At 44.5% G+C, this 72089-nt stretch overlaps 1 protein-coding gene and 1 long non-coding RNA gene across 3 annotated transcripts; one reads left to right on the forward strand and one right to left on the reverse strand.

Moving 5' to 3' along the window:
• Positions 1-6026: 6026 nt before the first annotated feature.
• On the reverse strand, positions 6027-42857 carry IGF2 (insulin like growth factor 2). Its single transcript, XM_054025760.1, has 4 exons — positions 42540-42857; positions 26467-26629; positions 12767-12933; positions 6027-11946 (listed from the first exon to the last, which is right to left on the reverse strand). The coding sequence occupies exons 1-4, from the start codon at positions 42636-42638 to the stop codon at positions 11707-11709; spliced, it is 669 nt and encodes a 222-aa protein (XP_053881735.1). The 5' UTR covers positions 42639-42857; the 3' UTR covers positions 6027-11706.
• Positions 42858-43012: 155 nt separating this feature from the next.
• LOC128837085 (uncharacterized) lies at positions 43013-45456 on the forward strand. 2 transcript variants are annotated; one of them, XR_008444884.1, is made up of 3 exons: positions 43013-43172; positions 43652-43826; positions 44513-45456. It is a non-coding gene; the product is annotated as an uncharacterized LOC128837085 (long non-coding RNA). The 2 variants fall into 2 exon arrangements; XR_008444885.1 differs by having other exon boundaries at positions 43675-43826.
• Positions 45457-72089: the final 26633 nt, after the last annotated feature.

Genomic DNA, 72089 nt, shown 5'->3' on the forward strand with positions numbered 1-72089 from the left:
TTCATGTACATTTGAAGAATAGGGTCATGCTTCTAACCACAGGTGCTGGAACTAGGGATGCTGGGGGTGTTCCGCACCCCCTGGCTTGAAGCGGTTTCCATCATATACAGGGTTTACAGTTTGGTTCAATAGCTCTCAGCACCCCCACTATAAAAATTGTTCCAATGCCTCTGCTTCTAACTGTCCCTCATTATGAAGACTGCTCCCTCAGTCATTACCAGAGGCTGGTTGGCTGGGTCATATGATGAATCAAACACAGACCATTCTGCCCATACCTTCTCCCCAGTTCCCCCACACTCATTTATCCACCTGTGTTTTGTTGTTGTTTTTCCTTAGCAAAATATTGTGTGTCACAGATTGGGGTGCTTTAAGTTTTCCAGGCACTGTGCACCAGTTTGCCCTAGCTTCATACCCAAATTTGCCTCAATCCATCTATACTCTTCTATGGGTTTCTTTCTAATGCAACCCAATTCTAACGTGGAGGGACCATGTGAACAGTGGTGTTTGGTTAAGTTCTAGCCTGTTTTAACAATGAACACTTTACTTGGAACTGGAGTTACTTTGTTCTTGTGTTAGTAATTCCCCATCTCTCATTCAATCCTGGATTCCCACTACCACATTCTGTAATGGACCTTCTCCCCTACTGGGGAAAATGGTAGCTTTTCTCATTCCTTGCCAGGTGATGACAGGGATTTGGACAGCTCTGTTTATGGAGACTGGGATCTCCCAGTTCCAGTGAGTGGCTCCTTTGCCATTCACAAGGTCTCTTATATTTATATCCCATGGTACACTACTTCATCCATGGACAGAAACAGGTGTAATTTTGGAAAATGTCTATATAACTCTGAACTTTTAATCTAGCTACTGGTATTTGCTGTGCCATATACATTGTTCACAATGAAGGTTTATATAGGCAGACAAGCACAAGGGAGGTTGGACACTCTGACCCAAGAAGCTCTTAATGCCTACTGGCAAGGGGGGCACAGAGGGGCCATAGGGATCTCCTGGGTCTGGCAAGTACATTCTAGTTCACCAAAGAGTCTCATGCAAGGTCTCAAATAAAAGCCAGTGTCTCACTAGTCACTAATATTGTCATGAAACGTGTATGCATGTTATGTAAGGAGTTACGTATATACACTGAAAATTATGTTCTTACGGTCTGTGTTTAGGGATTGGTCACCAGCAAAGGTGAAAAATGGGTTTTCTGCCAGACAAGAACTGTTATCTATCTGGCTGTTCACATATCAGTTACATATTGTATAGTTCACAATGGGTCTCCTCTCACTAGTCTGAACTTATTGCTAATGAAAGATTGTGAAAACTTCAAAGAGAGAAGAGAAAAGTAACAGGAAAAAACAGCCAGGCCTGGTTGAAAATGCAGGAGAGAACTTTGGGTGAGATAAACTTCTGTAGACAGGAAAGTAACTTGTTAGTAAAATTTAGTTTCCAGAAAGCATGTTATGATTTTTTGTATGTAACCATATGTTTCCAATATTCCTTCTCACTATCACTTGAATCTCTGTTCTTTGGTAATAAACTTATTCCCACTCTCACTAGAAATATGTCTAACTGCTGTGGTTTTAAACGAAGTGGTGATCCTGCGTGGAACCTTACAAGCTGGTGTGTGCTGTTCCTCAGTCTGGTAATTACGTGAGTGCTCAGTGGGCAAGGGGCTGGACACATCATAGAATACTCCAAAGACTCAGGGACTGGTGTGTGTCTATTGCTAACTTGCATGGAGAGAGTGAGGCCTGCAGAGGCCTGGAAGACAGTTCTTGTGGTGCCAGGGGCTGGTGGTTTCAGGGGAGTAAGCCACAGCAGGCACGGACAAGATTGCCTTATGCTACAGGCAGGTGATGGTGAAGTGCCTCACAACCTGGGGTACCCTTGAAGAGTGTCACAGGCACATGCTGCCTTATGCTATCTACTTGCAGCAATTAGTAAAGTTACAGTTATAAAAACTGACCCCTACCTAGTGCTCCTAATACACCTCAAGTCTTTCAAAAAGGTGAGAGAGTATTGTTATTCTGGAGCCGGTCCAAAAACGGCAGATATTTTGTGTGGAAAATTTTAAAGAATTTGTTGTTTAACGGGATTCTATCAGGAATGAATTTTGGTTTATTTAAAAATTGTGTGGGAAAAAAATATTTTTTGTTTGTTTATGACCCACTTTTTTGGCCCCTGTAAAAGGAGGAGGAAGAAAAAGACTGCAAATGTTTCACTTTCCAGTTTCCTAGGGTTGTGGGTTTTTTTAGTGAAACTTTAAAAGGAACCTTCCTAATTTTTCATGAATTTCCTTTTTATAAAAGGCTATTTTTGATTAACAATTTTCATTTGACAAATTTTGACCAGTTCTGCATTATCCACATTTCACAGGTGCTTTGCGAAATGTTGCTCATAGTTTTGGAGGGCATTCCCATCTTGGAGAAGCCACCCTACCATTTGCAAGAAAACTATATTAGGGAGAGACTATTAACAATAATGTCAATTCCCAACATGGAGATCTTTATGGAGAGTGGTCTTACAGAATTTGGGCTGGGAGTTTCAAATGAACCTAAGGAACCTAATGCCCAGATAGCTCCCTTAGTCTGTTTATAAAATTCCAGCCTTACACTATTAGAAGGAGGGGATTAAACAACATAATACAAAGGCATATTCCTGCTGGTTGACTATGGAAGGGATTTATTGCATCAGCATGAAATCTCTTCCCCAAAAGAATGATCATATCAGGACTTCTTGTCTGAGACAATCATTGCCAAGTCAGGACTTCTTTGACACAAGACTCTTTTTTCATCCATACATGAGCAAATGGCCTACAAGAACACTTGCTTGTGCAAAGAGATTGATCCACAACAGGTGGAAAAATTCCTGGCCCCATCTCAGAAGGTCTGGTATGTTGACATGCGAGACCTCTGCTCCTAGGAATATCTATGACTGATGAGAAAACTGAAGGAGGCTGTGTAAGATAAAAGAACTGCAGGGCAAGGATGTCATGGACTATGTGAAGAAAATGATGATGGGCAAGGACATGATGCTAGGGAGGTACTGAGGAGAGGTACCAGTCCATTACTTCTGCCTGGGGAAAGTGGCTATGTGTTGCATGCCCACAATTCTTATGTACAATTTTGTGTCATTGTCCTTAAATGACTAGTAACATGAGTTGAAACGTGTTAAAAATTTTGCATGAAATTGTCACTGACACTTTGTTAATGTTGACCACATCTATTTATTATCATTTAGAAACCCCAGCCAGGTGCTGGTACTCTGTTATTAACGTGATGGATGCAACTCAATCTCTCTCCTGGTACATGTCAAATACCCTGCCAGGACATTTTTCATGATTCTTTCCTCCTGGACTTTGTCAACATTGAGATACATTCAACATTTTCCCACCAGCTCTTCCTGCCATGCAACATTCTTCATTATACACATCTGACCCATATCTCTTATATCATTCTATTCATCCTAGAGCACTAAACTGTGGAATGTATGCTCTAGAAAGATGCAGTGAGAGCTGCATCTGGGGAAGCTTCACAGATTTTAAGGCTAGAAGGGGACCATTATGGTCATCTGGTCTGACCTCCTGAATTCCTGCATCAAGCCTACGTCGTGTGGTTGAGAAAGAGCATAGCAAGTTGGACATTTCAGCTTGCCATTCGCTGTTGGCCAAAACAAGAAGAAACTGAAGGGAGGGGCAGTGGGGTAGAGGAAGCTCTTGGGCGGGGGCTCCCTGCAAATGCTGACATGAATTTAATGAGCAAGTACATTTCTAAGTATATGCACAGCGGGTAGCACAACAGAGAACCAGGCCAAGATTCCTAAATGGCCAATGAGTTTCCGGCAGGTTGAAGTCATGTCTGCTGCAGAGTACTCCCCACTGACACCCAGAGCCAGAGAATCCTTGGCAAAGCAAAAAGAGCTGCCGCCAGCCTGAATCCTCAAAACACCAAGGAAGCCTTTATCCTAGGACACAAGATACTGTTGTTTCTCTCTTGGAACTACTTGGGAGTCATTTTTTGAATTGCACATGCAATAAATATGTGTGGAGTCTCCTCTGTTAAATTGTGGAGCACTTGTGAATAGTGGTGTATACAGCAAACCCCCAACGATACGAACACCAGAGTTACAGACTTACCGCGCAACCGGACACCCCGTGAAACTGGAAGGCCTCAATCAGGCAACAGCGCAGACCAAAAAAACCCCCCAAAAACGAATACTGTACTGCCTCGGGGCTTTAGCCACGGGAGGCTGGGGATGCAGCTGTGGGTGGGTGTGCACCAGGGCTCTGGGTGGGAGGTAGGGGAGGGGGGCTCAGGGCTTCTGACCTTCAGGAGCACCGGGGTTCAGGGCTTCAGCCCCACATGGGGTGCTGGGGCTCGGGGCTTTAGCTGATTTCAGCCCCAGCGCTCCCCCTGTAGGTAAAGCCCCTAGCCCTAGAGTGCCTCCTTCCCTGCTGAAGCGGGGACAGGAGCCGGGAGGAGCCCCGAACCCCAGCACCCCCTGTGGGGCTGAAGCCAGGAATGGAGCTACGGGACTGAAGCCCTGAGCCCTAACACTCCTCTCAAGTCTAAAGTGCTGAGCCCCCGTGCTCCTGCAGACCCCGAGGGTCAGAAACCCCAACTCTCCCCAACACCCGGAGCCTTGACCCCTTCCCTGCGGCTGCAGACCCAACCTCCCATGTGGCTGAAGTCCGTAACCTCTTCTTCAGAGTTCCAGAACATTTTAGAGTTATGGACAACCTCCTTTCCCGAGGTGTTCGTAACTCTGAGGTGCTGCTGTATTTCCTGCATACTAATATTGGCAATTCTCTAATGTGTTCCATCAGAAGACTTTTCACAAGCATCTCCACATTAAATTCCTGTAAAGTGAAAATTATTCTAATGATCCCAATTTCACAGCAGAAAAAAAATGCAGGCAGAGAGGGCCAGATGCATTCCTGTTGCTGGTGTGGGGACAGAGTGGAGGTAGGTCATACCTCCTCTATTCAGGCTAGAGTAGCCCTTACATCATATTGCCCCTATGGGCCATGACAAGGGCACAGAACTGCCAGGACACAAATCCACCCTGAATAGTCCTCCCATTCCCAATCTTCTCCCGCCCTCCCTTTAGCCAGCCTCCACTTCACCACTAACCCTACCAGGAATGTGCCCTATCCCAGGGGTTTCCCAAGCTGGCACTACTGCACATCTATCATATAATAATCACTGCACCCCAACAGGTTTCTTCAACACCTCCACTGGCTCTGAGGGCTCCCATTTTCCCTCCTTCTATGCAGGATCTCTGACTTCAGTGACAGCCACCATCTTGGCCAACACACCAGAGAATGAACCAGGGGCCTCCAGAGGTAAACGCTTTAAGCTAAAGAGCCAAAGCTCTGAATCTGGCAGCTGAGAGGACTCTCATGGGCTGGGAATCAGACACACACACGCAAGCATGGGGCAGCAGGGGTTTGTAAGCTAGTGGAATGGACTCAGCAGAAAATTACAGCTGGAGTCCACAAGGTCTTGTTTCAAGGGCTGCTTCAAACAAAGAAAAATAAGTGAACCAGCAGAATGTGAAGTTGGGAGAGGGGGTGCCCCAGCTTGGAGGCTTAACCCAGACCTGGGGGAAGAGCCTTGCCACCCAAAGGCATTACCTTCCTTCTCCTACCACCAGAAGCCACTCTTACAACCCTTTTCCTGATCATCCTCTGCAAAAGGCAGAGAGAAACTGAGCCAGTTTTAACCCTTTCTTCACTGGGGACCAGGGTAAAGTGAGGAAGTCATTCTATAGAGTGCTCCTGGAACTTAGTTGATGCACTAGCGTCTTTTATGTAAGCATAATAAGTGTTGGCTGGTTGTATCGTACCTAATGGCAGGCTGTACCGTGCTGACGCCACTGCGGGCTGACCCCTGTGCCTGCACTGAGCACTCCTGGAGTCACTGGCATCTCTAGACTAGTGCAGAGGTCTCTCTGCACCAATGTCATGGCAGAATTGGGAGTGATATTTTGTACCTCTTCATTAAAAATGAAACCGACACCAGAGGGACATTATAACTGATTGCTTTATTGATACAAATGAAAAGTACAATAGGTGCAGAATCCGGGCAGTTTGAGTCTTGCATATTAGGCTGAGTGCACACAAGTGAAATGATTCAAGATACATTAATACCCTTCCCGCCCCTCCCACCCCCCACCATATAAAACATTAGCGGACAGTAATACATACAATGACAAAACCAGTTTTTTAAACAACAAATACAATTCTTCCCTTCATTTAGTGCAGAGGCAGCTAGGTCCATCACCAAAAGACTGAGCCTTTGAGATCAGGCAGGATGAAGTGGATGAAGCTATTGTGCGATACTAAGACAATGGAACCAGTTGGGGGCCCTGCTCCATCCCTAAAGTGCTATTGCTATGCACAGAAGGTTGGAAGAACAGCTCTGGTGTTTTCCAGCAAACAAGCCATAAAATAATGTATACAAAGAAAAAGTGATTTTCCCCAAATGCAGAGACACTAACTTATACGCTTTAAACACTGCAGCCAAAGAATTAGTTGTGCCACTTCCATAAATGAGTTGCACCCCCAAAATCCCAGTGTATCATGCTGAAAATGAACCCCAACAAAGGTGTTTATTGTGAAAACAGCTGGCCCTGCTTCCCCCTGCAAACCTACAGAGAAGCAATACCTAAAATCATCATCCAGAATGGCAATGGGATGGGAGGAGAGAAATGATTTTTGTGGTTACTTCTGTGGCACCAGAGGAATTCCACTAAGCCCATATTGCGCTGGCAGTTTCAGATGCTCTGCTGAAACAAAAAGCTGTGAAATTGTCCTTCCCCTGCCCTCTGCTCTCTGAAGCACTGTCTGAATTAGCACAGTTCCACATGGAAAGTCTGTGTGAGACACGTCATCAGTGGGACAGACTTAGATCAATTGGGTTAAGCTTCTAGTCAAAGGTTTTCAAACGATTAATGGGAATTGGGTGTTCAAGTCTTTGAGTCATCTAACTAGGTTGGTTCTTTCCATACAAGCAAATGTGGCCCCTTACCTGATCTATAGCTGTTGTAGTTAGTTAACCGACAAGGACAAATTCTGATCGGTTCTACTGGTATAAACCCATTGACTTTGTTTACACCAATGAAACCTGGAGCAGACCTCAGTGCTCTGCAAGGTACAGGGATACGGTGAATCAGATAGTGGGACTAACAAGAGAACTTCTACCTGCTAAGATACTAAATAGGATTTTAAATCCCTCTCGTTCTCACTTGCAGGATCTTGACTCCAACCCCATCCACACTACTGATGAGAAAATATTTCTATAGCTTAGCCCAATTGGTCCAATGCCCTAAACAGAAGCCCCCGGCAACATAAGATGTCAGAAAAGGGTAAGTCATTCACTCCTTAAAGGTACCAGGCATTGCCCAGTTCCACATGGAGCTTAACCTGTTCAGTCTTTCTGGCCAAGTGAAGTGAACCAGCCAAAAGGAGAAACACCTACCGATCCTTTTGTTTAACTCGAAGATTTTGATCAAATTAGGGCTGCAGGACCCCCTTTTAGTTCCTGTGTTACATCACAGCTCCACCTGCTACATGCAGTTAGCGATGGGCCAGACTTCAAAGGCTGAGTTTGAATGTTTACTCAAAACCTGAACCAAACCTCTCGCATCTTCAATACAGAGCTGGAAACCTTACCAAAGGGTTTTTTTTTTTGGTAGTTCCAGCACTTCTGCTCATGCTCCCAGTGGGAACCAGGCACCGCAGATAGGAAAAGGTTTGGTTGAAGTTTTAGGTTCTTTCTGTAGCATCTCTAGATGCCTTAGCCCTCTTTCTGAAGCAAGGAAAGCGTTAAAACTTTCCCTTATTCCCTAGAGCTACCATGGAGTAAACAGCCCACACAGTGCAGGAGAGAAGGTCTGTGCGCTGAGCCATTTCTATAGTGCTGCTGAGTTTCAGCACTGAAGCATTAAAAAAGTCCCTCTAACATGGAGGAACTGAGCCTGTGGCAACTCACACAAGGAACAGCAACCAAGTAAGCAGTCGCTGTAGCCTTTAGAAATGTCTTTTGGTACAGTTAAACCAAATGGCTGAAAAATATCCACTTTCCCTTACTCGTGGGTGAATGTTAATGAAAACCTGGTTGAATATTCATAAAGGACAAGAGGAATAATACCTCTCAGAAAATCCACTCTTACGGCATATTTAAAAAAAAAATCAAATAAAAGCCTTTTCTAGTACTTCAACTGCTGGCTCCAGTTTTGAAGTTCATGAGCCTTTCTCCACTTGGAGACTGAGGGCTGGATTCACCAAGGCTCCTAAGCAAATGGCTTAGTGTTAAGCATGCAAGTACAGTACTGCCACTGAAGTCAAAGGGACTGTGCACACACTCACTTAGGCATGTGTGTCAGTATCTTGCTGGACTGGGACCCAAGGACCTGATGCACCATTGGCTTTTATCGTCATCTGCATACACTTTATGCATGGGTGGAAACTGCAACCAAATGAGAGCGGTAGCATTTTACCTCTACTTTGTACTGGTGCAAATGACTACACAAGGTGCAAAGCAGCAACTGGGACCTCGATCCACAAAACTACAGAGAGGCCCACAATATTCAAGACCCCAAACCACATGGAAGTTCAAATCTTAGTCTGAACTTTTGTGCCTTAGGCCTATCTTTTCTTGTGAGCCAGAACTCCAGCTATTACTGGGTCCTTAGAAAGGGCCAAAACTTGTGACATGCTGAATCCTAGCAAAACCCATCAGCGGGATCGAGAAAATCACATAAGCATATGTTTAACAATATGCGTGAGTTCAATTGACTTCAATCGGATTCCTCATATGCTTAAAGTTAGGTGCACACTTAAGTGCTTTGCTACATCAGGGTCAGAGTGTATGTAGTATCTTGCAGGATTGAGCCAAAAGAGAGGATATTTAAAGAATTTTCCTCTGTGCCTTTATGAATATTGTCCCTTGGCAAAACTTTCTCCCCACCCCTTCCCCAATAACAAAAATAAATAAAAGTAAAAAGAAAAAAGGCATGCTTCATATTCCAGATGGATATTTACTTGCTTAATAGGTATTTTCCACTTTAAAAAAAATATTTATTTTTGGTACAAAGCATCCAGGAAAGCTTTTTCCATTTCCCCCTCTTTTTAAAAATAAAAACTATGTTTTTAAAGAGACACAATAAGAAAAATCAGTTCTTTGCACTTGCTCTGTGCCTTCCCCACCCACTCCCAGACCACCTTTTAAATTTGGACCAATTTTAGTTTTCTTTCATATATATTTAATAATAAAATAAATAAAGGATTTACTTTTTGTTGTATATTGCAGTGCCATTTTTTTTAAAAAACAAAGGCTTCGTGGCTCAACGTTGCAAGGTAATATTAATAAACAAAAGGATTATACATTAATATCCTCCCCGTTCTCAGCCCCTCCCACTCGCTCCCCAAACCACAAAATAGAATACAATTCAAGTAGTCTCTTTAAAAAAAAAAAAGTTTTAAATGTCTGGCTATAGAAGGCAAAGCAAGTACAGGACTGGTTAACAGAGTGTCCCCATCTTATTAGCAAGTGAGAATATATCTGAGGGAAATGTAGTTGATTTCCCCCTTTTTATGGTTCCTAGACAGATTTTATATATATATTAAACCAACCTATTTTACAGCCCTCGACCCACCTCACACACCTGTTTGCTCACCCAGTGTTGAGCCTTGGCAAACTAATTGGCTTTTCTCTCCCATCTAGGCATCAGCTTTGATTCTGCACTAGGCGCAAAAAAGCCACCTTTGCACCTCTGGAATTATGTGGCTGTCTCAGGGTCTTGCCCCATCTCCCGTGTTAATCAGAGCAGCCTAGTGCTCTAAGTTACACTCAGACTTTCCATGGTCCCCTAAAGTGAAAATAACCAGAGTGCAGCGAGCTCTGACTGCAGCCTCTCTATGCCATCCTCCCTATACCAGGCTTGTTAGGAAGGATGGTACAGAATCATTTTGCCAGCTCTACCCCTTAGGCTGGGGATATTCCCTGAGGGACCATTCTGCCCACCTGTCCTGGAATGGTATAAGGGGATCACAGTGGAGTAGAGTCTGCGCCTACCCCTTTGAAAAGGGAGGAGGCAAGGGAAGGAGCGGGATGAGGAGATGATTAGTCATGGAGCTATTGCTTCTGAGGAAACTCATGCAGGCCTTGATTCAGCAAGATACTGTGCCCAACTTCAAACATGGGAATAGTCCCATTGGACGCCTCTGGGGCCTCAGTGAGCCTTAAGGTCAGAGAGAAGGTGGTAGAGGGAGACCAAAAAGGACTCCATGAATGACACACAAACCTTGATGTGAATGCTAGGGCCCTAATCCTGCAAAAGCTTACGCCTAACTTTCCACGCTATTAGTAGTCCCGTTGAAGTTGATGGAACTACACTCAGGGTGAGAAGTTAAGCCCAGGCCTAAATTCTTGCAGAATAGGGGCCTAGAGTTGTAACTCGGATATCTTAACAACATCAGAATAGTTTATCTTTTTTCAAAAAATTCCCTTTTGATCTAAACAAATGCGTATAGACGTATTTCTGCATGTGCGTGCATCTGTGTATGTGAGTGACAACCAACTAGCTCATATGGTCATGACCAAGCTATATTTCAGAAGAGAAAAGAAACACATTTATCACACTTTTCCTAAAACGAAAAGCTACAATTTCAAGTTCAGTATTGAATATCTTGTCCTTCCCTTCCCACCCCACCCCCTGCTATTTCTGGGTTTTTCCCCCCTTCCAACTTACTTTAGCACCATAACACATTTTAAACATTACAATCCCTCTTCAGATACTACACAAAAATTGTCCCATAAAAATAGTGCTTTTTGCCAAAAAAAAGTTATATATATTATATATATAAATCAACTAAATCCGTGGCAAATGTGCAATGCAGACGCCTCCTCTATTTAAAGTGAACATCAGTTCACTTCCTCTTTTTTATTTTTCCCCCTTTCCTTTACCTCTTTCTCACACTTCATCCGTGATTTTAAAAAGGTGCAAGTCGATTTGGAATCTTGTAATTAAGCACATACACACACATAAATTCAGATGGGTCTTCTTGGAATTTCTTCTCAGTTACTTTTTTTTTTTTTTTTTTTTTTTAAGTAAAGGTGCAAAAAAAAATTGCTCTTTACAAAAATAAGAAAAAATACCAAAGAAAAAAGTGGGGTGGGAATGAGAAAAAATGTAACCCCTCCAAATAAATTTTGCCCCATTTTTTTTCACTTTATTGTCAAGAAAGACATGGAATGGACTCTTCTGTTTTTCAATTTCATATTCTTTTTTTTCTTGCTCTTGCTCTTTCTTTTGCCTTCTGCTGCTGGCATGTGGGATGTCATGCCCTGCCCAATATTAAAATAGTTCAAGTGCCAAACGGTCCCTTTTAAGTATGGGCTTGAAAATACTGGGTAGATAGGGGAACAAAACAAAACAGAAGTTTAAAAAAAAACCACTTTAATGCTTAAAGGACAATGCCACAGAAATTATGTTGTTGCTGACAATGCTGTAATCCCCTTCTCACTATGTCAGTTGTTTGGTTCTCTTTAAATTGGCGTTACAGTGCCCCCTTTTTATTGCTTCTGGGTGGAAAGGCAATATCCCTCTTGCTTCACAGCCAAGAGGGCTAAGGGCTAGGGAAGTTAGGCCTCAAAAGTCCCCCCAGGAGATTTAAAAAAAAAATAGAATCCATTTCACAGTTCATTTCCGGTTGCCTGATGTTTCTGAGGAAACTTGCACTACCAGGGGCTTCTGGCTGGGCAGGGAGATGAGGGGACGATGCACCTTGGTTTCATCAGATGCTTGCAGCCCTTCGGCTTGCCACCGGTACCTGCGAGCGCGGAAGATGCTGGGAACTCCCCGTTGTAGGCGCTGTGAGCTCTTTTTCTGCCACACATCATATTTGGAGTACTTGGCATGTGAAGGTTTTTGAAAGCTATCCTGAAAGAGGAGAAAGGGGGTGGGGTGGTAAAGGAAAAAGAAAATGAGTGTCACTCTGAATAGACCATTGGCTGAAAACCCCATGACACTGTGAGCTGTTGTTGCAACAGTGAAACCCAGCTAGGCAGACCTGCCCAACCTGAGGTTCTGAAAGCAAAAGAGGTCACGCAAGCCAGCAATAGAACTCTGGAGTCGTATGACCAGTCTCCCTCTTTCTCCACTAGCTTACAATGCTTTCCTATTGCTCTAGTAGCCATTACCGCTTTTTGTGACTGAACTACTTTCACTTTGTAAAAAGAAGAACAGGAGTACTTGTGGCACCTTAGAGACTAACAAATTTATTAGAGCATAAGCTTTCGTGGACTACAGCCCACTTCTTTGGATGCATAAATTTGTTAGTCTCTAAGATGCCACAAGTACTCCTGTTCTTCTTTTTGCGGATACAGACTACACGGCTGCTACTCTGAAACCTTTCACTTTGTAGTGGCCAGCACACATTTTCTAGATGATCTGGTGTTCCTTTGTGTTCTTATTAAACTCATTTGATTCCTCTCTTGCCTTTCAGTTTTAATTTTTATTTACCCTACTCTCTTTATTTACTTCATCTAGTCATCTGAACTCTCACTTTATTATATGTTTGGTTTTGGGCAGGTTATTTTACATTATTTCCCCATTCAAGATATTCGCTCTATGTTCCATGAAGGTCCCTAGGTACTGTTGTTACTGCAGAAGCAGCAGATCTTAGAGATAAGAACTTTCCTCTCCCATGGGATTTGTTTTTTTAAAGAGCAGCTGATTTCTAGATACAATCTTCACTTACCTTGCTTAGTGCTGGTAGGACCACAAGAGAAGAGGACGAGAGGTCCCGCTCAGACTTAACAGACTTTGCGCAGTACGTTTCCAAAAGAGCAAGGTCGCAGCTCCGAAAACAGCACTCCTCCACTATGCCACGGTTGAATCTTCTGTTATTTCGTCCCACGGGTCTACCTGAAATGGCAGACCTAGCAGTTTAGGTATCAATGGTTTTGAATTAGATTGTCTTCTCTGCTTCCTATGTCGGCACACAGAACCTAGCACATTTTAGGTACTACTGCAATATAAACAACACACAGTTTTTGTACCAGTGTAAATATTTCAGTTAGGAGTGCCATTTTTTACTGATGTAGTTATACGTACAGCTCTTAGTGTGGACACAGTTATACTGGTATGAAAGTGCCTTATAGTAGTAAAGCTCGTTCCCTTTCCCGTATTGGAACAGCAATATAGGTATAAAGCCCCTTTAGACCCATATAACTGCATCTGTGAGGTATAGTTAAAGTGGTGCAATTTTTTTTAGTGTAGACGAGGCCTAAATAATACACAGATGAGTATTAAAGCCTCTGGTGTTGGTCCTGCCAATTGTACTCTAGTAGAACGAGGTAGTAGCATTCCTTATGAGTAGGGGTTCTACCAAATTTGCAGCTGTGAAAATCACATCATGGACCATGAAATCTGGTCTCTGGCTGCCCAGCTCTGAAGGCAGACTGGAGAGCAGCAGCTGCTGGCTGGGCACCCAGCTCTGAAAGCAGCGCCATGGCCAGCAGTAGCACCACCAGGCAGCAGCCGCCACTCTCCTGCCAACCAGCTTTAGGTAGCGCCACTGCCAGCAGCAACGGAGAAGTAAGGGTGGCAATACCACAACCCCCTCATAGGCTTACGACCCACTTTTGGGTTGAGGCCCCCAGTTTGAGAAATGCTGCAGAGAAATCAAACATTTTTTGCAGGTTGGTCCACATCATAAATAGCAAATTTCGTAACTGTGTAATACATCCGTAGAATTAGCTATTTATGCCGTACCAACCCATGAAAAATGTGTGATTTCTCTGCGATTTAAGTAGACCCCTACTTATGAGGTGCCATACTTCTATTGGAATGCTGACATTCCAGCGATGAAGTGGACCAATGGAGGGAAATAGTACCAGATTGACCAGTTGCAGCCATCTAAGAATAGTTATTTAACTTCTTAACTGAGTCTTTTAATACAGTTTTCTTCTTCCGTATTTCTCTGCAAAAGGATGCTGTAGTCAGCAGTTATGTTTTCAAATGCTCTGCAACAAGGGGATTTCATTTCACTGTGTAATTAAAATAAAAAACACTAGAGGAAAGGCCTAGATAGTTTGATATCTTAAACAAACAAAAAAACAGACATTCAAATTTGCCCACACTTCAGTGTGAAATGGGTCAGCTTGGGAAATATCAAACTTCTCAACCACAAAATGTCCTGGAACTAAATTGTGACTTTTGTTTTGCACATTTCCCCCCACCAAAAGTGTTTGTAGTTTTTTTGCACTTGGCTGTTGTGGAGTTAGTTGGAGGGGTCTCTTTCTGAGCTTCTGAAACTAGCCCGGGATTCTCAACCTGGGGATTGCAATCCTTGGGGATGGGGAGTGGGTAGTATCACTTTGCCCTTCCCATATTGCTAAGTGTGTGTGCATGCACACGCGAATGGTGGGAGTGTGTTCTAGCTAGATGGTGGGTGTAGTGGGGTGGTTACCCCGCTCCTGCCCTGAAGGGCTTAAAACAGCCCTGGGAAAGGGTTGTGGCAGGGGAAAAGCTGGGCTGATTGGGAAAGCAGCCACAGTTGTAGCCAGTGCAATCAGAGCCCAGCTGGCCCTTATAAGAGGGCGGTGGGCCAGACGGAAAAAGAGACACTCTCTCTAACTTCTTGAGGGAGAAGGACCTGGCTGCCTGGGAGCTGAGCAGGGTACCTGAGGTGGACTAGTGCTGGGGAAGGGCAGAGGGAGATGGGGAGCTCCAGCCTAGCAAGACCCCAGACTGCAGGCTGAGTTAAGGGCCCACAAAAGGGGTACTGGAGCTGCAGAGGGGCAGCCCAGATATAGGCAGAGGGAGCTGGTCCAACCCCCTTACCGATGATGAGTGATTTACAGACTGCAGTCTGCCCCAGGGAGCGGGGGCTAGATGATGACTGGTAGTAGCCACTGAGGCAAGGTGGGGATAGGGGGTTGGGGGATCCTCTGGGTGGGGAGACCCAGATTATAGGTTGCTGCTAGGGGGCAGAACCTGATGTAAAGGGCACTGGGGTCCGAGAGGGACAATGGGGCCAGTGGCAGGTGAGACACTGGCCTGCAGAGGGTTCTCTGGACTGGAAGAACTAATTCCTAGGACTACCAACAGGAGGCGCCACGCTGGTGACTCTTCGCCCCGCCACAGTGGGGAAGGGGACTACATCCTGGTATAAGAGATGTTAAGAGCCGATGATCTAGAAACAGTATTCCAATTCCACTCCACTTCCCCAGTCAGAACATAAACACTGCAGGCTACTTGCACTTCTCATTTTCATGGGCACAGAGAAGTGTGCAGAAAGATCCAAGTTCAGCAAAGCACTTAAGCACGTGCAGGATTTCAGTGGGACTCTTCATGAGCTTAAAGTTAAGTGCTTTGCCAGATTGGGGTCTTAGTTACATAGAGCATTCTTCAGACCCATTAAAGAATAACCTACCAACTCTGCATAGACACACACACTCTCATGTTGATGACGTACAGTAAATATGTAGTATGAAAGGAAGCCCCTGGAGACATACCACTAGTTTAATTGCTTTTAAAACAAAAACAAAAAACACAACCTCTGTCCTATTTTATCTGACATCCCCATTTTCCGCCTTCGCCGCACAGCCACATTTTAAGGTCACTAGAACAAGTAAGGCACCAGAGTGAATCTGAGCTGCTATAGGGGACTTTGCTGACTCATAACATCTAACCCAGCTTCTGGAATCATTTAAAAAGAACTATTTTTTTTTCTTTTCTGAAAACATTTCAGGCACGACCTTTAATCAGCGAGCCATGAAGGTTAGAAGGATGGTTTTCTCCCTAGAAAAGTTCAGTGAAGGGAAAAAGACAAGCATTGTTGGGAGTTTATTTCTCTCATTAAAATGTTGGTGGCATGTGAACTCCCTGCATTTGTATTGTTGTATTTAAAGGCAGAGCCCTCTTCCCCAGCCCCATGCTTAGGACTGTGACTCCCCCATTTAATTCTAATTTCCAACCCCAGCCCTACCCTGATTAGTTGAGCCAGTCCCCTGGCATCAGAAGTCAGCAGTAGTGGCCAGTTCCCTGTGACTGGCTGCCAGTCGCTGGACATAAAAGGGTGTATTTTAGTGTCTTGCTATCTCTAGGGAAAGCCCCATGACTGCTATGGGTGTGTCCTTATGAGCTACCTGTCCCATTGGTGAGTCTGTGCATGTATTCCAGTTTGTAATACCCACTAATCAGCTGGTAAACAGTAAAGACAGCTGGAAGGGAGAGAGGCAGATGCCTCACTTACAGATACAGTGGATGTACTTTTCTCTGTGTGTGCTTAACTCCAATCAAGGTCTATGGCAGGGGTAGGCAAACCACGGGTCATGAGCCACATGCGGCTCTTTTACATTAAAATGAGGCTCGTGGAGGCCCTCGCTTCCCCCTCACCCCCCATTCTCTGCCTACCAGACTTGTCAGGGGCCAGGGAGAAGCTCAGGGCTTCTGCTCTGTGGTGGGGCTAGGGGGGAGGGGGTCTCTCAGGCAGGGCTTCAGCCCCACGGGGCATACCTGCTGGGGCTGGGGGCTTCAGCAGGAGTGGAGCTGGAACCCCAAGCCCTGACAAGTGCTTCCTGTTGGGCTGAAGCGCTGAGACCCCCTTCCCCACAGGGCAGAAGACCCTAGCCCCACCACCCCACCGCAGGGCTGAAGCCCCGAGTCCCAGCAAGCACACCCAGCCCTCGATTATCGTACATGGCTCAGAGGATCAGTAAGTTTGGCCACCCCTGGTCTATGGTAAATGCAGGCCTATGCAGAGAGGGAGGGAATACTCGTTCCCTACCTGAGTTCATACTAAGAAGGGATCCACATTTACCTGGATAACTGATCATACTCAGCTGCTGGAGAGCTAACATGACAAATGTCCCCTTTTCTATTACAGACACTGGACCAGTTCCTATAAGCAATTGAAAAGCTAGGAACAGCTCGAATATTTAGCATATTTATGATTCCAGGAAGGGGAGAGGGAGTGTAAAGTGAAAATCAAGAAAAAACAAAGTGATCCTTTTTGATAGTACTTCATTCACATTCACACTAGTGGAAGGCTGTGTCAGCATTTCTGTCCTAAGGTGCTGAAGTGCATAGGTTTGGGGGAAGGGATGATGTTTTAAAGACTTAGCTAACTTCTCTCTTTGAAAGAGGTGTTATCAGTTGTGTATATTTTCCAAAGCACCTAAGTGACTTAGAAGCCTAAATGCCATCAACTTTCACTGACTTTTAGAAGCCTAAGGGTGGGATTCAAAAAGGTATTTGGGCACCTAACTCCTACTGATTTCAATGAGAACTTGGTGCCTAAATCTCTTGGCAAATTCCAGCCTAAGTTGCTTTTGAAAATGGGACTTAAGCACTTTTGAAAATGTTAACCAATATCTACTGCACACAGTTATGTGTGGGATTCTCAGAAATACGCATCATTGGCCTAACTCTGCTCCCACTGAAGTCAACACAGCACCAAACACTCTTGAAATTCCCACCCTTAGTTTGGCAGGTGAGTAGTCCAATATGGCCTCGTGTTTTTGCTTCTGCTGTTTCCACCTTCCATTCTTCAATCCTTTTTCCCAACCTCAACATTCCTTTCCCACCAAAAAGAAAACAAACAAAAACACTTGAAAACCCTGAGAATCTGCAAAGTTATCTGCTGTGTAACTGTCTGCCTGCTGTTTTCCTTGCTCACTTTGCTGCCAACTATTTTCCTATGATAGGACACATTTCCAATTACATAATTGTATGATGGCCGGGGATTTGAATCTCACCAGAAGCCACTACAACCTTTCATGAAAGATTTAGTGCTTTTAAAAACAACAAACAAGGATATTCAGTACCAGAAACTACTGCTAGATAATGACCCAAAGGCAACAGAAGCCAGGAAATGTCTAGTTAAGGGTGATAACACTGCTGGACTAGGTTGGGGTGAGTGTTAGTTCCCTAATGTGATTTATTCATGGACTGAAGGGTGAATTTTCTGGCTTTTGGCCCATCTGTGGCCTCTTGCCTTAATGTCACTGAAACACATGAGGAGGTTGGGTTGCTGTATTACCACACTGAAATGCACTCCCTTAGGGAATCTATTCTTTGGCAGAGGTGATGGAAGAGGGATCAGCAGCCATTCACTCCCACATTAGTGCAAGAGTTAAATGTTTTCCTTTCCCCTTGTGTTTTCTATTTAACTAATAATTGTATTTTCACAAGGAGACCTGCTTCCTTTCCTGCTCCATAAATCAATCATTCCGTTAAAGCCCTATGCTTACTGGGCATGCTCCTCTGAAATCGACCCCCACTATTGCTGATATATACCAGGTTACCCAGAATCCCTAGCACTTTTATTATCATTTAAAAACAGGACCCTTCCTGGATCACTCCACACCTGAGTTGGGAAGCCCCTCTGGGAAGGGGGTTGGTTTGAAGTATGTTATAGAATGAGCAGAGTTAGCAGTAACATTAGCTCACGTGAACGCTGCTGGGGCAGTGCAAGTGCATTTCATAGCAAAGTATTATGCATCGTCTCTGGCCAATGTTTTCAGAGGTGATGGGCACCTGCATCTCCCTGTGACTTCAGTGTGAGCTATGGAACATCTGTGGGAAAAATCAGGCCAGTGCTACTTAGGTGCCTAATTTTCTTCACAGATTTTTGCTTTGATTTGCAGCAAGAAAAAGTGATTGTGCTCAGTCACCTAGCTACTGGGCTTCCGGGTGACCGCAGGCAAATCACTTCACTGTGCTGTGCCTCAGTTTCCCCACCTGTAAAATGCAGCTAATATTGCCCTCCTTTGTAAAGCACTTTGAGATCTACTGATGAAAAGAGAGCTAGGTAATATTATTACAGTCATGTAGATTCTACTATCACTAATACTTACACCGCAGAGCAGATATCTGCAGAGTAACTGCAGGCCTCAGCTTTGTCATGCATGTAAGTAGCAAACAGGATTTTTGATAGCACTTCTTCCCTCTCCCTTAGTATGATGTGAAACAAGTGCTACTTCAGGAGTCACATGGGTGTATGCACATGCATATCCTAGGTGACATAGTAAGGCGCTGGAGGAAGACGATCCAGTGCTGCTCATGTCACCTATGTTCAGATCTGCCAAATCAAAGTGAGTGTGGCAGGCGTGGCTGGGCAGATGTCAGGTGACCACCTTTCTGCTTTTCATAGCAACAAGTGTCACTGGGTCATGCTGCTGGTCTGGGAGCCCATTGCTGGAGAGCTGGTATCTGGAGAAAGCAGACTGACCAGAGTAGTACCTAATGTTCAGAGCTTGTTTTTAGAGCTCACGGAGGAGGAGAGGTGCTGGCTGACCTGTTCCTTTAATTCAAACAGCTCCAGGACACCAGCCACAAAGTGGGGACAGGTTTGCTAGACTGGTCATCCCTGAATTTCTCTAGCTCCCCCACCCCTCTATCAGCTTCTCAATCAAAATTGCTGCTAGCACTTACATTTGAGTGCATGTATGGACAGTATGCATAAGGGAGACTGTGTCAGACAGACATCTGTCAGGCATGGTCTAGATAATACTTAGTCCTGCCGTGAGTGCAGGGGACTCGACTAGATGATCTCTCGAGGTCCCTTCCAGTCCTATGATTCTATGTGCATAGCTGTATGTGGGTGGGGGGGAAATGCACACATGCATGTCTTTGCACAGAGTGGGGGAAATGCATGTACTTGTTCATGGCTGTGTGGGGAAGGAACAGTGTGTACATGCTGGGTGTTTGCATGCCACACACAGGAGAAATTTTAGGATTCTCCGGAGCCCTCTCCCCGGTTTCTCCAATCAGTCAAGCACCAAGCCAAATGGAATGAGACTTTGGGTGTAAACAATCCCCTCTCCCCTGTCAGAGGAATGTAGAGACCAACAAGAGAGCCTTTGTCAGATGGCTGGGCAGCCACAGCCATTGTCTCAGTCCCCCCGCCTGCCCCTCCCCCCACCCAGCAGCAGCTCTCCCCCCCCCCCCCCCCTTCTTTTTCCTAGTGTTATTGTGAGGAATGGCAGAGAGAAAGAATGTGCCCTGTCAGCATAAGTGGCTTTTGGAAAGAGCTAAATTCTTATCAGCTGTTGGAAAGGAGGAAACAGGAGCTGTTGTTTACAGAAAGTCAGACACCCCCCCCCCCATTCTTCCCTTCTCCACTGGCCCCTATTCCAACAACTCCAGATCCAGGTCTTCCTTTCTACCCACCCCTCTCCCTGGCTCTGTTTTTTTGCTAATAGCAGAAGTCCCTTGCTCCTGCTGAGGCCCTAATCCTGGTGTCAGACTCTTGGCCCTGCACCCCTCATTCTAATGCCTCTGGGCCTAAATCACCATCATCCTGCTCATAGTGCAGTCACTCTTACTGGTGCAAAAAGCTTCCTGGTCAGAAGGATAGCCTTCAATGCTGCCTTTGCATCCCTGTGTTGGACTGTAGGAGGGTCAGGATAGCAGCGAGTTGGAAACTATATCAAAAACATTCACACAGGGTTTGGTGTTTTGACATCCAACTCGTTTTAGAGAGCTGGTTTTCTGCCACTCTCTCCTCTCATCAGCCTCAGAGGAAAATCTTCACAAGTGTCTTGCTCAAATACAACAACAGTCCAGAAGTCCTGCAAGATCACTTAACCTCTAGGGCCAGATCCTCAGCTGGTATAAATTGGCAAAAGCTCCACTGATCTACACCAGCGGAGGACCTGGCTACAAAGGGGAGAGGTTTATACTACATTGTGAGAGGGTCATAAGAGTTTTCATTGCAAAATGTTTTCAGGGTGTCTCTCCCCAAATTTCCCCCTGAAATGATTTGATGAAGGGAAAAAAAAATCACATAGTTCTGAGATATGCGAAAAAATGTACATCCTCCTTCAGCTGGTACCATATGTTTTTTCTCTGCACCGCAAAACACCTTTGCATCCTCTCTTGCTAAATACAGAAATGGAGAGGAGCTGAAGCAGAATCCCAGATCAAAATATTCTCCCAACCCTTCTCCCCTGGGGGTGCACAAGATCTAGATTTAAATATTAAGGCTTTAGCTCATTTCCATGCAGAACAGAGAAAAACAACATCTCCACCCCACCCACGCCCCCATCACCTTAAACCAGTGGTTTTCAACCTTTTTTCATTTGCAGACCCCTAAAAATTTTCAAATGGAGGTGCAGGCCCCTTGGAAATCTTAGACGTAGTCTGTGGATCTCCAGGAGTCCGCAGACCACAAGTTGAAAACCAATGGCTTAAACCAAAAAAAAATATCTAAAGGGTGTGGGGTTTTAAGGCCTGGAGTTAGGAGTACACCCAGAAGAACTGTTGCCTTTGGACTATTCCTGCAGATCTCATTCATCTGTGAATTCCATTTAAACATCAGTGGGCTTTTTCACAGAGTTTTCTTCAAGAGTAAGGGCTACAGGATTGGGACCCTGGGGAGCAACAAGTACATCTTCTCCATTTCCGTTTATCGCTGTTGGGCGACAGTAGCATCCGGACCCCATAGTATTGCATGCTACACAGGCAATGCCAATCCCTGTCCCACAGAGCTTACTGTCTAGGTAGACAAGAGAAACCATACCAGACAAAGCAAAAAGTATTTTTAAAAGTGCAAAAAACTTTTTTATGGTTTATATAAAAAGAGATGGATTTCTCTCATCGATCCCGTCCCCTCAGTCAAGCAACGCCAGCACCAGGACTGACTCAGTGTGTCATCCTTCTGTACTAACAACCCAGCAGAATTGTTCCTCTGGTAACTAACCAGGCACCACCATTTAAGTTCATTTCAACACCAATAAGCTCTGTGATAGTTTGTATTTCTTTTAGAGCCTCGGCTCTTGGGAGTCATGATTAATATTTATTATTTGTAATATGATGGTGGCTAGGAGCCCCCAGGCATGGACCAAGACCCATTGTGCTAGGCACTGTGCAAATACAGACCAAAGAGATGGACCCTGCCCCAAAGACCTTGCAGTCTAAGTAATCTCCCCTTTCCTGTCATTCATAAGTTTCTCGCTCTTGTGCAGAAGAGTTTGAAAATGTGAGTCCTAAAGGCTCCGAATCCAGAAGGCATATCAGAAAGAACCCAATGCTTATTTTTAAGATAATCTCATTATTTATGAACACCTGAGGTTGGGGATTCTGAGTCTTCCAAGTTAATTTAATTTTTAGTCCCATATAGTAACCATCTACCCTCCCCCGGTGTACTTCCCTGCTTCAACAGATAAATGCATTGACCCAGCTCTCCATTGCTTTGCACCCTTGTACTGGCAACGACCCCTGTCTAACGTGGGTGTAAAGTGGTTGCCATTCTGATCTGATGGGATCTTGCATCTACCATGCACTGGTGCAAATGGCAATACCACAGTGCAGGGCAATGGAGAATCAGGCCCAGGATGTTTGAGAGGTGCTCAGACACTACAGCAACCAGGGCTAATGGAGGCACATAAATGCAACAGTGCTGTGCCTCCCAGCGATGCCTGCCTAGTGCTTTAGTTTTCATTGACTTTTTAAAAATTATTTCCTTTCATACTGATGTAAAGCAGGGGGTTCCTATGAAAATCCCAGTGCTGGAAGAGAAGCAATGCATGAAATAAGTCAACACATTTTAATGTTTAGACCTTTCTCTGATAGATGCAGGTGGAGCTCATCAGTGTGTGGGGGGCCAGATTATCCAACAGGTTCACCTCCCCTGTATGCATGCAAATGCTGGGCTTAATTTGTGCCGGGGCTTGCCAGAGCTCAGCCCCAGCACCTCTAGGCCTGGCAGTTCGTAGCCCCAGCACTTCTGGGCTTGCTGCATCAGTTATGAAAGTAAAAAAAAAAAAAAAAAAATTGCTTGAGCCCTGGCACCTAATTGCTTGAGCTCCGGCACCTCTTTCATTACAAATTAAGCACTGTTTAAACGGCATGCTAAGCAGCCAGTGTTCTCAACGAGAGCTGCTCGGTGCTAAGCAGTTATGAAAAATCTGGCCCCAGTTTTGAAAAGTAAAGCCAGAATTTTCCGAATACTCAGTTCAGCACAACGAGCAGGAGATAAACTAAAGAGAAAGTTCCTTAGAGCATTAGGGTGCATTCTAACTCGGATGCCACTGAGGGCTTTTTCAGAGCTAATAAGCATGTTTCTATGCTATGCTCCTCTGTGCCCAGTGTCTCAGTATAGTGACATGTTCCCATGACTTGCCAGGTGTAATTTGATTTACATTGCGGGTCCTATGAAGCACCCCTTGTTAGGTGGTAAAGGATTAACATGGGCTTGGGCTGGTTTTATTTCCTCTCCCTGGGCACAGGGACCCTTCAGAAAAATTGAGAGAAAAGAGTATTTGCCACTTGGCATGAAGCTGCTTATCTGCCTTCAAAAGTGTTTTTATTTTGGACTGGAAGAAAGGGTTACTTGAGGTGAAAGGAGGTCCGTATGTCAGCAAAACAAAAGCCCCATTCCCTTTCCTCCCCAGAGAGGGGGAGGGGAGAAAGATGCACAAAAGGAGAGAGACAGACACTCAACTATATATAGACAGAGAGGAAGAGGTGTTAGACCCAGACAGAGTTATCCTCTTCACAATTGGCTAGTAAAGCAAGTCTCTGGTCCTATAGTCTCAGCAGAACTTTGGCATGTGGTCTGTTGACAGAAGGAAATGTGGAAGGCAGAAGATGAGAACAGAAAGAGTAACTAGAACTGCAAACTCTTTCAGCTACACTAACCAACAGAAAGGAAGTGCTCCAAACCAGCTTCCAGAACTGCAGCCCCTGGAGCACTTGCTAGTGGTCAGCAGAGAAGTAGCTGGTGACATGGTGAAAGTTTATGATCAGCTGCTCAATCACACCAGTGCAGCTAAAAATACATACTTAATATTACACTGCTGTGCCCCTGGGACAGCCAGTCGAGGGACAGTGCATCATATTGTGTCCAGTTCTGGGCACCACATTTCAGGAAGGATGTGGACAAATTGGAGAAAGTCCAGAGAACAGCAACAAGAATGATTAAAGGTCTAGAAAACATAACCTATGAGGGAAGATTGAAAAAATGGGGTTTGTTTAGTCTGGAATAGAAAGGATTGAGAGGGGACATGATAATTTTCAAGTACATAAAAGATTGTTGCGAGGAGGGAGAAGAATTGTTCTTAACATTTTGAGGATAGGACAAGAAGCAATGGGCTTAAATTGCAACAAGGGAGGTTTAGGTTGGACATTAGGAAAAACTTCCTAACTGTCAGAGTGGTTAAGCACTGGAATAAATTGCCTAGGGAGGTTGTAGAATCTCCATCATTGGAGATTTTTAAGAGCAGGTTGGACAAACACCTTTCAGGGATGGTCTAGAATCTAGATAACACTTAGCCCTGCCTTGAGTGCAGGGGACAGGAGTAGATGACCTCTTGAGGTCCCTTCCAGTTCTATGATGTTATGATTCTATACCACCACGAATTGTAGGTGAGGGGTCCAGGAGACAATCTCAACGTGGCTTGCACTATGAAAGTTTTGGAACCTCCTTCTGTTCCTGTGAGATGAGGCAAAACAATAGAGCTGATGCGACATCAGTTGAGCTGAACCAAACCTCAAAGTTCAGATCAAAACACTTTGGGGGTGGAGATTCAAAGGGGAGATTTGGGTTCTTCTTTAAATGTATCAATTCCCCTTCCCCCTGGAAACGGAGATTGAGATATCAATATTTCAGAAAGCAATTTTCCCCTGTATCTCAAAATAAATCCTATACAGTTGGTTACCAATTTAGATAGGCTAATTAGTGGCAATTCTCAAAGTCAGATTGGAGGTAAGGGAGGGGAGAATTTATAACAGGGAGTGCATTTGCTATCTGCATCAAATTCATTAGTTCATCTACCTTTACCTCTCCTGGCCATCTTCCTACCAATTATACTTGTCTTTCAGTGTTACTCCTGAACTTAGATTAAAGCAGTTCAGTCAGCAAGCAAATAGCAAGATGTAAGTATTCTTTAATTGGGGGAGGGAGAAATAGCGTTCTTTGATTGAAACACCTAAACAAGACTCTTGCGACAAAGTCAGGGTGCAACTCTACTGAAACCAGTGGAGCTGCATCCTCACTGCAGAAATGAATTTGCCCAATGTAAGGCTGAAGGGATGAAGTGTGACCCTGTCTACATAAGGAAAATGGCCTGGTGCTAACCATAGTATGTTCATCCTTCCTCTCCTTTCCCTCCTATACCTCACAGGAGTTGAATCCTTTAGCTGCTAGTATCAATGGGACAAAATGATGTGATATTGTTAAGGAAAGGGGATGGTCTAGACAGTATTTGGTCCTGCCATGCGGGCAGGGGACTGGACTCAATGACCTCTCGAGGTCCCTTCCAGTCCTAGAATCTATGAATCTATGACAGTGTGATGTGATTGGGTCTCTATCATACTTCCACTAATGCCGCTGAAGACATTTTTGCCCTGTATGCCAGCAGCTAAACAATTTGTTTTTTGACACCAGTTGTAGAGCAACAGGGTGGGAAAGGACTATTAACCACTATTGTCAGCAGTGGGTCATTATCCATGCTTGGGGGTCTTTGAAATTCACTGGGAGTGGCCGGAAACAGACAAATGCAGACAACCAGAGCTGCACAGATAAAAGGAAAAAATGAGTATTTCCTCTTAAATCAATGTATATTGTTATTGGCAGCTTTTGTCCGTAAGCCTCAGGTAAAACTGTAAGCGGAATGCCTGATTGGATGTGTGTGTCTGGGTGTATGTACAAGCTTTCACCCATGCAGGGCACAGATTGAGCATGCAGTAATAAAACAATGGCTTAGGAAAATCGTTATGGCAATTGCATTCTTGCTCCAGTATGATCAACTTCCCAGCAATCTCCCTGCTCCACCTCGGATATGGGAGTTTTCTGCCCAGCGAGTACTCCTAGCTTAACAGGCAGCTTCCTTTTGACACTTCTGGCACATCCACATGAAAAACAAGGGCTTCCCCCAGTATGGTAGAGTCTTCATCACACCTGGGGCCTGATTCCCTGGTCTTGCTCCTTGGGTAGTCACTTATACCTGCACAAAATAGGTGTAAGATGCTACAATTTTGATTTGTGTAGGATTTGACACCTTCCACTTTATACTGGTGTAAGTGATGACACCAAAGAGCAAGAGAGTAGAGAACCTATGCCCTCGTGTCTCATCACAACTGCTAATGTATTTCCCATAGTCTTCACTTTTTGGGTGGTGCACTGAGCCAGGGTAAGTTATGTTAGATCTAATGCTCGGCACATGGGGGTATTGATACCAGAGCATGCACCTCCAGTCAGAGAGATCTTTAGAATGAGCTCTGTCTCCCTGGAAATGAGCTGAATCCTAGTAGTGTGAGCTGCCCATCAGGGACATAGGACCACTGCTCTTAGAAGTCACCTGTTCATCCACAGGGATGAAGCATGTGTGATTGTGTCTGCACTAATGTATCTTTGGAGGAGAACATTTCCTGCTGCATGCCCCTCTGGCTTCCCTGATGCACAAGTAGCCAGTCAATGCAACACAAAAAAATGCCAGAGCTACTTACTGAAGTAGAAACCCCTGTCCCCACAGACAAACTGCAGTGTGTCTACTAGTTCCCCACCACAGAGCGTTTCAGCAGTGCCATATGCCAACGTGGAGTCCACCGTGTATGCCAGGAAGGTGAGTGCGAGCAGCAGTATCCGCCTAGAGGCGCACATCCTCTGCACCTGAAAGACACAAATTCAAAATGTTAACTATGGTGCAGAACCCCACTCAAGTGTTCTCAAGGCACCAAGCACAACATGCATGTGTGCATGCACAGGAGAGCTTGTGACTGTTTGTGTAAGGAGAAGCATGTGTTCTTTAGCTTATTTGCGATGGATTCAGACTCTTCTGACAGTGGTTAAAAACAAGAAATTGCCAGACAACATTCATCTTGCCACTTCCATACAGCTGGCTCCCGCAAAGTAACACCTCCTTTCAGTCACCCAGAGAAGATTCTGCCTCTGAGGGAAGTTCCCATTTTTGTCACAGCCAAGGACAGGTGGCCTTAGTTGCTGCCATTAGATGTTTCTTCTCCTTTTTGCTCAGCCAATCTCAGGGGCCGAGCTTTGAATACAATCTTTGGGAGACTAAAGGTGGGGTTACAAAGAGATCCCTTAGAACTGCCATTCTCTTCCTTATGGAAACACCACATTAGTCTTTCAGACACCAAAAGTTAGGGCTCAAGGCATCGTAGGTAGGGCTAAGTTTTCTACAGCAATAATTTAAACTGTGATTCTGTGTGACTTATGTGCTACCATTTCTCTATTCAACTCCAGCCATGAACCTCAGTACTGACCTGCTGTATCCCCCTCTATTCCAGTCCCAGGCCTCTGAGCATTGACTGCCAAATGTGGGGGGGGGGGGGGGAGAGGGAGGGGAAGCTGGTTGTGGTGGTGGTCATGCAGGCCAATAGTCTAGGGTTAAACAACCAACTAATCTTATTTTATTTGTGGCCTAAATCAAGATTTGAACCCAGATCTCCAGAAGGTTTAAAGGCCAATGCCTAATGCCCTCCATCACAAAGTCTGTACCTCAGATTCCCCACCCTAGCATGTTAGGGCCTGATTTTGATTCCACATGGGGGTGTATGTAACTCCATTAAGTGCTACCACACACCTTTGGGTGGTCTTAGGCAAGCCTCTTTATCTCAGTGTCCCACGTTCAGCCTCTTTAAAATGGGGCTGATACCACCTCTCAGGGGTGAAGAGGCTAAACCCATGCATGACTGGAGACGGGGATACCTCAGTGATGAGCACCTCCAGAGATGAGCACCTCCAGAGAAAACCCGGATATAAAGCAGCATGGTGAATGTGGCTGCTGAAATCCAATCAGAACTGCAGGGGGAAAGAATGGCAAGATGGCAACTGGAATAAGGCAATTTTGAGGTCCAAAGTTAGTGTGAAAAAAATGCTGTATTATCTATGTACTACTTAGGCTCTCATCTGAACAACTCTTAATTATTAATGAATTTTTATCCAGCTCACTCTGGTGAAGCAGCATGGTTTTATTCCTGTTTTACAGATGGGGAAGAGAGGCCTAGGGTAGATTAAGGAGACTTGCCCCGGGTCACATAGGAAGTCTGTGACTGAGCCTAGAACTGAATTCAAGTCTCCTGAGTACCAACCCAATACCCTATCCACAAAGCCGTCCTTCCTACCAACTTTCATAGTAGAGTATCGCTCAACCCACCAGTGATAGAAATAATCTGACCTTACAATGGTTACTAGTCCCTTTTAGATTATGAAAAAATAAAAGACCATTTCTACGTGGGCCAAGCATGGTGGGGAAATATGAAGGGGAGCCGAGGACTCCTCCAGTGAGTGTCATCTTTTTCCTGTTACAATTTTAATGTTTGATTTCTTATTAGAGATGGACCTGAACCAGACACCCGGCTCAGAACATCCCTGACCTAGTTCTGTGATTCAGGCCTCGTTTCCTTGACCAACACATGATTTTGCTAGCTTGTATGAAGACATGTTCGGAAGAAGCTGCAAAGAGAAAGATGCACATCCTATCCTCATTTGCTGGTCCAAACAGGAGGTATAAACTGATATGATCTGCCACTGTCCCTTGTAGTTCTGGCTTGTGCTCCCACAAGCCAGTACAGTGGGTACTCCTTGTTAGTCTTCCTAACCTGGCAACACTCCTAAAATGCTCCTATTGGAGCCATGCTGCTTCACCAGAGTGAGCTGGCCAGATATCTAGGCTGGCTTGTAAAATTAAAAAGATAATAGAGGAGTTTTTAAATTAAGGGCTGGCTGACAGCTGACAGGTGCGGAGGAGCACAAGGTTCGGACAGACACATCCCTTAAGGGAGGATTTATTAAAGGGGATACTCTAAATCCTAGTAAGGAGGAGAGGATAGAAGTTGATAAAGTACAGGTTGGAACTGAAGAGAAACAGTCAAACAAAAGAGTTCTATTCAGTTACATCATAGGAAGGCAGACAACTAAATATTAACACATTTTATAAGTGCTTGTATACAAATGCTAGAAGTCTAAATACTAAGATAGGTGAGCTTGAGTGCCTGGTATTAAATGAGGATATTGATAATAGGCATCACAGAAACTGGGTGGAACAATGCTTATCAATCCGTCAGAGTAATGCCAGGGTACAAAATATATAGGAATTACATAGTACATAGCACTGGTGGGGGAGTGGCACTATATGTGAAAGAAAGCATACAGTTGAATATAGTAAAAATCTTCAGTGAATCAAACTGTACCATAGAATTTCTATGGATAGAAATTCCATGCTTGAGTAATAAGAGTATAGCAGTAGGAGTATACTACCGACCACCTCACCATGATGGTGACTGTAATTGTGAAATGCTCAGGGAGATTAGAGAGGCTACAAAAAAAAACAAAACAGAAAACTCAGTAATAATGGGGGATTTCAACTATCCCCATATTGACTGGGAATGTGTCACCTCAGGGTGGGATCCAGAGATAAAATTTCTAGACACCATTAATGACTGCTTCTTGGAGCAGCTAGTTCTGGAACCCACAAGGCAAGGCAATTCTTGGGTTTAATCCTAAATAGCACATAGGGTCTGGTCTAAGAGGTGACTACAGTTGAATCGCTTGGTAATAGCAACCATAATTTAATTAAAGTTAACATCCTTGTAAAGGGGAAAATACCAAAGAAACCCGCCACAGTAGCATTTAACTTCAAAATAGGGGAACTACACAGAAATGAGGAGGCCAGTTAAATGGAAATTAAAAGGAACAATCACAAAAATGAAACACACACACACACACCCCATAATAGAGGCTCAAACTATATGTATACCACAAATGTATTAAAATAAGTAAGAGGACCAAAAAATTTCCACCATGGCTAAACAGAGTAAAAGAGGTGGTTAGAGACCTCTTTTAAAAGTTAGAAGTCAAATCTTATTGAGAAAAATAGAAAAATGCATAAGTTCTAGCAAGTCAAGTAAAATTAGGCAGGCCAAAAAAAAAAATCTGAAGAGCAACTAGCAAAAGACATAAAAACTAAAAACAATTTTTTTTAAGTACATCAGAAGCTGGAAGCCTGTCAAACAATCAGTGGGGCCAAAGGATAATCAAGTAGCAGTCAGGGAATTCTTTGCACTGGTGCCTTTATTGCCGAGGATGTGAGGGAGATTCCCATACCTGAGCCATTCTTTTTAAGTGACAAATCTGAGGAACTGTCCCAGACTGAGGTGTCAGTAGAAGAGGTTTTGGACCATATTGATAAATTAAACAATAAGTCACCAGGACCAGATGGTATTCACCCAAGAGTTCTAGAGAAACTCATATATTAAAATGCTGAACTATGAACTGTGGTATGTAACCTATAGATTACATCAGCCTCTGTACCAGATGACCTGCAGATGCCTAATGTAACGCCAATTTTTAAAAAGGGCTACAGAGGCAATCCTGGCAATTACAGGCCAATAAGCCTAATTTAAGTACAAGGCACATTGGTTGAAACTATAGTAATGAATAGAATTATCGGACACCTGGATGAACATGGTATGTTGAGGAAGAGTTAACGTGGCTTTTATAAAGGGAAATCCATGGTTCATCAATCTATTAGAATTCTTTGAGGGTGTCAACAAGCACATGGAAAAGGATGATCCAGTGGATAGAGTGTAGTTGGACTTCCAGAAAGTCTTTGACAAGGTCCATCACCAAAGGTTCTTAAGCAAAGTAAGCTGTCACAGGATAAGAGGAAAGCTCATCCATGGATCAGTAACTGGTTTAAAAAAATAGGAAACAAAGGGTAGGAATAAATGGTCATTTTTCACAGTGGAGAGAGGTAAATAGAAGGGTTCCCCAAGGATCTGTACTGGGACCAGTGCTGTTCAACATATTCATAAACTATCTGGAAAAAAGGGGAAAGAGTGAGATGGCAAAGTTTGCAGACGATCTAAAATTACTCAAGATAGTTAAGTCCAAAGCTGACTGCAAACAGTTACAAAGCGATCTCACAAAACTGGGTGACTGGGCAACAAAATGGCAGATGAAATTCAGTGTTGATAAATGCAAAGCAATGCACATTGGAAAACATAATCCCAACTATACATACAAAATGATGGGGTCTAAATTAGCTCTTACCACTCAAGAAAGATCTTGGAGTCATTGTGGATAGTTCTCTGAAAACATCTTCTCAACATGCAGCGGTAGACTGTGATGGGGTGTTTACCCCACACCAGAAAGAAAGGGGTTAAAAGCAGCCTAGGGAGGCTGTACAGGAAGCAGTCAATTGGAGGGATACTGCACAGAACAGCCAATCCCAGTGGGCTCACATAAAATGAGTTGCAGGGCCAGAGTAAGTCAGTTGCTGCAGGGAGCCCAAGGAGGGTTCCTAGCAGTCTGTAGGAAGGTAGCACCTTGGACAGAACAATTGCTGGCAGGGACCAAGGGAGCTCTTGGCTGGCTGCTGGGACTTGCGGGCTGGAGGCCTTGAGAAGAAGGCAAAGAAGGGGCTGGAGCCATGAGGAAGTGGCTCAGGGGACTTAAGCAGCACTGGTGGAGAAGTTAAAGAGAGGCAGCTGGATGCTGCTATCTACAGGGTCCCTGTGCTGGGACCTGGAATAGTGGGTGGGTCTGGGTCCCCCCACACTCACCAATGGGGAAGTGGCTGGACTGTAGAACTTTGAGATACTTCCCCCTGGAAAGGAGACAACACGGATGGTGACATAGCTGGAGGGCTGAGTCATAAAGAGGATGCTGTGGCTCCTGGACTAAGGAGAAGGCAGTGGGGGAGGCACCACCAGGAGCGGGTGCACTGGCTGAGAGAGCTAATCTCTGAGACGGCCAGCAGGAGGCGCTGCTCTGGTGAGTGAAAAAACTAGCAATGTTAGGAACCATTAGGAAAGGGATAGATAATAAGACAGAAAATATCATAATTCTACTATATAAATCCACAGTACACCCATACCTTGAATACTGCATGCCGTTCTGGTCGCCCCCATCTCAAAAAAGATATATTAGAATAGGAAAAAATATAAAGAATGGCAACAAAAATGATTAGGGGTCTGAAATAGCTTCCATGTGAGGAGAGATTAAAAACACTGGGACTGTTCATTTTAGAAAAGAGAAAACTAAAGAGGGATATGATAGAAGTCTATAAAATCATGAATGGTGTAGAACAAGTGAATAAGGAAGTGTTATTTACTCCTTCACATAACACAAGTACTGGGGCCACCCAATGTAATTAATAGGCAGCAGGTTTAAAACATACATAAGGAAGTCCTTCTTCATACAATGCACAGACAACCTGTGGAACTCATTGCCGGGGGGGGGGAATGGGGGGGGGGGGTCTGTGAAGGCCAAAAGTATGACTGGGTTCAATAAAGAATTAGATAAGTTCATGGAGGATAGGTCCATCAATAGTGAGGGTCAGGGATGCAACCCCCTGCTCTGGGTGTCCCTAAACCTCTGACTGCCAGAAGTTGGGATTGGACAACAGGGGATGGATCACTCAATAATTGCCCTGTTCTGTTAATTTCCTCTGAAGCATCTGGGACTGGTCATTGTCAGAGACAGGATACTGGGCTAGATGGACCATTCGTCTGACCTCGTATGGCCGTTCTAATGTTCCTATGATATTTAGAGTCTGACCCTGCACTACTGAGGTCAGTAGGGACTTCAATGGGGATCAAGCTCTTAGTCACTTACTGAGGTTTTGGCCTGCACAACGCCTCCATTGAGAAGCACCAGGAATATCACTGAGCCATGATTTCATTTTCATACACTCTTCCATGCTAGAGTTTCAAAGTAGCAGCCGTGTTAGTCTGTATCTGCCAAAAGAACAGGAGTACTTGTGGCACCTTAGAGACTAACCAATTTATTTGAGCATAAGCTTTCGCGGGCTACAGCTTATGCTCAAATAAATTTGTTAGTCTCTCCAAGCTAGAGTGTTTCCTATGAAAAGGCTTTCACCTGATTTAATGGCCTGGGCTGGGAGTCGTGACCAATGCTCCCTGTGATCTCTAATTAGCACAATTATCCCATTTTTATGAGGCTTCTGATTGCTTAACGTCCCCTGGGCTTAAGCTAAGCTTGCAGCTCATCACTAGGGCAGCAGGTGGTGTATAGGCAGTTTCATTGCACACGCAGCTGATATGGGGCTTAAGGACAACCAAATCATTCCCCTCTTCCAATTAACCTCCCACTCACATGAGCACCATGGTTAACCAAGAAACTTGTCATCAGTTCCTCCTCCCCCCCATCCCACTACAGTCAGTTCCTCAGAAGGAGATTGCTTAATTTTGTGTTTGACAAATCTGGGCGAAAAAACAACCCTCTGCAGAAGGACAAAGATATCGGGCTTTGTCTGTCTCCAAATCTTGGAAGAACCCTGATAAAATCCTCTCCCAAACCACAAGCCTGTATATTTTTACCTGCAATATTAGCTAGGGTCACACTTTAAGAAAATCTGTCAGGCAAGCAAGTGACCCCCCCCCCACGCTGCCAGTCAGCACTGTGGGACTGCTCTGAAAGATGCCATGCACAGAGAGCCTCACTGTTTCACAACCCAGAGATAAGTCATGTCCAAAACACATGGGGTAGCTGCTCTGAAATGAAGGTCACTTCCTCCGATCCACCCCTCTCCAAGCAAGCCAGTATCCAGCTACCTACTTCCATCCCCATCCTAACCACACAAGGGAACCAATGGGATATTCTGAAGTGAGTTAGTGCTAGACCTATCGGTTCCTCTCTGGTACCTATAGTCTAAACTCATTACAAGTCCTCTGCCCAGGCAGTGATACCCTCCACCCCAGGCAGGTGGCTTGACAGAGAACAGGGGAGAGAGCTCCGTTCCTACCCACCTGTGTGCACTAGCAGAGAAAACAGAGCAGCAAGTAGCCACAGAGCCCCGTGGACTAAATACCTCCATGGAGTTACTCCAGTGACTTGTATTCAGCTCTTCGCCTCCCTGCCAGAGCCTTCACCTTAACCAAAGAAGAAGCTGTGGACTAGTCCCCAGCAGAGTTGCCCACAACTGGTTTTTCCCTTAGTGTCCCCATCCCTACCATGTACCATGAGAGAATAAAAACATACCGGGAGGGAGAGTTTGTCAGCAGTGCGACCTGATACACTCCAGTTCTGTGGGAAAACACTTCAGTTCCTTTGGAAAATGCCAGCACCTCCAGACTTAAATTACCTCTGTTTTGTTATTTAGTGCTAAGCTGCTCCCCCCCCCATCCATTCTCCTCATACAGGTGAGGAGACAATCAGAGTAAACTCATGCCATCAGTTTACTCTCCACCCTAAAAATGACCCAGTGACTCAGGTACAGAGCCCCTTTTTAATGTCCTGTATTAAAGGCTGCGAGGACAGAGATGGTACTGATGATGTAATCTAACCCAATACCGATATGGTCATGTGTGATCCAATGAACTGCCTAGTCTGTAACCCCTCCTCTCACTTTGAATACTGGCTCTTTCCAGACAGGTCTCAGGGTGATTTTCACCTTGTGTGTATATTTTTCCCCTCCCTTCCACAGAACAATGTAATGAGAAACCAGACAGGCAAGCAAGCAAGCAAAAAGCATATTTACTACCTAGTGCTGCACTTTCTCCCTGGTTAAAGCAGCTGCAACACTACACAGTCCCATAGACCTTTATTTATCCATTTGCCATGTTTATTCTCTGGAATACCCAGCAGGCTTGACTGCATGACAAGTTCTGTATGGGCCTTCTGACCTCTGTGACATTGTCACTTGCAGAGTGCCTGGAGGTCGTTCAATGTGCTCTCTTTCCTCTCCAGTTACATCCCACCCCAATCTGGAAGGGGAGAGGTGTTTCAGGGGTCACTTCCGCAAATGTACAAAGCCTATCTTTTTCTGGTTACAAAATCACTTTGCAGGAGGAAGCCTCCTAAATTCCAGTCGGGAAACGCTGCCCGTTGTTGTTGGAGAGATCTAGGTTCAGTTCCTAGCTCTGCCACAACCTTGCTGTGTGACCTTGGGCAAGTCTCTTAATCTTCCCTTGCCTTAGTTCCCCACTGGTGAAATAGGGATGATACTGCCTTTCTTCCACCTTTTGTCTATCTTGTCTATTTTGACTGTACGCTTTTCAGGGCCGGGACAGTCTCTTACTGTGTGTATAGGATTTAGCACAATGAGGTCTTAGGCACTAGTAGAATACAAATAAATTAGGCCTGAAAATGGCTGGCAATATTCAACCTACTCAGGAAGTTTTTCTGGCTAAGATGTAAGGTGCATAGCACCACGTCGGGGCGGGGCGGGAGGGGGGTCTTCACTAGAAAAAAAAGAAAATCAACCCGTTGTACTCTTGTGAAATGAGGTTGTCTCAGCTGTGTGTATAATGCTGTTTCTTCTTGCCTGCATGGACACGAAGTCAAAGAGTCCTTACCAGGGTTAAACAATTATACTAGAACGTCATTATAATATGATTTTCTCTACACACAGACAAGTAAAAATCCACCAGGTTTAGAAAGATTGTTGGGCCACAAGCATGTTTTATACAAGTTTAAACATGGTTATTTTTTGTAGCGTAGTGTCCCTCGAGTGGCTAGTTTTACTGTAACATTTGTCTTTGGCTGCTCGCTCTCTCCTCAGTTCATTGTAATTTCTCTGCTCATTCAGCGACAACTGCTCCCGCGCAATGTTTCCACACTGTTCAGCAGAGGAGCTGTTCCTCTACTTGTGTGCATCAGTGTACAGGGGGAGAGAGAGGGAGACTGAATATCCCTCTCCCCTTCAGAGAAAGTCAGCCCCCTAGGTCGGGGTCTAACAGAGAAGCAGCATGGGGAGAAGCCCCTGCACTGAACCCACACAAAAGCTGCCTCTTCCAGGCCCACTGCAGCATAAGATAGGAGGATGCAAATTCTTCCTCTCAGTTACCCAGGCTGATTGGTCCCTCACTGGTCAAGTAAATCAAACTTAGGATTCCCTTAGATGATAACAGGCTTCTACCATCTGCTTCCCCAGCACTGTTCAACAAGCAAGGAGCTGAAACAAGACAAGAGCATGAATCCTATTCACCTGCAGCATGCCATCTGCCCTGCACCGAGTCAGGTGTGTCTATGTACCCTCTACCCCATTTCCAAGTGACTATCTAAAAAGGCTTGTCTGTTTCAGGGATTTTTGCACTGATATAAGCTAGGCTCATGTAAAGCCCCAGCGCAGATGCATTTGCACTGGGGTAAAGTGGGGCTGAAACTGGGGCAAGTTTATATAGTCACCTCTTCGGAGACGGAGGCTGTTTGCACAATGGCTTGCACAGTGGGGCGCTGATCCCTGATTTGGAGCCTCTAAGGGCCACTAAAGTTGTCCCAGTGAAGCTCATCCATACAGGATTTTCTTCTCTATTTTAGCTACATTGGTATGGCTATACCAGTATAAAAAACTAATAATAATTAGGGCTGTCAATCAATCATCGTTAACTCAAGTGATTAACTCAAAACAAATTAACTTGATTTAAAAAAATAATTGTGATTAATTGCAGTTTTAATTGCTCTGTTAATTCCAATTTAAATTTATTATAAATATTTTTGAATGTTTTTCTACTTTTTAAATATATTGATTTCAATTACTACACAGTGAAGTGCAGTGCTTACTTTATTTTTTATTACAAATATTTGCACTGTAACAAAGATAAAAGAAATACTATTTTTCAATTCACCTCATACAAGTACTGTAGTGCAATCTTCTTATTGTGAAAGTGCAACTTAAAAATGTAGATTTGTTTTAGTTACATAACTTCATTCAAAAATAAAACAAGGTAAAACTTTAGAGCCTACAAGTCCACTCAGTCCTACTTGTTGTTTAGTCAATCGCTAAGACAAGTTTGTTTATATCTACAAGGTCCTACCTATAATTCCCCACTCTGTAATGCACTTTCATGATAAAGAGATCGCACTGCCTGAGATGAATTGAAAAATACTATTTCTTTGGTTTATCTTTTTTAGAGTGCAAATATCTGTAATCAGAAATAACAAAGTAAGCACTGTGTCCTTTGTATTGTGTAGTAATTGAAATCAATATAGTTGAAAATATAGAAAACATCCAAAATATTTAAATAAATGATATTCTATTATTATTTAACAGCACGATTAAAACTGTGATTAATCGCAATAAATTGTTCTAATCATTTGACATCCCTAATAATAATTAGACGAGCCCTGAATGGTACTCAGAGATGCTGCAATAGCAGTCTCGCACATGCAGTGGTATGCCAGCAATACGGGAGTGGCCACGTGAGATTATGCAGGATACCTGCACTCTGCTGTGTCGTGAGTTGAAGCTTGTGGCACAGCCTCCCTTATTGCGGTTACAGATGGTTTTTTAACGATATACAGCCCAGTCAGCTGGGTATGTTAGCTCCATTCAAGTGCTGGAGAAGAGGCCAACAAGTTGTGGCCAACCGAAGGTACTGTACCAGAGCTCAGCTGAGAATGCAGAAGTTCCTTGTGTGCAGGTCTGTGCTTAGGCTACTAGACCCCTGTGATGCCTCTCTCCTGTGTGAGCCCCCACTCAGGCAAGATACCAAACTTTCTGACTGATCAATTTCCTCCTTTGGTCTGGCCCATTTTAGAGTTTAATTCTACCAGAAGGATCAAATTAGAGCGATGGCCCAATCTGCAAGATTTGAGTCAGAGACCGTGGGTCCAATTCTTCCCCTTGGGAAATCACTTACACTACATAATGGGTTTGTAAAGCTACAATTCCCATGTGATATCATTTCACACTCACTTTGCACTGGTGTAAGTAATTACACATGTAACAGGGCAAGGGAGAATTAAGCCTAAATTAATAGACATAATGAGTGACTAAAGACGTGTGCTTAAGCTCATGTATTCAACCATACTAGGCAGGAGATTGCATGGCAGTTACACAGGGGCTGCCTGATTCTCAATTACACCATCTCAGGTACTTATGTGCCTCCCCTATTACCATACCGTTGGGGTGCCTCACAATCTTTAATGACTTGATCCTCAATGCACCCCTCAGAGACAGGGCAGTTGCACATGGGAAACCGAAGCTCAGCGAGATTGAGTGACCTGCCCAAAGTCACACAGGAAGTCTGTTGCGAAGCCAGTCTCCCAAATCCCAGGCTGATGCCCAAACCATTGGGAAACGCTTCCTCTCTAAAGGCCCCTTGACACCACTCTGGCAGTATAAACAAGAATCCGGACTCTGATTTTTCAGAAGTGCTGAGTATCCAGAACTCCAGCTGACGTCAATGGGAGAATGCAGATGCTCAGCATCTCTGAAAGTCAGGCCTTGACTTAACGCACACCCAGGACAGCGGTGATGTTACCGCTCCAGGGACCTGGGAGTGTCTGGAAGTTATAAGAGGGCAGGGGAAGGTGTTTCATCTTAATACAGGTCTGTCGCATCTTACGTGCATTTAACATGCGCAATTTCAACTTTACGTGGTCAGCAAAAACAGAAAAAAAGAGAAAAACAACAGTTTTAATACTATACCTGTAGTGTGGGCGATTTCGCCTGCCATTGAACTCAATGGGGTTTTGGCTCTACGTGGTTTTCGCTTTACGCGCTAACCACGGAACGAACGGAACCCCCGCGTAAGATGAGACAGACCTGTACTTAGAATGCTGTGAAATACCTGCATCCCATGTTACTGTGACTGCTTTGCCATTCTAACAGTCAGAAGAGAGAAGCCTTCCCTGTATAGGAAGGGGGAGGAACCCAGAGCCCAGTGCCATGTCAGATGGTACAGTGGTATTATGAAGGAAGCCTATGCTATGCATTACTCTGGAAGTGAGTTGCTAGGGAGTGGCTTCAGGGTAACTTCAGTAGTTTTCTGAGGACTAATCTTTGTACAACATGCCAGTGTGGCTCCTGGGAACAAGCTTAGTGAGTCCCAGTGCTGCCAGTTCTCATGATATTTGGTGTTTCCTTAAAGTTTTAGGTCCTGGAATCATGTGATTGTATGAAACACTCAGCTTTCATTAAAAAAAAAAAAAAAAAATGAAGTTTCTAGCCCTCATGGTTGAGATGAAAGGACAGCTCTCAAACACCGGAAGGCAGATAACATGAACCCAAGTGTGCTAGTTTTAAAAAAAAAAAATCACATGATTTAAGCCAATCTTATGATTTTTGGTACCTGACTCATGATTGTTATATGCCGGAGGCTGGCAACACTATGTTAGCTCTTACTTTCTTGTGTCTTAAATGGGAAATTTGCTCCCTCCCTGCCCCACTCTGGGAAGAGGGTTCCTTCCATACCCCACAGCTCCCTCTGGCTCACATGGGGGGGATGAAGGGGTCTCTCTCTGTACAGTAGGTATTAGTTTCCCCAGCAAAGACTATTGTAGCTATGGGGGTGGGGGGGGAAATCAAACTAGAAAAAGGTGAAAGGGGTACTCAGTATTATTTACTCGGGAGTGTATTGCACAAACTTTGGTATGCAGCCCAGAAATATTTGATTTATTGCATTAAAAAGGGAAATGAAATCTTGCTTAACTCTTCTAAAGACAGCTGGCAGAATCTGGAGAAGGGATTTCAAAGTCAGTGTTAGTAGCCTAATTTAACTTTTTCTGATTTACTCCAGGTTTTGTAAGCAAATACAGCAAAGCAAGCGGAACGATAAAGAGAGAAGAGTGGAGCCGTTTAATCAGAAATTGTGGTGATTGGAGTGTTCTGGCAAGTGATATTCCCACAACACATTGAACTGGCTTTAGGTCTCGACAGAGCATGGTTAACCCTTTCAATTCCATTTCAAATAAGTGACCAGTATGTGTCTTTTATCCCTCTCTCACTGAAGCCAGTAAACCACAAACACACACACACACCCCGCCCCAGCCGTTCTCTAGATATAGAAGCTTTTAAAGCAAAGAAACCAAAGTAGGATTTAAAAGCCCAGTTCCAGGATATGCCCTGGCAGTGGACAGGAGAAGGTGGGCCACCTGCAGTGCTCCTACGTGATCCTGGAAAAGCATCAGATTCTGTGTGTCTCTAAAAATAAGACCAGTGTTTGCTTTATTTTAAAAACTAGAGCAATTCCTTCTTATAATGCTCTTTTATGCAGCTGGGGCCTGATCCAAAACCCATTGTAATCAATGGAAAGACTCGCAATGACTTCACTGGGCTTTGGATGAAGACTCTGTGTAGTAGTTTGGTCCAGCCAGTGATCCTCCCACACAGGTTATAGTAAAGGATCATCAGTAGAAAGCACATACACCCACACATATATATTTTGGCTTAGAGTTTGCTGGGAAGGGGGAAAAGCCCAACAACTTTTTTTTTTTTTTTTTTTTTTTTTTGCAGGAAAAGTGGATTTGTTTATCCCTTTAAGAATTTTCACAGCAAGCCCCTTTGAAAGGTTAAGTGAACATGTGCCTGTCAACAAATCGGAGCGGGTTTTACAACTGTGACCCATTCTCCCCACCACCAAACTTGTCAGTTTTGGTCCAGAGAAGCCCAAACCAGAAATGTCATCTGGTTTTACTGCCCCAGATTATGGTGTTTCATTGTTTCCTTAATATGCAACCGGAGTCACCCTCACAAAACCTTGGACCCAGACTCCTGAACTCTCCTACCTTGATCCAAACAAACCCGGGGGGGGAATAAAAGCCCAACAACCTAGGTCATGTCAAAAAAACAAAACCTCCTTCTGCAAACCTTGGGCTCCACAGCCTGTCCTGGTATTAGTAAGAAAACTATATACTTTGTATAGGGAAGTTCCAACCTAAGGGTTTAAAACAGAGGCTCTCCCAAAGTGTCTATTTAAAAATAAGACTTGTGTCGGTGGTTTTACACTTGATTGCTCGATGTTGCCGGAGCAAGACCTAGTGTATCAGAAACCCTGTTGACATACCACTGGTTGAAAGCAAGGCAGCAACTGCTGGTACAGTTATGTTAAATCTAAGTTTCCTCGTGTGCCCCAATTCCCTACCACTGAACAGAGTGCTAAAACCTTTCCAAGTTGCTTTCTTAAAATAATTACTGTAGGGAAAAGCAATTGGGAAGGAAGGAAGGAAGAAAAAAAAAAAAAAAAAAAAGACTCCACACAAAGTAGAAGGCTTCATGCCAACCATTAACTCTCACTCCATTTTGGCTTCATTTTCTTGTTTTTCCTCTCCGAATTTTCATTCCTCTGAGACCGAACATGCTGCAGTGTTTTTCAGAATGGTGCTTAATAATCTCTTTAGGCTCTGAAGCTAAAGAACTGTCCGTCCCTTCCACACAATGCACAATCTTAATATTCCCCCCTGCCAAACAACTTAAGAAAAGCATACAATACTTCGTTAGAAGAGGTCTATTTAAAGTGCTGTCCAATAACCCATAGGTGACCTTGCATGACCTCGTATAATAGAAATGAGATCCAAACACTCCAATCTGCACTCAGATTAGGGATGTTGTGCCTTGAACCCAATAATATAAACACACACACACTTAAAGTGATCTTAGTATTTGCCTATGAAATAAACATTCCTATTTAGTTCCATATATCATTCTCCATGCACAGCCTCCCATGATCACCTGCTATGCAGTTTCGGACACTGGCTGTGGTGTTGGTATACAAGGGCAATGCTTCTCATTTACTTTTAAGCTTTAAATGAACATATGCACACATGCACAAGCAGCAGAAAATCCATTAAAAAAAAGTGTGCCATGCTCCAACTCCAGTGTGGGAATCCCGGCATGATGCCAGTATCTCCATTCATACAAGGACTCAAGAGTCCAGAGCTAGCATATGAGTTTCCTGCGTTCCCCCAATGACAGGTCTCAACTCCCCTCCCCTTAGTGAAGAGCAATGGCCCAGCAGGTACAGTGCGCAGACATACACCCGTTTTTTAAGCGTGAGCCACCCCCTTGCAGGAGCACAGCTCTCATCTCAGTCCTCTATAGCTGGGCATATACAGCCAGTCCCTACCGTGCAATGCTGTTACAGCCTAGCCAGCAATTGGTGTCCCCGTTCCCGTTTTTAACCTGTTAGGCTCCCACTGGGAGAAGTCCAGTCCTCTAGTTTAAAGTGAGGCGATTCAGTCTGGGCCGTCATTTGAGGTCCCTCTAGCGACCCTAAAGGGGAACTGCAGTCAGGGGGGAACTTGCTTTTCTGTTTCCAAAACCCAAGCTCCACACGCAACCAAGGAAGAAGGGGGGGAGCAGTTCATAAATACTCTCGCTCTCCTACACCGGTCACTTTTGCAAATATCCCATTGCACCCTCTTGCAAGGACTTCACCATCACTCACTTACACAGAAGATGCCGGGATGCAGCAACAAGAAATACAAACATTTGACCCAAACGCTGCTCCTGGTTGTAATCACGTTGTTTGCATGACTCCAAAGCTACACAACCAAAACCCTCCTGCCTTGCTTAAAAAAGAAAAAGCCAAGCCCGGCCCCTGGCTCCTGCAGGAGAGGGATCTCTCGCAGTAAGCTGGGCAGCTTTTTCAGCTCATTTCCAACCCGTGTCCTTCTGTGAACTGGGGACACGCGCGCGCTAAGCAAAAGGAAGAGTCAGAGTGGAGTCTCTGGATCTGCTGGGCTGACCATCAAGAAGTCTGATGCTGCTGATCTTAGCTCAGCGAGCCCCCTGGCTGCCCCCTCTGCCCTGGCCCTGCCTGCTATGGTACTAGAGACACGTCCAACATGGGTTGTTTAATGTTGTCCTTACCTTTAAACTTCCACTGCTACTTTCAACTTCTTGTGTGCAGACCTGGAGTAAAGCTGGGTGACTGTAGCATTCATCCATGTATCTCTCTGCTCCTGACATGCTTCTGTCCTGCTTGGTTTGTTTGTTTGCTGTTTAGTGTAATTTGGGGGGAGGTTTTTGGTGTGTCAAGTCCTTGTTTTACGAGGATGTTGCTGTTTTTTCTTTGCTGTCTCTTGGCTTGTTCTTGCTTTTCCAAGAGTCTGAGCTGGTGGGGCTTGGTTCTCCCAGCTGCAGCTATATTCTCAATTAGCTGCTCCACAACTGAGGAGACAGGCTGAGAGCACTCACTGCCCCTTCTTTTATACACCATCCAATGGGCATGCTCCAACTTCTACTGTAACAACGATCAAGGCAACTCAGCCAATAACCTTGCAGAAGTTATCTAACCCCTCTTTCCCCCTCCCTCTCTCTCTCTCTCTCGTGTAACCCTCGGAGTCTCACACTAGGAAAAAGTTTCAATAACATGGTTTCATAGAATGTTCCTCTCCGGGGGCTGAATGCAGCTACTGCTCCATGCAGAAAAAAATATCTGTCCTTTGGGTGAGGGCAGAAGGAGGGTGTCTGCTTTCATTGCATGCTGCTTTTCAGATGCAGGTAAAATGAGCAATAAGAATGTGGACAGATGAATGCATTTTTTTATTTTTCAGAAAAGAGCAGATCATTCTGGGGCTGCCAAATGCCCTACTACAGCTTCCAAATTCCTGACTAATGCTACCAAATGTTTAGGAATGGTTGCCTTTGAGCTCATCAGTGTTTCATTTAATTTCACCAATATTCCTATGGGGGAAAAAAACCAATATCAGCTGAGTCGTGATTCATTAGCCAATGGGTATCGAGTAGTGAGTCCACATTGTTCTTTTCCATGGGGCAAACTACCCATTTTGCACACTGAAATCTCTTCATTCAAGTCAGAGAGTACTTTTCTTTAAAGGTGCCTGTTTCATCTTGAATCTGATCTTTCCTCCTTTTACACAACTTCCTCTGAGCTCCTTAATTTGGTCAAAATTCCTCGCTTGCCAAGAAATAAAATCTAGATGGCTACTCTAATTTTTTATCTTTATTTTCAATGGCAGCATTTTCACCGTTGGTCCTGCAGGTTACCTTCAAAATAACTCCTGGGGTAAAGACAAGTTTCAGTGATTAGTGAAGGTGATTTTCAGTCGGTGAAGAAGTTGGTATGGGAGGCAGGATTTACAGTCACCTACCTACTGAAGTGACTGACACATGCAGGATTTCAGAAGCAAGCAGGTAAGCATGGGAGGGGGTTGTTCACTGTGATTGGTAAGCTGTTAATCATTCATAACTTCATTAACATCCTTGCTATCCTAAAGTAAATATGGAGGCTTTGCCTATCTAGGGCAGACAGATACAGTATGTTCTGCACCTAGTGCTGTACGCTGGCTCTCATGCTGACTTTTAGTTGTCAACCAACCTAATTAAGGCCCCATTCTGCAAAGATTTATGCATATGAATAATCCCATTTAAGATAATGGGACTTCTCCCATATTTATAGTTAATTGTGCGTGTAAAGCTGTGCAAGGTTGGGGTCTAAATGTATTATTATTGCTATTGATCACTGTAGTGCCCAGAGACGCCCACTGAGATAGGGGCCCCACTGCGCTAGGTGCTGCAGATACATATAAGTAAGATAGCGGTGCCCTGCCCTGAAGAGCTTACAATCTATATGGACAAGACAAAGAGTAGGAGGGGAAAGAGAAGTGAACTGACTTGTCCAAGGTCATGCAGCAGGTCAGTGTCATAGATGGGAATAGAACCCAGGTCTCCTGACCTCCCAGGTCCCAGTCAGTGCCCAAATAGTTAATGAAATTCAGTAGCTAGGATGTACAAGGCATGGTTACAATGTGCCAATGCACACTTAAACAATAGAAAATAATGCTTTATTTTTATAATTCTCATTTTTTTTTCTCTCTGAGGTGGGGAACTGACTGAAGGATTTTTCCAAACAAGTGGAATTTAGAAGATTTTTCCCAAACCCTCCAAAGACAAACCAAAGAGGGAGAAGAGCTGGTACTTTCTTTATAGGCTTTTGACCTCCCAAAGGACATATGTCACCCTCTCAAGAATCTGTGCATTCATCAGGTTGTTCTTTTGATCACATCATTCAACCCTAATTTTCTTTCCGTGTTTGGATTGTGTCATTGCATTTCAGACCCACCAAACAATCCAATGCCAGTGCAATGTCCTTAAACTAAATCTGTCATCAGAACAGGGAGGAGGGCATGGTGCTGATAAAAAATACATACAGGAAAGATTTTCACCCTAAAGTTAGGCACCTAAATCCATATATAGGTACTTAAATAAGTGGTTTGGTTTTCCACACCTCTGTGGAAATTAGCTGCTAAGTGCTCAGCACTTTTGAAAACCTGGCCACTTCTTTAGGTGCCTAAATATGGATTTATGAGGCTAACTTTAGACACCCCAGTTTGGAAATCTTGGCCATATACCTTTACATCTCATCCAATGTAAAACTTTCAGTAGATGGGAAAGAAAGTTGTAGTTTTCAGAACGATCCTTCCCCATTTGTTTAAAAACAAAACCATACCCATGGTGGTCAAATGGGGCTGTTAGCAGCCCAGAGAGAAGAACTGACTTCCCTTCCCCCAACTTGCCACCAGCACCTCCTTTGAGTAGACAAAAGAAACCTAGAGAGGGTGAGAGGGCTAATCTCTCTGAGAAAAACAAGTGATTTTCCAGTAAACAACTGCAACAGCAAACAAAGAGGGTGAACAATAATGATAATCAAAAACTATATTGTAAGGAAGAGATGACCCCATCATGTGAGGTGTCTCACCGGCTCAGTGAAAACAACCAGCATTTTGGGTGAGCCTTCATCAACAACATCACCACGGACAACAAAATAAACCCCACAAGTTGCCATTGGATCCACTTGTGTTTGTGCCTTTGATCTTTTAATTGCTTCTTAGTTAAACTTCAGTGCAAATAAATAGTGCATTGTGTCAAGAAAGAGAGAGAGAGAGAGGGGAGGATAAGAAAGAAAGAAAGACACAAAAGAAAGAGCTGTTGACCAAAAGAGAAAAAAAGCAGGTTATTTTCCCGTCTTTAAAGGAGTGAGTGTGTCTGTATTTGAGGGGGGGGGGGGGAGAGAGAAGAGATTGGAAATCAAAGCAAAATAAAGAAAAACACATTAAGCCTCAGGCAAATATCATCCTTACATCAGTAGGAAGAAATGGGGGAGAGGGCAAAACCCAGGATTAACCTCGTTTGAGTTTATTCCCTGAGAGGTGAATTGATCCAAAGAAGGTATGATGTAGCAGCAGAGGGAAGAAAAATATCTCTGAGGCTGTACTGACAGCTAACCATATCACTTCTTTCTTTCTTTTTCTTTCTTTCTTTCTAGCATTTCCATGGAAATACTCACTGGAATGTCATGGGGAGGAAAGTCCAAACTCCTTTAAGCACAAATGTGAAACTCTGAAGGCACAATCAGCCCTTCCAAATAACAAGGGACAAAGTTGGCCTTTATAGCATTGTGCAAATATATAGAATTATGACATTCTGTGTATGGCTATGGAATAATCTAGCTTGCCAGTGATGCCTGGGAAATATGGTGCAGGAGGGCAGATGAGAAACTTTATAGATTGGAATCCTGTTGGGGCAGGGACTGTGTCTCACTATGCGTCTGTGCAGCACCTAACAGGATAGGGCTCTGATCTCAGCTGGGCCCCGTAGGTTTTACCCAGTAACAAATAGCAATATTTTTCTGTCACCCACTGGATGGCTTTGTGGAACAGCAGCAACACAAAGGCAATTTTTCCTGCTACAACACCTGCCTTCTGTCAGTAGCAAATCCCTACAATCTAAAGCCTGGTTGAAACACAACATTGCACAGTTTGACTAAAAGTATGGTTTTAAACCATTGTAGATAAACTGATGCAAACCCCTGTGTAGACACGCTGAAATCAGTTTTAATCTGGTTTATATTGGTTTCATTTGCTGCAATAAATTTACAGGCACGTGCTAAACTAATATAACCAGTTTTAAAGACGTGTAAGTGGGTCCATATAGGGGTTCAAATAAATGTTGGTTAAATTGGTGCAATTTATGTATGTAGACATGGTCCAAGATCCCCTCTGCTCCTGATGTATTCTACAGCTGTCTTTAGGCTGACTCTACTTCTGTCTATGGGTCTCTCTCTTCATAGAAAATCTAGAAGAACTTCACATATAATAGGTATACCTGGTCCTGCCTTAGGCAGGGAATATCACAAATTGGGTAATATTTTAAATGTGTCTGATACATCTTGTTACAATTAATGTACACATAATACAATTTATGAACTATATACTAGATCTTGATTTGCCATAGAGATTCTAAGCGGGGTGGAATGGTGGAGATATGTCTGTTGAGTAATTAATTGCTTTAAAACAGCACAGTATGTTGGCTAAGACAAAATACCTCTGAGGAATTCTGGAATCCCAGCTATGTATCTTTCAGGCATGTCTTTGACTGTTTTTTTCCTTGCTGCTGCGCTTCAGTCAGTGGGTCCTTGTGTCCGGTCCTCATTGTCTTCAGGATGATCATTGGATGTGATTCTTAAATGCTCTCCAGAAGCCACTTTCCACCTTATCAGAGACCCTCACCTTTGCTGTCATTCATTACTTAGCCCTGTCACTCCCTCTCTGAAGTTCCAGGAGCATTTAAAATGAGCTGGACTCTTAGATCCAACAAACGGTGTTGGGAATTATGATCTGAATTTTGCAGCGTCAGCGCAGCAAAAACCTGAGGAGAGACGAAACAGGGCATTTTATTGTCTCTTTCTACCTCCTCTTCTAACTCACTTTTTGAACTGCTAGTCCTTTGGCTTTCCACAACAGAGTAGTTCTTTGGTCAGGCTCTTTTCAGAGAAAGACAATGGTCCTGGGTGAAGGTACTGGGCTAGAACTCAAAAGAGCTGGGGTCAGCTTCTTGCTCTGCTACAGTCATCCTGTGCAACCAGGGCCGGCTCCAGCATTTCAGTTCCATCGCTCCTAGAGGGAGTGAGGGACCTGCCGCCCCCGAATTGCCGCACGTGCCGCCCCTCTCCCTTGGCTGCCCCAAGCACCTGCTTATTAAGCTGGTGCCTGGAGCCGGCCCTGCGTGCAACCTGGGTCAAGTTATCTAATCTCTCTGTGCCTCAGTACCCTATCTGTAAAATGGAAGTGATAATGCTTCCTTTCTCCATCTTTGGTTGCAGTATTATTGTAGTCAGGCTGGTTCCGGGATAGGAGAGATACAAGGTAGGTGAAGTAATACCTTTTACTGGACCAACTACTGTTCATGGAAAGCTTGTACCTTCCACCAATAAAAGATATTACCTCTCCTACCTTCTCTCTCTCCATATTGTCCATTTAAATAGTAAGCTCTTCAGGTCAAAGACTGCCCCTTGTGGTATGTATGCACAGCACCTAGCTGCATTGAGGTCTCTAGATGCTACTGTACTATCAACGATGATGTTGCTCTTGGAGTCAGTGAAATTGCTTATACTCTGCTTTCATTCCTATTCCTGATGCACACTGGGATGGGTTCGATCAGGAAGCCCGGCTATGAAATTGGTGGTGAATTGCCAGTGTTTTAAATGAGGAGGTCCTTACAGAAATGTTCCCCTTCTGCCTGGGATAGGCCCGCTGTACCAGGGAGGTGTGCGCTCAGAGTGGAGGGGGAGAGAGTGGGAGAGCTGAATGATTTGTTTTATCATTTAAACAAAACACGTTCTCATAAGCATAACCAAGGAAGGGAGGCAACAGCACTTGGCAAACGAACGTACACTAAGTGCACTTCGCTGGAAATGTTTATACTCTGCTGCTGAGAAATACTCTGAGCACATTGACAGGACAGCATGGTGCTCCGCTTGTGTAATTTGTAACGGGGTGAGGTGAGGACCTTGCAGGGGGCCCTGAGGACATTCTCCTCCCCTACAGGAGCATGATTTCTAAAATACCTGCCACTTGCTGCACCCTGGTACATTCCCAAGGCCCCAGATGTGCTCTCCAGAGGCATTTATGTGAGGCAGAAGCAGCAGGGATGGTTTGGCAGCATCAAGGAGGAAGGGGGTGAACACGCCTCTCTTTAGCTGGTGTGATAGAACTCTACCAAGGGGAGCCCCTGACAGCACACCACCACCAGGGGTTATTACTTGCAGGACTGCTGTGTACATAAGAAAGAGGAAGGACATGGTGATTAATGCACTAGCCTGGGATTCAGGAGATCTGGGCTCAGTTCCCAGCTCTGCCACAGACTTCCTGTGTGATCTTAGCCAGGTTTCCAAAAGAGCTTAGCATCTAGCACCGGGGTTCTCAAACTGGGGGTCGTGACCCCTCAGAGGGTTGCAAGGTGGTTATGTGGGTGTCTCAAGCTGTCAGCCCCCGGGCAGCGGGGCTGGGGCTGTCAATCCCACGTATGGCTGACAGCCCCAGCCGCCTGAGGGTGGAGATTGCACTCAGAGGCTTGCTGCGTGAAAGGGGTTGCCAATACAAAAAGTTTGAGAACCACTATCTAGCAGTTTTCATGGGGAGGTACTAGGGACTGTGCACACCTGAAAGTGTGGTCTATATTAGCTCTGTGCCTCAGTTTCCCATCTGTACAATGAAAGTAATAACACTCCCTTTGTCTGTCTTGTCTGCATAGACTATAAACTCTTAAGGGCAGCGACTGTCTTTTACTAGGAGTATGTTCAGCCCATGGCACTCTCATAATGCAAATAATCAGGTTTCTTTAATTGTGATACTGACAACTCTTGTTTTAAGGTCCTTGTACTGCCCTTACACTGAGGAATGAAATGGGGAAGCTGAGGCAATGGCATCTCTGCAATTGAAGGCCACCTGGCAGAGATGCCAGAAGAGGCTGGGACCCTCTGAACTGCTAATATGCTGGAAAACAAACCCAATTCACTTTTCTGGATCCTCAGAAAATGCAAGTAGCCCTTTAAAACCATGAGTGCATGTTCAGAATATTGCCACACAAGTGTGTGTTTTTGTGCCTGAGTGGGGGCGAGCATTGTTTAGTTAGAGCAAGGGCACAGGCGATGTGGATGCTAAGTCCGATTCTTCCATCGATTAGCTGTGAAACTTCAGGCCACTCAAGTAATTTCTCTGCCTCCTCAGTTTCCACATCAGTCAAACCTACATTGAGTGGTTGTTATATGTTATAATGCTAATGCACTGGTGATCCAAAGAGGAAAGGTAATATAGAGGTGGCAAGAACTAATGCTATCATGCTGTTTGGGGTATGGCAGATGATCAATCTCCGTGCTACAAACAGGAGACGGGTTATGTCATCTAGTCCTTTCCCCTGTCAGTCAGGGCAGAATCTCTCACATCTGGGAATTACAGAACAGATATTACACTTTGACCCTAAGGAGCATCGTCAAAAAATAACCAATGTCAGGTCATGCTAGGACTGGTCAATGACTGGTGGCTGGGTGTGTGGAGCTGATGTGACTTGATTGAAAGACTTGTGAAGAAAGCTGTTACCTATATTTTAGTGGACAGCAGACATCCCATTGATAGACTTATGAAGAACAGCTTCCCCCACCCACCCTCCAATTGCCAGTCAGAGGAAAACACCAGAGAGCTGTGGAGGGAGGAACCACTCTTTAATGACATCATTTAACAGCCTTTTGAAAATGTACAGCGATATCATTAACAAGCCTGTTAGAGGACCAGCTCCCTCCCCAGTGGTGACCAGGAGCAGGGAGGACTGGGGCCCACCCTTTAAGAGGTTGCTAATGTGGTTAATCCCTCAATTTCATTTAGCAGCTCAACCTCCCATCTCTTCTCTTCTGTCCCCTCCCCACCCCACATATCTCCATTGCCTTGACTTTCTTTTCATTAATTTCTGCCCCAGCAGTTTAACAGATTAGAAGGCACTCATGTATATCATTGTGGCTTCATTAAAGTCATTGTTATACATCAGGTGAAGACATGACCCTTTGCATTTAGGAATTGCCATGCTGTGTCAGACCAGCTGACCCTAAAGGCCTGGCCTAGGCTAGAGTGCCACCTTCTTTGTAATTCTATACATCCTTTTGCCCTGCTTATTGCATAAATGGATCAGTGTGAACATTCCAGACGTGACTAATGGTGCTTAATCCACTTGAAGTTCTGCCCACCATCCACACTAGGGCTCCACTCAGTTCAGCTGCAGTGCCTTCTGGGCAAATATCCCAGAGTTCCCATCAGCTTCAAGCAGCTATGTATTCTGGGAGATACTGCAAGGCTTTGAGGAATATTTTGTGTGTTCCCAGAGAAATTTTGAGAGGCAGGATCAAGCATAACTCCTTGGGAAAATCTCCTGATTCCCTGGCAATGTATCCCATAAAGCTCCTGGAGAAGGCACTATTTCCAAGCAACATAGAGGTCTGGCCAAATGCCCATCACATGCTCCTACATCATCAGCAAAATTTTGTTATGGAATAATCCGTCCATAGAAATTCCTTCCTAAATCAACAGTTAGTGAAAAGCTTATGCCCCAGAGCCTGAGAATTTCTATCCCTTATATGTTTTTATCCTGTATAACATAACTGCATTGACCCAGGATTACAAACAGATGGCCCGTTTCCACAGACCCAGTTCCTGCCCCTTGATTTATAGGCACCGACTCTAAATGTTAGTGACAGGGAGATTTCTGTGCCTGGATTTAAAGTGTTGCTTCCATCCCACATGCCACTGGTGAGACATTTTTAAGTGCCATGGCAAACAAAGCACATATGTGGCTAAAACATTCCAGGCGATGCTCGCGTGTGCTTTTATAAAATTCTCTCCAAGCTCTGTGATTGGTTGCATTGATAGTAAAAGGGTTAAATGGATTCCCAAGGTAGGTGGGGCAGTGGTGGGTCTGATGAGGTAATTATTTGAAAAGCTAAGAACTGTGGAATTCCTCACCTAATCCAATATCCCAACAGTTTAAATAAAAGCGAAATGTAATATAAAAGATACCACTAAATCAAAGTACAAAGAAGACAATTAAAAAACCACACAAACCTCTCCCTATATAACCTGCATGCACTATGATCTACCTCCCATAATACTCATTTTCTAATTTTTAGTGTATTTTCTGTTGGTAAAATTAGCTGCATCAACATCTGTGAGGAATTGGGAGTCATCACTAGCCACGGGACAGGTACAGCACAGGTAGCAGCTGCTTCACCTTTCCACGTTGCACCGTCAAAGAGCCAGTCACTATTTTTATTTTCATTAAAAGTTCTTTTGGGTTGAAAAATTGCCTTTATATATATATATATATATATTGGTAACAGCTGTCAACTCTTAAAGAAATGTTTGATTTTCCACATTTTCTATCGATGTCACAGTAGAGATCAAAAAGTTGTGTTTAGAACAAACCTAGGTTTTGGCAAACAAAAGATTTCGATAACGTTTTTGATAAAAACATTTTGTGGGGGAAATTATTTTTAAAAAGAACCCTGGAAAGTGTTTAGAAACCCATGAAATGGAAACCACTTCAGTGGGAGGAAATGTTTTACAACATCTCGTTACTTTCCTTGATCAGCTCTACCCATCCCTATGCCTCAACCCTGATATGGACCAGCTGCCTCTGTGGGTCTGGGTTGGCCACTCAGTCCTTAGTTCCTACAGTGAGGCTGCAAACATGCCCAGTGTAGTGTTTCATGCAGAGGGGAAGTGGTGGTTGTTGATGTGAACAATCGATCACTGGGGTTGTGATCCAAAGCCTGTGGACTCCAATGGACTTTAGACCAGGTCCTAGGAAGCGATCCACTATACTCCCAGTAGTAACAACGTGGTACAAGCAAACAAAAATTGCGTTGTTGTGATACTGGAGAATCCTAAGAGGCATGAGAGAATGGGGAGTTCCATTTGACACAGCATCAATGCATCATGGAAGGGGAAATGGGGGTTCCAGAAAAACAAATTGCAGGGATCTCAAGACTGAGGTTTAGCCACAATGTTAAATCAAAACAAAAGAAGGAACGATGGAGAAGAGCTAAAAACAACAACTTATTGTAATCTTCTTGGGGCAGGGGCATTAATCCAGTTAACAGAAAAGTCACCCTCCCCCCCCACGCACACACTATGAAAGATTTCCAGATGGCTTGAGGAGCTCATGGAAAAGGTGTGCAAGGTGTTGCAATTACTAGAGCCAGCCATTCAAGTGTGTAGCCTCTCAACAGAGAAGGTGGCTCAGTGTTTGAGAGCTCTATAAGAACAACAATGGAAGAAAACAGGCAGCCACTGCACTGGGTGGCTGGTGTTATGAAAGAGGGCTTTTTAAACCAGTGGTTTTCAACCTTTTTTCATTTGCGGACCCCTAATAAAATTTCAAATGGAAGTGCCAACTTCTTTGGAAATCTTAGACATCATCTGCGGACTCCCAGGGATCCGCGAGCCATAGGTTGAAAACCACTGTTCTGTGGTAATGACCACCTTTCATGGACCCCTTAGACATAGTCTGTGGACCCTCAGGGGCCATGTACCATAGGTTGAAAACCACTGTTTTAAAAGAAACAAATGCATCCAAAGTGCAATTCAGATATCCAACACGCAAGATGAGGATGCTTTGGATATTAAGGTGGGTGCTACCAGGCATCCTCAAAATACCATTTCATTTGCCGTAATGATGACAGTACCTTCCATCCAGAAAGATCCCAAAGAACTGAATGGATCATGTACATCATTGAAATGCAGTCACCTCTGAAGTGGAGAGCAGCAACCCCCAAGCACACATGTGGATGAAGGGAAAGTTTGGCCAAGGAAACTGGTCCAGTGCCCCTTGCCCTACTATTTTTTTTTTTTTTAACAAAATGTTCCATGGAATCTTAGCTGTCCATGTAGAGAAGCCAGGACCTAGGTTTTATTGTCTCATCAGAAAAATACACACAGTAAAGTGCAAGGAACTCAATTTATCTAACTGAGAAGGATGAAGAAATGAGTTGACTCTGGAACTGGCTCCAGAGTGTCTGAGTATTTCATACCTTAGGCTTAGGTAATTAAGCCATCCCCTCTGCATAACCGTAATGTACTTCTCAGACATTGCTCTGAAGCTGACCTCACACTGTCATTTAATCAACATTTCCCAAGATACTATATCCTTTTTTTAACATGCCACCTCTGGTGGAGATATGGTGTATTGCAAGAGGGTGTTAGTTTGGGGAACAATTTGGACAGCATTGTTGTGCTCTATGCAGGAAAATAATAACCGAAGTAATCATCCTTGGTTGAATGAGTTGGGCCATTGCTAATCATGGATGGAGTATTATAATTCAGGCAATTTAAAGAAATGCACAGTCTAACACCTCCAACGTAGACAATTAAGAGTTGAAGGTCATGCCACATATCATCAGAAAGTGAGTTTCCTCTAGATTTGGAATCTATCTGGGGTACCCATTGACCTAGTACAGGGGTTCTCAAACTGGGGGGTGCGACCCCTCAGGGGGTCACTAGGTTATTACATGGGGGGTCACAAGCTGTCAGCCTCCACCCCAAACCCCACTTTTCCTCCCACATTTATAATGGTGTTAAATATATAAAAGTGTTTTTAATTTATATGGGGCGGGGGTCACACTCAGAGGCTTCCTATGTGAAAGGGGTCACCAGTACAAAAGTTTGAGAACCACTGACCTAGTATGTGAGCGCCTCACAATCTTTACCCCAGTGATGTAAGGAAGTGCTATCCCCATTTTACAGATGGGGATCTGAGACAAGGAAACTAACTGGCTTGCCCAGGTTCGCATAGGAACCCTGTGCCAGAACAGTGATTTGAACTGGGGTCTCTCAAGTGCTATGCACGCTAACCATTGGACCATTCTTCCTCTCACAAGAATATGATCTGAGTTGTCCTATGAACTTGATGTAACAATATATTTAGTAGTAGTAGTAAATTTGTTAGTTTACCCATGTAAATTAATACAATCCCATCAGAAGAACTGATATACTTCTAAAATGTAATTTATGCAGAAGCAAAATCTTAGTGCAAGGCCAAGACGTGGTCAGAGGGTATGTGCTAGAAATGAAGAGCCGGTGAACCAAACTGGCGTACTGCAGGTCAGGGATGAGATGCTGCAAGACACAACAAGGGGACAAGGTTTGCCAGAATCCCAGTGTAAAGGCAATTTCATAAGCCAGGCAAGGCTCTGAATACACCATTCATAACTTGGACTGTGGTCTGAAACCATAAATCTGACAATAGCCTATTTTTTCCCCTAGGAATGCTGCCTTAGGTGAGGCCTGTGTGGCCCACATAGGAAAAGATTTGATTGATTGATTGATTGATTTTAATTCCCTAACCCCAGGGTATGTCTACACTGCAATTAAAAACCCGCAGCTGGCCCATGCCAGCTGTCTCGGTCGTGAGCTAAGCAGCTGTTTAGTTGCGGTGTAGACAGTTGGGCTCAGGATGGAGCCCAGAATCTAGGACTCTGTGAGGTGGGAGGGTCCCAGAACTCAGGCTTCAGCCCAACTGCAATTAAACAGCTCAACGGCCTGACCAAGTCAGCTGGCACAGACCGGCCCGGTATCTAATTGCAATGTAGACATACCCTTATCAGTGCTCACTCCCTTACAGAATCAAAGCCCCTGTCTTTGCCATGCCCTGCTCCTGTTACAAGAGCCACACTCATCCAATCAGGGAAAAGAAACAATACCTTGTGGCTTAAGTGACCAATCACACTAACCAATGCTGATTGAAATTTGAATATCAAACACTCAAGGGGAGGGATTGTGCTCCCCACTTTGGTATGTAGGGGTTGTAAACAGCCTGCAGGCAGGACCTGGGCTGTCATAGTCATGCCTACGTATTTTGCAGTGCTGGGGTGGAGCCAGTGGCAGGAGTGTGCAGGGCCATAATGCAAAATACTGAAGGGATCCTGAGCTGTTTCCAATTGTAAAGCAGCCCATAGGCAGACCTCCAGAGTAGCCCAGAATCTTGAGCATGCAACAGTGGTTTACTGAGGTCTTTGCGCTACCCTTCTCCCAGCCTTAGACTGTCCAGGAGGGGCAGCAGAGAAGCCCAGCCTACATAAACCCTACATCGCTCTAAAACCACAACCACCTACACCTGTGATTGAGAGAGGGAATCTGAAATTGGCTCATAGACATTCCTCAAACAGAAGCTAAATTCACCTGGTAAAGTATTCACTGCAAATTATTCGCTCAGCTGAAAAATTAACCCACCTTGCAAATGTCTGCTTGCCCTCTTGGATGGGAATTTTTTTCTTTTCTTTTTGGAGTATAAAACATCATTATTTATTCATCAATCATCACAGGGAGGGCAAATTTTTTGTGCTTAGACTGGTAAATTCTCTTGTAAGCTTTGCAAAGCTGCAAGGATCTACGATGATGTCAATTGCCCCGTTTTCCTCCCCTTTAAGGGCCTGATCCAAGGCCCATTGAAGTTAACGGCAAGAATCCTATTGACTTCGAATGAGGCCCTAAGTGATGTGAAGTCTTCAGGGTAGAACAGTTCCAGCTATGACAGGTTAACACACGGAGCCTCTGTAGCTATGCAAATACATGAATGTGATTAATGATTAACAGGCATGTAATTATAGCAATGGAAATTGTATCAGTCTGTCAAAACTGCCCCCTCCTCCTCCCCCCTCCCCAATTGGTTTATTACTCAGCCATAAAAATCCACCAGGTGAAACTTTGGTTCACAAGATCTTAGCCTGAGAGTAAATCATTTGGGTTGGTTTTGATTTGATTTCAAAAATTAATTTAAAATAAAATAAAATCTATTCCTACTGGTTTGACCCTTTCGAAACAATAAACTGAAAACAAACCACTTCAGATTTTTTCCCCACAAGTCTAACTCAAAGGAGGCATATGATTTCTAAGAAATTAAACCTTAAAAGTGACCAGGGAAATTATACTGACTTAGATTAGTTTATATGTAGAGATAAAAAGATAGTAAAACATGGGCAGAGAGACTAGACTTTTAAAAATCACCTGGTAGGCATCCTCAGTGGCCACTTCTCCAAGAACATCATTAAAGTGAGTTGAAAAATGTTAAAGTCTGACATTTCTCAGCAAAAGGCAGGGCCAGAGTTTTTGTGAAAATGTTCACAACTTCCCCCCATACTTTGACTAACTCTAGCCATAAAGGGTGGAATTTTCAAAGGCTTTCCCTCTGTGGAGCTCAAAGGAGATCAGTCTTATTACTCCCATTTTACAGATGGGGAAACTGAGGGAGAGGCAGAGGAAATGACTTGCTCATGGTCACTCAGCAGGACAGTGGCAGAGCTTTGAATACAATCCAGGTCTCCTGAACCCCTGTCCAGTGCTCTATGCACTGCTGCAGGAAGGCCCAGATCCTTTGAGGATTTTGGCCTAAGTGATATAGGAGCGCAAATCCCATTGGATATCCTCTTAAATCACTTCAGTGCTTTAAAAGTCCCCAACCAACTTTCTTTCATTGGATCCTAAATTCCTACTGAGACTCCATTTCAGCAAGTTGGTAGACCCCAAATGGGGCCCCACTGACCTTGAAGCAGCTTGCAGGATCAGGGTATTACTCATTAGGGGCTTGCCAGGAAGGTTCCCCTTGTCAACAGAAACTTAATCAGGAGGCCCACAGTCCCTTCGGTGAATGATACATGTTTTACAGCCTGCTTTCCCTCACCCACCTCCACCCTTCTGGTACCATGGGGACTCGCAGTGAAGCTGTAATAGCCCAGTCAGGGAATGCAGGGTAAAGGCTGACACTGCAGCACTTCCAGGACACTATTCTGTTCACAGCAACAGGACGGGGAGGAACACCAGGGTTAACTCTGAGTTTCCTGGATTTTGTCTGTTTAGAAGGTGACCTCAAGGATTTGGGATGGGGGACACAGAGGGAAGAGGGTGGAATTTATTATTATAAGAAGAATGTTTTCACTAAACAAAGGTTTTTAAAATCAAACGGGATGGGATGTTGAGAAGATAGTAAGTCTAAAGCAAATTGCTGGGCCTGTTTCTGCTAGCCTGTGGCCTGAGCTACACTTAAAATGTAAGGCTGACGCAGCTGTGGTGCTCAGGGGTCTGAGAAACTCACACCACAGAGTGGTACAGCTATGCCGACTCCAATGGAAGAATAGGTCTTGGTGCTACAGCACCAGAAAACCCCCGCCTTTGCTGTAGGTTGCCTCTATGCTGTGGGGTTATTCTGACATAGCTGTATCGATGTAGCTATGCCAATCTAATCCCTGCAGTGTAGACACAGCATGACACTGAATGGAGTCGGGTGTGCTATTTCGTATGAATAAAAGTGGCAGCAGCTAGTCCACGGTGATCTGTCTGAGAAAGGGGAAAGTGACCGACAGTGAATGCAGCAGGCATGGGGAGAGAGTATATCATCCCACTACAGAAAGGGTGTGGACAAATTGGAGAGAGTACAGCGGAGAGCAATGAAAATGAGAAGAGAAGAGGCTGAGGGAACTGGGCTTGTTTAGTCTGCAGAAGTTGAAGAGTGAGGGGGGGATTTGATAGCAGCCTTCAACTACCTGAAGGGCAACAGAGAGTCCTGTGGCCCCTTTAAGACTAACATCTGTTAGTCTTAAAGGGGCCACAGGACTCTCTGTTGCTTTTTACAGATCCAGACTAACACGGCTACCCCTCTGATACCTGAAGGGGGGTTCCAAAGAGGATGGAGCTCGGCTGTTCTCAGTGGTGGCAGATGACAGAACAAGGAGCAATTGTCTCAAGTTGCAATGGGGGAGGTCTAGGTTGGATATTAGGAAAAACTATTTCATTAGGAGGACGGTGAAGCACTAGAATAGATTACCTAGGGACGTGGTGGAATCTCCATCCTTACAGGTTTTTAAGGCCCATCTTGACAAAGCCCTGGCTGGGATGATTTAGTTGGTGTTGGTCTAGATGACCTCCCGAGGTCTCTTCCAATCCTAATCTTCTATGATCCTGAATTAATCTAAGGTAATTACATGGCCACTGGCACTATAGCATCTGAGCACCTCACAAACTTTAATGTAGTTATCCTCACAAGACCTCTGGGAGGCGGGGCAGGAGTATTATCCCTCTTGTACGGACAGGGAACTGACACACAGAGAGGCTAAGGGTGAGGTGAGTGCACTGACTTCAGTGGGAGTTAGGTGCCTAAAAACCTTTGTGATTCCCACCCCAAGTGACTTGCTCCAGGTCACACAGGAAGTCTGTGGCAGAGTGAGGAATTGAATGCAGGTCTCCCAAGACCCAGGCTTGCACCTTAGCTATTGGACCATCCTTCCTGTCATCATTAACACCCACCCTGCTCTGACTGTCAGCCAAACAGGGATGCCTCTTACAGTACCTGTTATGAACTTCAGTGGTATCCACCCATTTTTGTTGCCATGGCATCACACTGGTATGTTGTGCTTTCAGAAGACTGTCTTCACCGGAAGGTAGTGTTCACTCACAGGTATAGGTGAAAAACACAAAGCCTAGGGCACTGGGTCACTTATTCTTGTAGTCCCTGCTACCCTAGACTACACTGATCCTTTGTATTACAGTAATGCTTGGAGATCTCCAGCTGAGTTATTAGGTGCTGGACATACACATTGTAAGAGACAGTCCCTGCCTGTGGGTGAGTTTACAGGATAAATAGACAAAGGGTGGGAGAAAAGGAGGACTATTATTCCCATTTTATAGATGGGTAACTGAGGCCCAGGGAGAGGTTAGATCCCTCAGGACTGCCCTACTTTTCAAGATCTCTCATTGCTACTAATAAGCATAGTCAAATGTCACACAATGGGTCACAGGGTCCAAACACTTCTCTCTGTTTCACCTGGTCTCAGCCCAATAGGCCCTGGTTTTAAACTCCTAGTTTAGAATGCAAAATTTCTCTTTGAAATGCAAGCAATAGTCACACATTTACCCAGAGTGCCTGGGTTTGGTAACAGCTTCCTAACCTGCCTGTTGTCTGGATTTATTACTAGAGGAAGCTCTGGAGAATGAGCTTTCTCATCCAAAGCCTCTTTGAAATATGCGCAGCTCCTTGCCTTAAGGTCGAGCCAATTCGCCACACAGTGCCTCCTCACAAGGACAGCTTCTCGGCTCTGCTAGCTCTCATCCCTGTAGTCTGCCAACCTTTGTCGAGCAGCAAAATCAAAATAGGCAAGTTAGCGTTGTATACGGAGAGAAAAAATGGCCTGACAGTTACATCACAAGAGCTGGAGCCTAGCTAATACTGTCGCTGCAACATAGTCCCTCTGTGATCTTGGCCAAGTCACCTAATTACTCTGTGCCTCGATTTCTCCATATGTACAATGGAGGTAATAAATCCTACCTACTTCACAAGTTGTATAGAGGATAAACTCACTCATGCGTGTGAAGCGCTTTGAGATATTTGGCTGGCAGGTGCTGTAAAGGTGACAACAATTATTTGCTCTTACGCTGTTATAGAACCATATAACTCCATTGGAATATGCCCTCTCTGATTATCTTGTGACCAGGCAGACTGAACTCTTGCTACTCCTGAGCATCCCGAAAGGGTTCAGATTCAGCAGCGTGAGGTTGTGGAAGAGAAGCGCAAGCTTGGGGGATTATAGGTTAAGACTGAAGTGAATTTTACAGAGCTGTGCAGGAGCTTGGAGGTCCTTCCAGGCCTAAAAAAGAGACAGTGGCAGCTTAGTTGTGCTACCTGTAACTACAGCTATCTGCAACTCACTCTCAAAAGCTCCAAAATTAGACTCATAGTCATATTTTAACCTTATAGTTCCTTGGGGGGAGGCGGGGGGATTCTGTTCCATCTGCTTCCATTCTAATGATTAGAATCAACTATTGCCCATTTTTAAAAGGCCAGCAGCCCAGCTTTGGCGTGAGAACAGGTTGCATGATTTGAATGGACAGACTATCTCACAAATGGCACATGGCTGCTTAGGAAGCTTCTCTACGTTTTTCTTGTTAGCCTGGGGTTTCAAGTTGGTACAGACTATCTTGGGCCATATCAGTGACATTTTGAAGCTGAAAGCTGCTGAAGGCATGTCGCATGGTCATATGACTAGAAAGCTTGATAGTGAATCAAAGAAGGTTTTTCCTAGACTGGAAACCTTTAGTGTTTGTAGGAAAATCAAACAGACATGAGATTCAGAATAAAAGCTCTTTTTTCTCTCTCTTCAGCTATTTGCCCTCTTCAGTTCCCCCTTGTGTATAGGGAATGGAATAACAAAATATGGGGATGGGAAGGGCACTTGTGCTACGAAATCATTGCTGTGCAGAAGCTACTAAGTAGCTTAGATAGAATTCAAACATTGCCTTTGAGCAGCCAAACCATCAGTTATGCAATTTGGCATGAATAAGTGATTATAGATATTCATGAGTCTGTATGGATAGAGATCTGAGAGCTTGGTTTATCAAGGCCCTTTCTCCACCCATGTAGACAAGCTCCTACAACAGGGCAAGGGGAGCACATGGACAAAAAGTACTAGGATCCACGAGAATTATGGGATATGGGAAGCCTAATAGAACAGTGCGTCCTAGGGATCCATCTTAAAACTGGGCACAGCATTCCCTATCCAGAAGAGGGTACTGGGAGCCTGGATAATGGTGATGTAGGAGGCCCAACCTGGACATTGTGTCCTGGGGCTTACTTGGATAGTGGCTCCACTTGAATAGTGAACTGTAGACGCCCACCTCTTGGTCAGCTCAGTCACAGTTGGAAGATGACACACTAAACTAATTCATCTTCCTCCAAAACACTCTCATCATCCACATAATGGAGGATGAAGAGGACAGGTGCTCTCTGTGCCCCAGAGGGGCAAGGGATTTGGGCAGGGTGAGTGGTTGGATAGAAATGGAGTGGGGGAGGGGAGAAGCTAGTCAAAAAATCAAAATGCCTGTAAGAAAAGGTAGATCAAGAAACGGAAGGAAAAGTGCAGAAAAGGAATGAGAAAGAAGGGGCGGGTGGACCAACAGATACGTGTGTTTAGCAAGGAGCTCTTCTCTCTAGCATGCTTGCTGCATATAACATTCTAAATCTATGATTCAATGACAGCTTGGGGCTTTTATAGCCAAAATAAAAAATCTGAATATCTTCCCAGGTGTGGGTGAGAATGGAACCCCCCCCCCACACACACACACACACACACACCTCCACAGACCAGACAGCCACTGGATGGGACTTTCAGGCTCTTAGTAATGGCTCCCTCAGACTCTCCTCTAGTGAGTGGGTACTGGGAGCACCAACCAATACAATGGGACACACCTAAACACCGTGTCCTTAGCTTGGGTGAGAAAGAACATGCCACAAAATGGTTCAGAAACCTAGCTCTGAAATGCCAGCCCTGAGGGAGATAAAGGACCTTTTTTTGTAGGCTCACAGCTAATGGAAAGCATCCTGACAACTGAGAATATAAAATCAGATCATTCTTCCTAGAGAATAGGAATTGGAATGGACGGTAGCACTGCTGGGTTATAGTGTGGAGTTGTACTAGCTCACTGCTTAGGAGTTAAACATTTACTAACTGGGTGGAAAAAGAAGATTTCCAAAGAGCTCAGCTCCCAGAATTGGAATCAAATTTTCAGAAAATCTCAGCACCCAGCGTGCTAAGCCCTTCTGCAAATCTGGCCACTTATTTCGGTACCTAAATAGATTTTAAGGCCAGAAGGGACCAATATGAACATCTAGTCTGACCCTCCTGCATAACTTAGGGGTCAGAGAATTTCACCCAGTGGTTCTGGACTCAAACCCATCATTTCTGGGTGCGCTAGTGCATAATGTTCAGAAAGAGCCAATCTTGATTTAAAGACTGCAAGTGATAGACAACCCACCCATCCCTAAATAAAATGTTCTAAGGGTTAGTTAGCCTCACGGTTAAAAATTTGCACCTTATTTCTAATCTGAAGTTATCTAGCTTCAGTTTCCAGCCATTGGATCTTGTTATACATTTGTCTGCAAAACAAACCCCACAGCACGGAGTTTCAGATCCTGGATCAACTGACTCGGGCTCACGCTACGGGTCTGAAAATAGCAGTACAGATGTTCCCACTCGGGCTCTGAAACGTGCTGCTGCAGATGTTTTTGTTTGCAATGTAAATGTACCCATGTTACATTAGGCCATGATGCACTTACAAGCTTACAGCGGCACAGCTGTACCGCTACAGCTGTGCCATTGTAAGAATGCTCCTGTAGTCACATTATGCCGATTATGCCCTCGACATAATAAAACCAGCTCAATGAGCTGTGGTAGCTCTGTCAGTGGAAGAGCATCTCTCTCACTGACATAGCGCTGTGCACACGAGTGCTTATGCCGGCAAAACTTATGTCGCTCAGTGGTGTGTTTTTTCACACCCCTAAGCGACAAAAGTTTTGTTGACATAAGTGCTAAATGTAGACCTGGCCTAAATCTCTTTCCAGTTTCTGATCTGTGTAGAAATACATTTGAAAATTGCCCATTTGTTCATGAAAAGGATTCATTTAAAAACCTGGGGAGTTGAAGTAATTAAGATTCTCCACAAATGTGTGTAATTAACTCCACACCTACGCCATTGTATCTGAGAACAGAAGCCAACCCACCTTGGTGAGACTTTGTGGAGAATAAATGAGACCCCTTCTACTGAATCAAGTTAAGAGCAAATTACAAATGTTGGACCCTTAATAGGCAAAGAAAAACGATCAGAAGTTTGTGTTGCTCATTTTTCTCTGTTTGGTCTAGACGTGAACACAGCTCGAGTTAAAATGTAAGGCTGGTGACAAGAATTGACTCAATCTGGAACTAAACTTGGTGCAGGTTTCAAAATATCTTAGTGTTCTTCCTGGTTGCAGCTGAGAGTAGAAGCAAAAGAACTAAAATACTTCTTGAAAGGTCATTTCACTGGGCAGTATTATGTGCTATGGGTGACATAACTAGGAGGAAATGCTTTAATAGAAATAATAACAGTAATGTGGGAGTTATTTTCTCTGAATGGCTGAGTTGCAACAGTGACCTTAAGACACTTGAGAAAACAAATAATCCTGGAGTTATAGTTAATGGGAGTCTTTCCATTGACTTCGATGGATTTTCAATCAGGCCCTATAACAAGGCCAAATTTCAAAGAAATTATGCTAGGTTGCAGCCACAATACAAAGTTTTGGACCTTTATTCTTTTGTCGAGGGGCCCAGTGCTCCTCCACTGAAATCATTAGGAGCCTTGGCTTTATTGTGAGGAGGCTTGGACTCCTAACTCACTTGAACCTTATATATGGAGGGATGTTTTAAGATGAGCTCCACGTACAAGAGGAATGTATAACCACATGGCGTTTTAAAAATGTCTTTGCTTTCTAGCCAAACAAAGCCTAACAGTACTTTAAATCTGAATTCTTAAATGCACATCAAGCCTGGTTTGAACCAGAAATATACTTTGGCCCTGACCATGCAATGATTTCTGCATGGACAGACCTCCATGGATTTCAGTGGAGCGCCACATGGGTGCAATCTCCACCCGCAAGGAGGTCGTTGCAGGCTTGCGGCTTTTAGACCAAGTCTCTAACTCTTATGATCATTTTTTTAATTCATTTTCCTCCTGAGTCCCCAGTATGTTCCGTTCTGTTGATGGAACAATGTGAGTGCCCTCTGCTGGCCAACATAACACATTCCTAGCCTCTTATCTCTAGACTTGAGTTTTCTCCAGACATCATCAGTCTTATGTTTCAAAGGTACTGAGTTCAAATCTTATGAGAAGCTGATTGGTTATTTTTAAGTTAACAAAACAAAAAAACACTCAGTCTCGCTTTCATTTAAAATGTTATACCTGTTTGTAAACACCAAATCCTTTCTCATCCCTGAATCTGCTGCATTTAACCAAAGTATTTAGAAAAATCTTTATGCTGAACAAGCAAAATATAATACACAGTGGCGAAGGACAAGGGTCATACTCCCCCCACCCATATCCACACACACAAGAGACAGTTCATTGCCCCTTCCAATGTGTAATGAGCCCTCATTAATCTCTGTCACACCATCCCCCCACTCCTTCCTTCTCCACGGGCCCCTTTCCCCCACCCAACCACATAGGCCAATTCTTAACACTTACCCAAGAGCAAATCAAAAAGATCTTTTATCAAAGGCCATTTTGTTAAGCCAACCTGAGCAGGGTGGTACTGGAGAGTCCAGCCATTCATTTAAAGAGCATAACAACAGTTGTGTTAGAAAAAGCAGAGCCCCCATAGTGTTGCCTATCCCAAACAGTCAGACACTCACAGAAATCATGAGATTAGCTCAAAATCATGAGACTGAAAAAAAAATATTTCAGTCTCATGCCTTCCACTCCCCACGTTCCCTAGCTCTCTTGTACAGAAGCAGCACAATTCCACCTGATCTCTAGGACTTCAAGATGAAGGGCACTGGCATGAAAGAATAGGCTGTGTAAGTGCTAAACAGTTTACAGACATAGCAATGCCAGCAGCAACGAAGACAAATGAAATTCTAAAGTCCCGATCCACCAAAGCACTTAACCACTTCCATGATGAGCCTGCATGTGTGCTTAAATTGACACACATGGTTAAGTGTTGCTTCCAGGCCGAAGTGATTGGGAGAGAATGGAAGTGCTGGCATGCACTCAGGACTGTGAACAAGACACTAGAATTCAGACACTTTCCCAGTGGCTGGGGTCTTTGGGCATTGGCATAGTATAAAGGATAGATGATGATAAGTTCCAGTTTGGTTTTGAACGTCAATATTTATATACTACACAAGGAGGGGGGCTCTGGCAGCTCCTCATTATTGCATGGGCAGGCAGGTGGTTTTGTTCCAAGGTCAAGGCTCTTTGGGAACGAACGGCACACTGGTGTAGTAGCAGGAGCTGGGGCAGTTCCTTTACTATTGCAGTAGCAGCAGTTCCTTAAAAACCAGTTTGGAAGCCTTATGTTTTTCTAGGTGGCCACAGCTAGAATTAGCCAGTGTCACATGGTCATCAGCAAACTTTAGATCTCAGGTAAGATGGTGGCTGGACACACAAACAGTTTACTTAGGAAGGGGGTTACATCTAATCCACTTTACATTTAGGTCATGAACTCAGAATTTCAAATTCCCTTTAAGGTGGAGAAGGTGGAAGAAGAGGCGACTGCTGCAGAAAGATTCAGACCAACATTTTCAGAAACGGCCCCTGTTTTTGGGTGGCCAACATGAGATTCCTTAAAGAAGCCTGGTTTTCAGAAGTGTTGAGCACCAGCCGCTGTAACTGAAGTCAAGTTTTTCACAATCAGGCTCAATTTGGGCACCCCAAATCTATGGTCCAGTTCCGAAAACATGAACCCCAATTTCTAGTAAAAGCAGCTAGAAACTGGTAACAACATACAAAAACAAACACGTGACTGCCCCAACTACTTGGCTATGCTCAGATGGGTCTCTCTCTCTCTCAATTTTTTTTAAAAGGGGTCTCGAGTTCATTCTGATGCCCAATTGGCAAATATCCAAAAATCACAAATTTTTTTGCAAGCCAGGAAAATGGTTTCCCACCCAGTTCTATTTAGACAAGAATACAGAGTGTGAAGAGAGACACTCTCTGTATCCCCACTTGACCCAGACCAAAGACTTGCTGTGGAAGTGTTGTCTAGTGATTGGGGAAGCTGAGCAATAATCAGGAGATGTGATTATCGGCTGGGGTTCTGCCACCGTGTCTCTGCCACTGACTTACGGTGTGACTTTTGGCAAGCAGTTTAAGGCCAGATTTTTAAAGGTACTGAACATCCGTAGTTCCCACTGACTTTAATTAGAGCTGTGGGTGCTCAGGAACTCTCAAAATAAGACCTGTAGTATATCGATACCTCAATTTACACCTGCCTGAAAATAACTATAAAGCCTGGCTGGCAGGGAGTGGATTGTTGGGTGCAAAGTATTCTCTTTATTATTGACAGAAATACTGCCTTCAAAAGCCCAACTCTCTGGTGCTTCGAGGTCACAGAATGTGCGTCTGCAAACTGATACCATGCAGTGTCCCTCATTCTGTTTACCAAAACCACAAATCTGCTGGAATCTTTATCAGAAACACTCCATGCATTTACGCACCATTCCCTCCATTGTTCAGGCTGTTTCTAGTTACTGTTCTGCTTTCATTGGTCCTCTGTCCTTGATGCTAGGACTTGATCCAGTGTCACGTGCTAAGATATTGTTGGTTTACAGACACCTTGACTGTACTTTACTTTTTTTTTTTTTTTGGTATTATATGCAATGTACAGTAACAAGGTTACTTTCTCTCTGGGAAACAAATAGCATTTTTGTTTTACTGTTCATAATAGATAAAAGTGAGGCCTTCTGGTCTAGCAGTTACAGCAGAGGGCTGGATGTACGTAACCATTTGTGCTGGTCAGTCCAAAAAGTGTTGATTGAGTTTTATTCGGCCTAACATGTCCAACAACTTTATACACAATAGATTTATGGATTTTAAGGTCAGAATGGACTGTCATGATCATCTAGCATAGGCGCCGATTCCATGGGTGCTCCGGGGCTGGAGGACCCACAGGGAAAAAGATGGTGGGTGCTGAGCACCCACCAGCAGCTCCCTTCCACCCCCTAGCACCTCCTGCCCACGGCAGGCCCCACAGATCAGCGCCTCCCCCCCTCCCCACCCCATGCCTCCCGCCTGCCGCGAACCATATGCGGGATGCTCTGGGGGGGAGGGGGAGGAGCAAGGATGCGGCACACTCGGGGAAGGGGTGGAACTGGGAGGGGTGGGGGCAGAGTGTGGCCTTGGGGGAAGGGGTGGAGTGGGGGCAGAGCCGGGGGTCAAGCATCCCCCAGCACTTTGGAAAGTTGGCACCTGTGTCATCTAGTCTGACCTTCTGCAGAGCACAGGCCATAGAATTTCACCCAGAACAGCCTCGGCTCTCCACTATCTATGAATTAGAGGAAAAGTTTTAGAACATTTAATGTCAGCTCAAGAGATGCGCAAAGCCTGAGATAACAGGGCATGTGGCGGGGTAGGACTCAAGTTCATGAGCAAAGCAGTGCAAGGCAGGTGCTGTTATTAACTGTTTGTATTATAGTGGGAACTAGAGGCTAGGGGCACATTGCTGTAGTGAGAAACACGAATAAGTGACTCTAAATAGTCTGTATGATAGATATCTGAGAGCTTGGTTTATCAAGGCTGTTTCTCCACCCATGTAGACAAGCACCTGCTACAGGACAAGGGCAGCACATGGACAAAAAATATTAGGACCCTTGACAATTATGGCCTATGGGAAGCCTAATCAGAACAGTGGGTCCTAGTGAGAGATGGTCCCTGCCCCAAAGAGCTTGCAGTCTAAAAAGACAAGACAAGGCACAAGGAGGTGAAATGACTTGCCCAATATTACCCAGCAGGTCAGTGGCGGAGCTGGGAATAGAAGCCAAGTGTCCTGTTTCACAGTCCAGGGAACTACTCACTAGCTCACCTTGTGTCAAACATGCTGTGCTCTCTTCCCTTCTTTATATGCATTCTCCCTGCCATGCTCATCAGATCAACACAAAGCCTTTAAAAGGGTGGGAGCAGAAAGGAACTGGAGACTCATCTGCACCCTAATGTTTTGGCATGATTTCCCTGTATTGAATTAAGAACATTTGAGTACTATGGGGCACATAGCGAAGTCCTGCATCCGACTCAGGATCAGTCTTACCCTCCCCACACTGGCACTGGTGCCAGTGCTTACGGGGACCCATGAAGGCCAATTCAGATGGTAGATCCAGGGGAAAACACACCGGCCCAATGCGCATTGACTTGAATGGGGCCAGGTTTTCAGCTGTAGGATGTGCTCTCAGTTTGCATTTCTTCACTGGTGACCATGTCAAAGAATAAAATGGAAATGTGACTGACAGCCTTGAAATGCTTGATCACCTTTCCTGAGTGGCAGCCTTGATTGACTCTCCTCATCCCTGGGAGCAGGGGAAGTAACCATGCCTCTTGTTCTTTGTACTCTAGTGAGCGTACCATTGGTGCTCAATAAATATTTGATAATAGTAACAAGTGGACATTAACATAACATGCCCCGGTTCAGCTGGGATAAGCACCTAAACATCCATACCCCTGTCCATACTTACAAGTATACGAGTAGTATTAGTCCTGTCTATACAGATGTGGAAAGAGACAGTAGCTGACATACCCAGGATCTCATAGTAAATTGGGGACAGACTCAGGAACAGAAACCACAAGTCAGACTTTGATGTCTGGTTTCAGAGTAGCAGCCGTGTTAGTCTGTATCCGCAAAAAGAACAGGAGTACTTGTGGCACCTTAGAGACTAACAAATTTATTAGAGCATAAGCTTTCGTGGACTACAGCCCACTTCTTCGGCTGCATCCGAAGAAGTGGGCTGTAGTCCATGAAAGCTTATGCTCTAATAAATTTGTTAGTCTCTAAGGTGCCACAAGTACTCCTGTTCTTTTTACTTTGATGTCTGTTATCCTGGTTGAACTTCATAGGTTTCAGCAGAGCTACTCTGGATTTACACAAGAAGAAATTAGACCAGAAGTTAGCCCCAACCCCCAGATTTCAGTCTCTTGCTCTAACCAATGCAGCGCCTAGCTTTCTGAAGCTTAAAAATCCCTACCTGGATTTTATTTCCCTTGGGTAAACACTTGAAGACACACACATGAGCCAGTTTTGATGGATCAGAATTCCAGGGCATGTTCTACTTCTTTGTGGTAAGCTTCATTCCCTAGGTCAACCATGGTGTCAGGGCAGCTCTGGGAATAGGATTTCTTTAGTTAACCTGTGCTCCATCTGCTGGTTGTGTCTGGGACGGCAGGAGAAAAAAAACCTGTTAGCAGCTTTTATGTGTTGGGGCTGTTCTATTATTTTTTGGGAACAGATCAGTGGATTATTTGTTGTTCTTAAACAGATATTTTAAATCACAGATTCCAACTATTTTAAGTACAACAAAAATGATTAATTTATGAGGAAAGATTCCAGGAACTGAAAAGGCAGGCAGGTTAAATGAGAACTGGGGGGGGGGGGGGGAGAGGGGGGAAGTAGGATGCTAATAGTCTTTAAGCAGACGAAGGGTGCAAATGAAAAGGAGGAAGCGAAACTGTTTATTAACTGAATATAAATAGGATTAATTGGATAAACCTATGCAATGGGAAGATTAGGATGAATATCAGTGAAAAAATCACAACAGAGACATCGATTAGATGTGGATAATCTCTCATGACAAGTGGCAGGACCCCCCTTGGAAAGCCATTTAGAAAGTAACCAGCAAAGTGAAAATTAGAATGACATTAACCTGAATGTTCATAGAATCATAGAATATCAGGGTTGGAAGGGACCTCAGGAGGTCATCTAGTCCAACCTCCTGCTCAAAGCAGGACTAATCCCCAACTAAATCATCCCAGCCAGGGCTTTGTCAAGCCTGACATTAAAAACCTCTAAGGAAGGAGATTCCATCACCTCCCTAGGTAACCCATTCCAGTGCTTCATCACCCTCCTATTGAAAAAGATTTTCCTAATATCCAGCCTAAACCTCCCCCACTGCAACTTGAGACCATTGCTCCTTGTTCTGTCATCTGCTACCACTGAGAACAATTTAGATCCATCCTCTTTGGAACCCCCTTTCAGGTAGTTGAAAGCAGCTATCAAATCCCCCCTGACTCTTCTCTTCTGCAAACTAAACAATCCCAATTCCCTCAGCCTCTCCTAATAAATCATGTGCTCCAGCCCCCTAATCATTTGTTGCCTTCCGCTGGACTCTTTCCAATTTTTCAACATCCTTCTTGTGGTGTGAGGCCCAAAACTGTACACAGTACTCCAGGTTCAATATCCCTGATGTGAGGTCAATGATCATTTACAAAAAGAGGTAGCTACTGGAGGGGCATTAGACTTTGGAATTCAATCCCATACCCTGGTCTGAAGTAGCCCAAGTCTGTTGAGCTTCAGTCCCTTCTCCAAGGTTTGTCTTTTGTCCCAGGCTTTGGGGAAGGAGGAGTTAATGGTTCCTGTCCCATCTGTCATGTACTGGAGGAGCTGATATGTTTAGTTCTGTGTTTTTAATATATGCTGAGTGTGAATAACTGTCTTTCATAGACCTGGTCAAAGAAGGCATGACAATTTTCATCCAAATTGTTTTCTTCATTTTTTTTATTTTGGTTGATATTCAAAATGTTCATGACAAAATGTGTTGAAATTTCAACATTTGAAAACATTTGACCAGCTGTAGCTGATAATTATTAAGGCGACTTTCACTCTATGCATCCGAAGAAGTGAGGTTTTTACTCACGAAAGCTTATGCCCATATAAATCTGTTAGTCTTTAAGGTGCCACCAGACTCCTTGTTGTTTTTGTAGATACAGACTAACACGGCTACCCCCTGATACTTGTTTTGTCACAGAGGTCCTGGTGTTCACGGTAACTGAGAATTTGAACAATGTCCATGACCACCACAGTGATGGCTCTTCTCCCCTCCTGACCTTGCAACCTGGCCCACATGGTCACAATGCCACTTGGGTTTGGTGTGTCCGCTCCTCCATAGATGGAGACGGAGGGGCAGCGCACCAAACCTGAGTGGCTTTGGAACCTTGTGCTCTAGGTCAGTGGTTTTCAAACTGCGGGTCGCGACCCAGTACCGGGTCATGGAATGTAAGACACCGGGTCGCTGCAGCTCTGGTCAGCACCACTTACAGGGCCATTAAAAGTCCCATCTGTGGTGCTGCCCAGCTAAGGCAGGCTAGTCCCTACCTGTTCCAACACCATGCTGTGCCCTGGAAGCAGCCAGCAGCAGGTCCAGCTCCTAGGCGGGTGGGGGGGGCCCCCATGGGGCTCCCTTCACTGCCCCTGCCCCAAGGACTGGCTCCCAGGCCAATGGGAGTTGGGGGCAATGCCTCCAGAGCCGCTTGCGCACCTCCGCCTAGGAGCTGGACCTGCTGCTGGCCGATTTCGGGGCACAGCATGGTCTGCAGTACCAGAACAGGCACGAAGCCTGCCTTAGGATCCCCGCTATGCCGCTGACCGGGAGCCACTCCAGATAAGCCTGTGCCCCAATCCCCTGCCCCAGCCCTAAGCCCTCCCCCAAACCCAGAGCCCCTTCTTGCACCCCAAACCCCTCATCCCCAGCCCCTCCCCAGAGCTTGTACCCCAAGCCCAGAGCCTTGGCCCCCTCCCACACCCCAACCATCTGCCTCAGCCCACAGCCCCCTACCACAGCCCTCATACTCAGCTCCGTTGTGTGACCGGCATCAACAATTTTCTTCAATTAGGTCACCAGAAAAAAAAAAAGTTTGGAAACTACTGCTCTAGGTCACAATGCCGCTTCATCTCCATATACAGAAGGGCAGCTGCACCTAAGCTGAGTGGCACTGAAACCATATCGATCAGGTCACAAGACCTGGAGCAGGGCTCTAGGACAGGAGACGCCACTGCAGGATTAGTGCAAAATAAGCTCAGTTTCCAGCCCCTTTCCACCTCAACCTCCTGGGACCTCCCCTCCTCACTGGCCTGGGCTCGCTGTCCACACGCCCCCTCCCAAACCCTATGTTTTCCCCCTTTCCATGACATATCCTGTTTTTCCTGCACCTCTGCCATGAAATGTGAAAAAATTGCAGCCTTAAGAATTTTAAATAAGTCACTATAAACCAAATTTTGGTGTAAGGTGTGGTTAGTCAATGGCTC

Source organism: Malaclemys terrapin, chromosome 4 (assembly GCF_027887155.1).
Source record: "Malaclemys terrapin pileata isolate rMalTer1 chromosome 4, rMalTer1.hap1, whole genome shotgun sequence".
NCBI lineage: Eukaryota > Metazoa > Chordata > Testudines > Emydidae > Malaclemys > Malaclemys terrapin.

Coding starts and splice junctions, on each gene's coding strand:
- IGF2 (XM_054025760.1), bottom strand. CDS start 42,638: ATGTCAGGAGCAGAGAGATACATGGATGAATGCTACAGTCACCCAGCT. Junction 26,630..42,539: donor GTAGCAGTGGAAGTTTAAAG/GTAAGGACAACA, acceptor TGTGTCTTTCAG/GTGCAGAGGATGTGCGCCTC. Junction 12,934..26,466: donor GGACAGGGGTTTCTACTTCA/GTAAGTAGCTCT, acceptor CTGCCATTTCAG/GTAGACCCGTGGGACGAAAT.